Source organism: Cupressus sempervirens, chromosome 8 (genome assembly GCF_028749045.1).
Source record: "Cupressus sempervirens isolate cs-2001-9-10 chromosome 8, ASM2874904v1, whole genome shotgun sequence".
Lineage (NCBI taxonomy): Eukaryota > Viridiplantae > Streptophyta > Pinopsida > Cupressales > Cupressaceae > Cupressus > Cupressus sempervirens.
The window spans coordinates 386,770,769-386,842,857 of NC_143125.1; positions in this window are offsets into that span (position 1 = coordinate 386,770,769).

The window sequence follows — 72,089 nt, forward strand, 5'->3', positions numbered from 1 at the left end:
ACTCTTCATTCTCCCTTGTCCTTAGAAGTGGCTCCATGTCAAGAGGACTCAGAAAAAGAAAAAGCTATAAATGTCAAGAAAGGTCAAGATCAAGCACCCATTCATCTCTTTCAAGATTTTTCCCCTCCATATCCTATATCTCGTCCACCTCCTAAGTATGATAAAGATACGACTTCCATTATCTCCCTTGAGCTTATTGAAAATTATGAGAAAAGTTCTCTTCATATGCTATCCAAAGCTACTTGCCAAGATCAAAGCATCCCCTCATGTTCTACTTCTCCACATCCACTTCAAAATTGCGCTCAAGCTTCAAGTGCTACTATTAAAAATGTTGTTCCTATCAAAGGTACTCATGAACCTATTGATGGCTTTGACCATGTTGCTCATTCTAAATATGTTGATATCCCTTCCCACTATCCCTTTGCATCTTCTAAATCTATCCTTGGTCCTTATCCATCTAAGCTAAAGCATCCAAACCTTCCATCCATTTTGGGGCCGTATGTTCCTCCATCTCCTACATTCACTCCTAGCTCTTTCCCTATCTCTCCCATCATACCTCAAGATCAACAAAGACACTCATCCTTGATGACTTTTCACCCATCTATACATCTAAACTAGTCATATCATCCTTATTCATTGACAAATCCCAATTCCTTTGGAAGTGAGAATAAACATAAGAATCCATTGAAAAATGAAGATCACTATGTCCCATCTAATCAACATGTGAATGCTAAGAAGGAAAATGCACAAAAGCGACTACAAAGGTCCACTATTAAGAGAGCTAAATCAAAGAAAATATGGGTTCCTAAATCCATCATTGAAGAAATGCAATCTCAGGCACCCAAAGAACAAGGAAAATCTAAAGCTATATGGATTCCCAAGTCTCTTTATAAAGACTTGAAGATTGAAAATACTTCAAAGTTGACATTCAAACTTCCAAAGGCTTCCATTCCATCTTCTTCCAAAAATCTTCCTAAAATTATCCCAAAGCCTTCCACTCCACTTTTTTCCAAATCTCTTCTACCACCTCATACATCTAAACCTCAAGCTACTTCATACATGATTCCTCCATTGTTCCAATAACCTTCAAGGTGTGTGTCAATGTTGATCTTGTCCAATATTTTAGCTACCCACATGAAATCCTCTAAAGCTTACACTTACTTTCTATACATGAACTCTTATCCTCAATATATTCTTCCTACTACCATTTCTCTTTCATCACCCTATCAACATCTTTGAGCATACCTTTCTATGATCTTGGCTTATCATGGCTTATCTTTTTTATAGGAGCATTATCTACATTGAAAAAGCTTGAGCTCTTTCTAAAAATTCAAAAAATTCAAAAATGAAAAAAATGAAAATGTCCCTTGGTGAAAACCCCTTCTTGTGGCACCTTGGCAGCAAAAGTAAAGAGAAATAAATCCATCCTATGGTGAAAACTACTTCTTGTGGCACCTTGGGTAAGTACCATGATGAAAACTTGGGAAATAGGCATCATGCGTAATTCTTCCATCATCCATCTATCCCCTCTTCTCTATTTGATCTTGACAATGTTGAGCTATCTTTGCATATTGGCTATCTTATCCACCAGATTTTTTACTGTGCTCTCCTATTCACTCATAGCCTCTATCTTGAGCTTTATTCTTATTGCTCTATCCCATCGCTATCCTATCTAGTTGACCCCTCGGTCTTGATCATAATAAATGAAACATTGTTCTCATAGGTCTCTTGACATGGGTACTCTTTTGGACTACATGATTTCATGCTATCTTACTCATTAGCTTCCATCGCTTATCTTATATGCTATCACACTTGTTGGCTTCACCTCTTATCCTACATGCTATCTTGCTCATTTTTTCCATTGCTTATCCAAAACCTACTTTATATTGCTATCTTTCCCTAGCTTGGGTACTCTTGAGGAGTGCATCCTTGAGGATCACTTTCACTTGCTTCATACTCCTTTCTTATCCATCTTTGTCTTTCTACCAAATTTCTCCTCCATCGTGTCCTATAACTTGCTAGACATTGGGAGAAAATAATGTGATCTTTCTTGAGAACTAGTGATAACTAAAACCTTCTAAAAAAATTCAAAAAATCATATATGATGCTGAAAAAATCCTAAAAATCAGAAAATGTCCCAAAAAAATGATCATCTTAGTGAAAACCTAGCAATAGGCACTTTGATGTATCACCAAAAAAATCAAAAATACAAAAAATTGAAAAAAACCTTGAAAAAAAAAAAAAAAAATCTATCAAGTGGTGAAAACCTGAAAACAAACTCTACTTGAAACCCTTGCACCTATGTCTATCAGTCTCAATCACCTACTTTGCTACACATTTCCTAGCTTGGAATTGTTTCTTCTCCTCATCTCAAGGGCATAACTACTTAGCCTTTTTGAGGTATTCTTGTGCATTTTGATTTCTTTGACAACTCACAAAATAGTGTTTCTCAACACTTCCCCCACCTTGACATCAAGTGTTTTTCAACACTTTTCAGATAGTTTACCTACGGTCTCCGATGTTGCGATATTTCTCATTATCAGAATCAAGTCTTGAAGAAATGGCCAAGTGACTTGCACAAACGCACTTTAACACTTAAATGACTGAGCTATGCTAATCTTTATCTACTTTGTGTGCTATCTATGATGATTTCTTTGCCATGTGTTCCCTCCCTAATAGTCTTTCAAGGATGTCATTGACTACAAGACTGGGGGCATGGGACATATTTTCTTGATTTCTACTTGTGGGTATACTTTTGTTTTTCTATAGTGTTGTAAGCATTTATGCTGGTCCTATTCAACACATTGACTTACAAATGTATCATCCTTGACTGTTTTGCAAGACCGCACTCAGGGTTTATCCTGGCGCTTATGCCTTGGTACAAGTATGATCTTGCTAAATTAAATTTAGGGAATCTAATCGTGTAGTTATCTTGACTTACATGTCTCTAATGCTTAGATTGGATTTCCACATACCTATCTAATATCGATCATATTCATATCCTCATAGTTATACTAGTGATGGTTGTATGATCTCATGATGTCCCTAAATAAATGCTCAATGATGAAATTAAGAGTCTAAATGTTATGCACTTCTTCCTAGTAAACCACTTTGCATATTAGCTTGCATTTTAGGTTCATTTTCTAGCTTAGTCTTGCATTTTTGCATATGGGGAAAGCTCTCTCTTCATCTTTTCATAGACATATCGGCTAACTCCTTTGATATATTTCTTTACTTTATTCTTGTTCATGTCCTTTACCTTCTTAATCTTTCACTTCATCTCTTTTTCTATCTTATCATCACATTATATAAAGTTTTGACCTCTTAAATAATTCAACGTACTAGATTCATTTTCAGGATCGAAATCCAAATTCAAGTTCATCTTGATGGTCAAAATTGTCTTTTAAAATTCTACTTTCTTCTAAGCACTTAGCTGACCTTTTGAGGTCTAATCTCTGAATCATCACTGGAGCATCTTCATTTCTTCATGTCTTCATCATTTCCATACTTCATATCTACTTCAATTCACTATTTCATGTCTAAATCATCTTTCTACTAGATTTGAACTAATTTTTATGCTATATCCTTCAAGGTCAACTCTAGTCAAACTGGGGCATTTTATCAGTTTCTTATAGTCATTCTTGGGTTCTAATCATTTATCTATCATCTTGGACATTGCTCTATTCTAATTTTCTCATGTCTAGCCAATTTTTGCATCCCCTTACCTCATTTCAATTTCAATCTCGAGGGGGCAGAAATACTCTATCACTAATTACTACAACTATCTATTTCTTAGGAGCATTTGTTTGATCTTCTCACTTGCTTTCACTCTATCTGCTTTTCTAAATGTTAGAATTCTTTTTAGATCCTAACATCATCTTCCTAATGTTCAGTACTACCGCTATCAGGCTGTGCATTTAGGACTTTCTATCTATTTCTACATTTCATTTTTTGGAATCAAATATCTATATCTATCATCGCCTATTTGGTTTCAATTTTCTTTGACATAATGTGTTCCCAGATCGATCACGCATTAGTCAAAGAGGGGCAAATGTAATCACCTAAAAATGGTCATCTAGACTATTAACCCCCTTCTCAGCATTTTGGCTAAATTAATTTAATCATTTACCTAGACCAAATTGCTAATAATCAATTTATTTGATTATAACCTATAGTTGACTATGCTATCCTAAGTTCATTATTTGATTAAAAGAACATGTCCCCTTTTAATTAAATAAAAGACCCCATTCTTCTAACCCACTTAAAGTGCACACATAAAGTCTTTTTTCTATTTTACAATTAAAAGAAAAGGTTTGTGAGACTTTTGTCTTATATGACAAGTCAACTTATATTCTATTGGTTGACTTGTGTGTGCACATGGATCACTCCTATTTTTGAATTCAACCGTTGATCATCCACCATCTTCATCTTGATCTCCATCGTCCGTACATCTTTAAAAGGGAGAGAGCTTTCCCCCTCAAAGGATCATATCCTCATTTTGAATATTGTTATGCTACAGGTTTTCTAACAGATTTCTTTGGAGCTTTGTGGAGAACTTCTATTTCTTGTCTACATTCTCTCATACCATAGCATCTTAGCTTAGCTTTCATTTTTACATGTAACTTAATCTCACATAGCTTAATAATGGTATTGTAACACTCTCATACATGTTTTAGCATCGCTCCACTTTGCATCTCATTCTAGCTTAATTTTCATTTGCATTGCATTCTTGAGGAACTCCTTGGGACATTTGCATTCTTGCATCTTGTCTTTGGAACCTCCCATTGCATGGTTTACTAGCAAGAAGAGTATCTCTAAGGCTCATCTGAGAGCCCTTAAACTTGAAATACACTCTCTTGCACTCCATGGATAGGGAGCTCTAAGCCGACATCCAAGCATTTCGAACTCATGGAATCGTTTGGATAGAATGGTTTAGAGTGTGACACTTTCAAGTGTACAGGTACCAGTATAATTTTTCTCCATCATGGCTAAACCTCAATGTTCTTTTCTCCTTGATTGCTATTAGCTATCTTCAATGTTCAACTTTGAATTCTTACAATCATCTTAAGCTTCATTGCTAACAAGTTAGTTATAATGTAGAGATATTTGCAAATAAATATTATCAAATCAAATTCAAATATAAGAACACACATTCTAATAATTATATGAGATACCACATCATTAATATAATATTGGCAAAATATGGCATACTATCTACCCATAGGTTAATAATTGGTTTAGGTAAACATAAGTTCACAAATGTCTTGATGAAAATGAAATAGAGTATTAACAAAGTGTTTAAAACTATCATGAAATAGAGGTAATAATTAGCCTCATCACTTATCCAGAGTGGAAAACTTAGAATCTTGGCACCACAAGCTCCCCCTTATAGCACACTCACTTTCTTGGGGCTACTAAGATGCACTTCCCAAAGGGTGTGACTTCTTAAGGGACTATTGTCTATACTAAGGACCACAAGAATGTGGGATGCCTTCATGGGTGATGAGGCTAATTATTGTCTCTATTTTATGATAATTTTAAATACTTTGTTTTACTTCCACCAAGACATTTGTGAACTTATGTTTACTTGAACTGATGATTAACCTATGAGTAGATAGTATGTCATATTTTTTCAATATTATATATATAATAAAATATTTCATATAACCATTAGAATGTGTGTTCTAATATTTGAATTTAATTTGAAAATATCTCTTCATAATAACTAACTTGTTAGCAAAGGAAACTAAAGATGGTTAGAAGTATTCAAAGGGAAATGTTGAAGATAGCCAACAACATTCAAGGAGAAAAGACGTTAAGGTTTAGCCAAAATGGAAAGAGTCATAACGCTACCAAGGGACATGACCACTAGTATGGAGGAGCTATGAAGAATTGTTATATTTCCTTTACATTTTTTATTATGTGAAAGTGGTTGTCCAGACTTCATTATTCATTATGTGAGCTATTATCTTTCTTTCTCTTTCTCTGGTAGATTTTTAGTCAGTTTTTCTTTTCTTTTCTATTTTAGAATAAGTGTCGATCTTCTATTTATAGGGATCAGACCAATAGCATTAAAAGTTAGAAGAAATTTTATGACAAGAAATTGTTGACTCTTGCATTAAGTTGCTTTTAAAATTTTATGTATCGTTCTCAGGTAATGAATTTTTGGAGCATAATGAAATAACTCTTGGTTTACATTCTATGTTAGTAGATTAGCAAAAGCCAACCAAGGGGGCCCACTTGGGAGGTGGATTAGATTAGAGTAGTATAGATTTTTTTTCAAGCATCTTTAGTATTGCAAGTAGAAGTTGTATGTTCCTTCATGTAGCATCATACTTTGCGAGTGTTCATGTAGCATCTGTAAGAATAGTTATAGTAGATGAACTGAGTTGGAATATATATTAGTATTTAATTACATTTCTAGTATTCATTTCAGTGAAGAGTTAAGTGTGTTAGTTTCTTGTAGCACTAGTGTAAGTTCTTTCCTTGTATTTTACTTTCTTGTAGCATAAGCATAATGACTCATTAAGAAACCTAGTGCACATATTGTGCTGAACATTTCAAGTATACATCCCTAGGTTGACAAAATTAAATGCATCTCATGGTGGGGGAAATAGTCCTTAAATTGAATACACTATTTATTCCTAAGTATGGCCTTTGGCATGATTATTATACACCTATTGTGAGGCAGACCATTTTTTGATGTAGTTGCTGGGGATGGTGTCAAGCTAGGAGTATTCTTGAGTCATAGTTCTTAGTTAAGTTTTTTAAGAAATTTTTAGTCTTAAAGCTTTCTTCACCAGTGTGAAGAATTTAATTGCATGCATTGAAGAGGAAGATGACCAGATGAACATGGCTAATTTCTTCCATAGGAGTCTATTAATTTGAATGAAGAAATTGAAGAATAATTTGAGTTGCCTTTTCAAGATGCAAGCCTTGTTTTTCCTATAGAATCATCCTCGAGAGAAAAAACTATAGATATGAGTGGTCTTATGTTAGTAAAATTGGTTGGCATTATAAATAGATACAGTCCTTGTTATGAGACAATTTTCTAACATTATAAAGAGCAGAACCTATAGATATAGTCCATGTTGTGGGATAGTTGGCTGGCATTATGTTGGGAAAATTGATCACTCCAAAATATTCTAATCCAGGTAGTCTAGTTGTGAATGTGAGTATAAATAGTCAGTCTATTAAAAATACTTTAATAGATCTTGGTGCTGCTATAAATTTCATTACCAAGGATACTATGTAAAAGTTGAAAATAGAAGGATTAAGGGCTACTCCAACAATTTTGCAACGTGCAAATAGTTCTACTATCACTCCTGATGGGATGATAGAAAACATAGTTATAACCTTAGACTCTCTAGAGTATCCTACAAATTTCATGATTCTATCTCCCAAAGTTAATTTATCTAGCTACCCTATCATCCTAGGATGACCATGGTTAGCTATAGCTAATGCAAATATAAGTTGTAGATCAGGGAATATGATCATATCAAATGGCCAAGTAACAAAAAAATTTGATTTGTATCCTCCAGTACAACCATTACTAGATTTAAGCACATTTGTCTAGCTAGATTTAGGGCATTGAGAAGAAGAATTAAATTCTATAGTGTAGCTTATGATGTTACATAGACAATCCTTTCTAAATTTTTAGGAAGAGGATTTAGTACTTCAAAGTATTATTACTAACAATTATGTGGTAGAAAAAGATGTATCTAAAAGTTCCATGTTAGAATTAACCACATATGAGGAATGTGATGAGAATTGTACTTTTCTCAAAGAACCAAACATTCTTCATCAACTTTTACCATATGAATTAGATATAAGTCCAATTTTTGAAGCTACTATTATAGAGTCTACCACTACTATTGAGCTGTCCAAAGGTCATAATCTTTACGTTAACCCCAAATTATCATCCACACAAATGGAATAGTTAACAAAGCTACTTCAAAAGCATGAAAAGGATTTTGCATGAGACTATGGTGATACGAAAGGGTTGAGTCCTAAATTATGCACTCATAGAATATACATCAATGAAGGGTGTCTACTGCTCCATCAACCCTAAAGAAGGATGAATCCAAGCCTTAGAGAAATAGTTAAAATTGAATTGCAAAAATTGCTTGATGCTAGTTTTATTTATCCTATATCAGATAGTAGATGGGTGTCACCCTAGGTCATAGTGCCCAAAAAAGGAGGGGAATGGAAGATTTATGTAGATTATAGAGAATTGAACAAGGCCACCAAAAATGATCACTTTCCTTTACCATTCATAGATCAAGTTCTAGACACTCTAGCTAGAAATAAATATTTCTCTTTTCTAGATGGGTATACTGGATATAATAAAATTAGTATTTCTCCTAAAGACCAAGATAAAACCACATTCACATGCCCATGGGGTACTTTTGTATACTCTATTTTGTAGTTTGGTCTGTGTAATGCTCCTACAACACTTCAATGAGTTGTTATTAGCATCTTTGTTGATATATCACATGATTGTATGGAAATATATATGGACTACTTTACAACATTTGGAGTCACCTTTGAGGAAGTTATGATGAATCTTGAAAATTTTTTGATAAGGTGTCAAGAACATAATCTAGCACTTGATAGTGAAAAATGTTTCATGCTCATGCAGGAAGGTGTAGTACTTGGTCATTTCATACCAATTTCCAGAATACAAGTGGATCCAATTAAGATAGAGGTAATTCAAACATTGCCCATACCCACAGAAACCAAAAGATGTAAGATCTTTTCTAGTTCATGATCGATATTATAGACATTTCATAAAAGACTTCAGAAAAATAGCTAGTCCCTTGTATATATTACTAACTAAGGAACTTGAATTCATTTGGACACACAAATACAATGAAGCTATTAGAATTCTTTTAGAATAACTGGGGGGAAAATTAGTTATTCAAGGTCCAAATGCCCTAATAACACCTTTTCACTACTTTTAATGAATCCATACAATTTTCATCCATCAAAACTTAAATCAACCATATTAACAAGTTACAGTAAATCAACATGCAGAGATAAAACATGCAAGATCAACACATGACACAATGATTTACGTAGAAACCCAATTTGGAAAAAACCACCAGTAACATGCTACTTGATTTTCACTCTTCTAAAGTGATGCCCTATTAAAAGCCTACCCTGTTAAAGGCTTACAACACACTGTTAAATGTGACCTTGTTAGAGGATTTCACCAAACTGTTAGGAATGGGCCTGGTTAAAGGACTTCAGAACATTCACTTAGAATGTCACCCTGTTAAAGGAATTATCTCATGGCTATTAAACCAACCTAAGTCCATAGGATTTAAACTATATGTTACAATTGCTAGAGAGTAACAATAATGGCTTTTTGATCTGATTCAACTTACAACATACTTTGCAGATTTTAGATCACTTCTTTAGTTCAATCCTTTGCTTGGCTTTAATCATTTCAGCTCTGACAGCTTGTCTTTCTCTCAAGATTCATCTCCTTAAGTCTTCTTACTCATCATACCAATGCATCCATATCTGAGGTCTTCTTATTGAAACATAGTAACTATGTTCTCTTTCCTCCTTAGCATCTCCTTTAGCATTTTATGCTTTCATGCTTGACCGCCTCTCTCTCTCTCCTTCATGAGCTTATGAATCCTTAAATAGAAATCTAATTTTCCTTTGCCACTCGATTCTCCCTCTCCAATTTTAGAGTTTCTAATGGATTAGGTAGGATACAATGTATCTACCCCATATCTTGCTCTTATCTAGAACTTTGTCTAGGTTCTAGTTGTAACCTCAAAAATGTTCTACATGGTGTTCTGAGCCACCAGCTCATCATTCTTATCTTCCATTTAATTCATAGGCTTCTAGATAACAACCTTGTCAGCTTAGATCTGGCAAATCTTCAATTTTCAAAATAATGCAACAACTCGACATTATTGATTTACTGGTGCTCGGCACCTCTGTGTTACTCGACACTTATATCTTCTCAGCACTTGTATTTTCTCAACACTTGTATTTGCTTAACACTTGATATCACTCGGCATATGAAGTTTAACTTGCTCAGCATCTAAACTTTAACTTGCTTGGCTCCCTCTCTCTAATGAACTTAGTTGGGCTTTACAAATATCTTAGCTAAAACCTTATATCTTTGATATGTTTTAGTGTGCCCATTCTTTGTGTCTTATAGTATGTCATCAGTACATTATTTCATCAATGGCTTGACTGATCCTTGTACTTCATTACAACATCATAACTTCAACCTTTCTCTTGGTGTTCTAGTTACATCTTATTGATTTCCTCCTTCTTGTCAATCAACTAATTGATAGTATTTGGATCACTAAAGCAATTATCATTCCTACAAGTAGCAAGTTTGACATCAATGACAAAATAATGATTGAGAACATTCTTTACCAGTTCCATATGATTATTCCAACAACTTTCCTTATGATATTTTCAATCATTTCCAACAATCTCCCTCTTTGGAATTGATGGCAAACCAAACTGATCAATTAATCAACTTAGTTACCACCAAGATTGTATAAATTGTCTTCTACTTTTCTTGGCTACTGCATCTTTACCACTAATCTCATATATCTCCCTCTTTCATATATCACTCCCTTTTTCTTTATATTGATCAGGTTTCTACATATTTCTCCCTCTTTGACATAAATGCCAAAGATGTAGCATCTTTATTATGAAAAATATAAGCTTTGGCTTCTTGATGTTTTCTCCCTCTATCACCATGCTTGTGACTGATTAGGAGTTTTTTCTCCTTCTATCATCCTCTACATCATTCTTTTGATATTTCAATGATTTGTTCCTATTGATGCAAGGCAGCATCCTTGTTGCTTTAAACTACTTGAGTTAGGGGTATTACCCCCAACTTTCCTCTAAGATATTCATAAGTATCCTTGGGCAATGGTTTGGTGAAGATATCTGCAATTTGTTCCTTTGTGTGAATGTATTCCAACTTCACTTGTTTTTCTTCTACCAATTCTCTGACATAATGACACTTGATTGCAATGTGCTTGGTTTTTGCATGCATTACTAGATTTTTGGATATGTTTATAGCACTTGTGTTATCACAATACAATATCACAGGTTTTGTTACCTCTTCTTTCATTCCTTTCAATAGATGTGTGAGCCACACAATGTTTGTGCAACTAACTGCTGCTGCCACATATTTTGATTCTGCAGTGGACTGGGATGTGCATGTTTATTTCTTGCTAGTCCAGGTAACTAGCCTTTTGCCTAGAAATAATGCACCTCCACTTGTACTTTTTCTGTCATCAATGTTGCCTCCCAATTCTACATTTGTATATGCGTTGAGCTCAAACTTTCCATTATTTTTATAGTATAGACCAAAGTTATCAGTTCCTTTAAGATATCTCATTATTCTTTTTACTACTATGAGATGATTTTCTTTAGGATTAGCAAAGAATCTAGCCACTATTTGAATTGCTAATGCTATGTCTAGTCTACTATGTACAACATATTGTAGTTTTCCAATCATGGATATGTACATTGTTTGATTAACTTTAGCTGATTCATCATTTTTGGATAGCTTATTTCCTATTGCCATTGGTGTGCTAACTAGTTTGGACTCTTCCAATCCAAATGTTTTAAGAATCTCTTTGATGTACTTTGATTGTGTCACAAATATACCATGTTTAAGTTGATGTACTTGCAATCCAACAAAAAATTTGACTTCTCCAAACATAGAAATCTCAAATTCATGTTTAATTTTTTTAGCAAAGCATTTGCAAAGCATTTCCTTTCCACCAAACACTATGTCATCCTCAAAAATTTAAGATACAATAATATCATTTCCTTCTTCTACTTTGATGTACATGTTGCTATTATCATCAGTTCTTTCAAATCCTATTTGTACTAGATACTTGTGAAGTCTCTCATACCATGCTCTAGGTGCTTGTTTCAAACCATAGAGTGCTTTATGTAGCTTACAAACCATATCCCTATTGTTCTCATCAACAAATCTTTCTAGTTGTTCAATATAGACTTATTTCTCTAGTATTCCATTTAAAAAAGCAGACTTTACATCCATCTGATAGACTTTAAAATCTTTATATGCAACATATGCAAATAAAGTTCTTACTCCTTCCTTTCTAGCAACAGGGGCGAATGTTTCTCCATAGTCTAGTCCTTCTTCTTGAGCATAACCCTTGCATACTAGTCTAGCTTTGTTTTTGGTAATCTCACCATTCTCATCTAGCTTATTTCTAAAATACCCACTTGGTGCCAATCACATTCTTGTCAACTGGTTTGGGAACCAAACTCCAAGTTTTGTTCTTCTTTATTTGATCAATCTCTTCTTCCATAGCTTTATACCAATCATCATCTTGTAATGCACCATATATTGTCTTAGGTTCAAATTTTCTAATCAGACATGATTCATGTCTCAGTTTGTTCCTTGTCATTGGTCTTGCATCTTTGTCACCAATTATCTGTTCAGCAGGGTGATGTCTTTTTACATATTTGGATAATCTTGGCTCTGTCCTTGTTTCCATGTTTGATCTTTCTGATTCAGGGTCACTATGCACTTCATTATCAGAATGTTCTTCATTTATTTCATGTGTACTATCTTCAAAATCAGATTGTGCATTTTCTTCATTCTGCAACTCGACTTTTGAATGCAACTCAGCATTCATTGGTTGGGACTCGGGTGAGATCAAAATTTGTTGTTGAGTTTCAATTTGATTGACATCATCCTCATCAATAGTCATTCCTTCATAAGAATACACAAAGGTTATATATTCTTCCATTTTCTTTGGTTCTTGAGCTTGGACTTCTGTGTCCTCATCAAAGTTTACATTTGCACTTTCCACAATTTTGTTAGTATTAGTATTCAAACACTTGTATGCCTTACTTCTAGTGGAATAACCAAGGAATATGTCTTTATCACTTTTTGCATCAAATTTTCCATTTCTAGCATCTTTAAGGATAAAGCATTTGCAACCAAATACTTCAAAATGTTTTACATTGGGTGAGTGAACATACCATAATTCAAAAGGTGTTGTATTTGTACCTTTCTTGACTTGTACTTGGTTTAGTGTATGAACAACTAAACTTACAGTTTCTCTCTAGTATTTTATAGCTTCTCTCTAGTATTTTAGAGCAACAGTCTTTTCCATCATTAATGTTTTGGTACAGTCAATCATAGATCTATTTCTTCTTTCAGCAATTCCATTCTATGGGGGAGTTCTAGGAGCTGATGTTTATCTTTTGATTGCTTTATCATTACAAAATATCTTGAATTATTTTGATTTGAATTCACCACCTCTATCTAATCTTAGGCATTTCAAGCTCTTTCCTATTTCTTTTTCAACTCTAGCCACATACCACTTAAACATTTGAAAAGCATTAGATTTTTTCTTTAAGAACATAATAGTCATCATCCTAGAATAGTCATCAACAAACAACATTATGTACTTATCTCCTTTATAGCTTTGCATTTCCATTAGACCACATAAGTCAGTATGAACTAACTTACTTCTCTAGATGTATAGTTTTTTCTTTTGAAACTTGACTTTATCATCTTTCCTAGCTGACACTATTTGCACATGATACTGTCAAGCTTCTTCAATTTTGTTAAACCTCTGACTTTCTTCATTTTATTGATATTGACTAGATTATCAAAGTTGACATGACATAATCTTTTATGCCATAACCATTCATCATCAAATTTTTCAATGAGACAAGAAACATCATCCATATCAAGGTAAAACAAATTACTTCTTGTTTGATCTCCTTTTCCTATCACTTTACCATCAGTATCATAGATTTTTGCAGTTTTGTTTTCAAATTCTACTTTGCATCCTATATTGCTTAACTGTGAGACACTCAAAAAATTTTAGTTTAATCCTTCAACATAGTATGCATTATCACATGAAATTTTCTCTGTGAGCTTAATGGAACCTTTTTCTTTGATTTGACATGGAGCATCATTACCAAATCTAACACTATTTCCATCATACTGAGTAAAGTTAACAAACTTACTTTTGTCTCCTATCATGTGATGTGAGCATCCACTGTCTATGATCCACCTGTCATTCTTGTTCATAAATGTTACCAGTGTTGTGGGCTCTTCTTCATTAGATTGGTCCTTCATAGCTACATAAACAACTTCATCATCATTATCATCAAAATTTTCTTCAATAATATAACACTTCTTGCCTTTTTCTTTGTAATCTCTCTTTTCATCATCTCTTTTGAATTTTTTTTTGTTTCCTTCCTTGTAATCCTTTTTCTGTGTACACCTGATAGCAATATGACCTACTTCATTGCAATTGAAACAAATGATAGGCATCTTACCTTTGAATTTTCCTTTACCTCTGTGAAATCTTATAGCAAGCAATGCTTCCAATTGTTCCACATCTTCCTCATTAGTGCTATTGTAACTAGATACATATTTCATTTTTCTTCCTTTTTTTGATTTCACCTGTTCAGCATCTTTCAGTGATAGCTTGGCCTTGAAAGAAGATTCAACATTCTTAGGCTTGTAGTTTTCAAAGTTAGATAACACAAATGCAGCGAGTCTACCTATTATACCTTCAAAACTTAGATTGTTTCTTGGCACATATCTTAACTCTTGTATTGTTGATACTCTAATAGCATAGATAGGGAGCAAGGTTCTTAAGGACTTACTATTAACAATATTTTCATCCAATTGACCATTCAAGCATCTTATTACACTTACCACTTCCTTTATTCTTGTGTCATACTGAGCAAAATTCTCATTTTCCTCCATTTTCATATCATCAAACTTTCCTCTAAGACTTTCTATTTTTGCTCTTTGTACATTCTGATCTCCTCCATAGATGTCTAATAGGGCTTTCCACATTTTGAATTCAGTGTCACAACCTTTGATATCATCAAATTTAGCATAGTCTAGTGCATAAGAAATCTCCATCATTATCTGATTATGTTTCTATTTTTTTTTCATGTCTTCTGCAATAAGAGTACCAGTTGGATCTACATGTTTAGTGACAATTGAATCTTGGACATAATCTCCTATGGATACAAGATGTAGTTTCATCAAACTTTGTCATGCAACAAAGTTATCTTTGTTGAGATTGGGAACTTCTCTCTTAGGCATTTTGATATTTTCTGCTTATAGTCCCTTTAAACTGAATCAACAATCTTGCTCTGATACCAATTGTTAGAATTCTTTTAGAATAACTGAGGTGGGGGGGGGGGGGGGGGGAGGGGGAGTGAATCAGTTATTCAAGGTCCAAATGCCCTAATAACACTTTTTCACTACTTTTAATGAATCCATACACTTTTCATCCATCCAAACTTAAATCAACCATATTAGCAAGTTATAGTAAATCAACATGCAGAGATAAAACATGCAAGATCAACACATGACACAATGATTTATGTGGAAACCCAATTTGGAAAAAACCACCAGTAACATGCTACTTGATTTTCACTCTTCTAAAGTGATGCCCTGTTAAAAGTCTACCCTGTTAAAGGCTTACAACACACTATTAAATGTGACCTTGTTAGAGGATTTCACCAAACTATTAGGAATGGGCCTGGTTAAAGGACTTTAGAACATTCATTTGGAATGTCACCCTGTTAAAGGATTTATCTCATGGCTATTAAACCAACCCATGTCCATAGGATTTAAACTATCTGTTATAATTGCTAGAGAATAACAATAATGGCTTTTTGATCTGATTCAACTTACAACATAATTTGCAGATTTTAGATCACTTCTTCAGTTCAATCCTTTGATTAACTTTAATCATTTCAACTCTGATAGCTTGTCTTTCTCTCAAACTTTGTCTCCTTAAGTCTTCTTACTCATCATACCAATGCATCCATATATGAGGTCTTCTTATTGAAATAGAGTAACTATGTTCTCTTTCCTCCTTAGCATCTCCTTCAACATTTTATGCTTTCATGCTTGATCGCCTCTCCCTCTCTCTCCTTCATGAACTTATGACTCCTTAAATAGAAATCTAATTTGCCTTTGCCACTCAATTCTCCCTCTCCAATTTTAGGGTTTCTAATGGATTAGGTAGGATACAATGTATCTACCCCATATCTTGCTCTTATCTAGAAACTTCATCTAGGTTCTAGTTGTAACCTCAAAAAATTTCTACATGGTGTTCTGAGCCACCAACTCAGCATTCTTATCTTCCATTTAATTCACAAACTTCTAGATAACAACCTTGTCGGCTTAGGTCTGGCAAATCTTCAATTTTCAAAATAATGCAGCAACTCGGCATTATTGATTTACTGGTGCTCAACACCTCTGTGTTACTCGGCACTGTTGGTTTTACTGGTGCTCAGCACCTCTGTGTTACTCAGCACTTATATCTGCTCACAACTTGTATTTTCTCAGAACTTGTATTTGCTCGACACTTGTATTTTCTTGGCACTTGATATCACTCGACACTTGATAAACTTTGTATCATTCGGCATCTAAAGTTGAACTTGCTCAACTTCTGAAGTTTAACTTGCTTGGCATCTAAATTTTAACTTGCTTGACTCCCTCTCTCTAATGAACTTAGTTGGGCTTTACAAATGTCTTAGCTAAAACCTTATATCTTTGATATGTTTTAGTGTGCCCATTCTCTATGTCTTATAGTATGCCATCAGTACATTATTTCATCAATGGTTTGAATGATCCTTGTACTTCATTACAACATCATAAATTCAACCTTTCTCTTGGTGTTCTAGTTACATCTTATTGATTGCCTCCTTCTTCTCAATCAACTAATTGATAGTATTTGGATCACTAAAGCAATTATCATTCCTACAAATAGAAAGTTTGACATCAATGAAAAAACAATGATTGAGAAAATTCTTTACCAGTTCCATATGATCATTCCAACAACTTTCCTTATGATCTTTTCAATCATTTCCAACAGAAGCCTTCTTATAGCTTAAGAAACTTCTCACTATAGCCTTAGTTTTACAAGGCCCTGATTGGACTTTTCCTTTTCCCATATATATAGATGCTTCTGACTATGCCATAGGTGCAGCTCTAGGAAAACAATATCAACATCTTGAAAATGTAATATGCTACATTAGCAAGAGCCTTCATGGACCATAATTAAACTACACATTGACTAAAAAAGAACTATTAGCAGTAGTTTATGCTCTTAACAAATTGTGGCATTACATAACTAGCTATCTCATATTTGTTCATACTAATCATGTAGCAATTAAATATCTCATGAGAAAACTTACTATAACGGGTAGGTTAGCAACATGGTTACTATTGTTGCAAGAATTTCATATCACCATCATTGATAAGCCTAGAAGAGTCAATATGGTAGCTAATTATTTATCATGAATCATCATGATGAGAATGATACTACTCTAGTAGTTGATGCATTTCCAGAAGAGCATCTATTTTGTATTGCTATTCAAACTCCATGGTATGTAGACATTGCAACTAATAAAATGTTAGAACATTTCTCTTACAAGGAAAAAAAAAGTTGCTTGTAGAGAAAAGTTTCCATTTCTCTTGGATTGAGAATATCTTATTTTACACTGGACCTAATCAAGTTATGAGAAGGTGTGTGAGAGAGGATGAGACATATGACATTCTACATGCATGTCATAGTGAACCATGAGGAGGGAACTTTGTAGCAAAAAGAATAGCATTGAAAATTTTAGCAACTACTTACTATTGGCCTACACTTCAGAAGGATGCATCAAACTATACATGGAAGTGTGACAAGTGTCAAAGGATGGACTGACCAACAAGAATAGATGAAATGCCTCTCAGTCCACAAGTACTATTAACACCATTTAACAAATGGGGTATGGACTTCATTGGTCCAATTGATACTGCATCTAATGGGAAATCATATATCCCTATGTGCACTAACTACCTAACAAAATGGGTTGAAGTCAAAGCCATGAAGCATGCTCATGATTAAAAAGTTGCAAAATTTTTGTATGAAGAAATCTTTACTCGCTATGGTGTACCCAAAGAACTAGTCACTAACAGAGGTGCTCAATTTACTTCTAATCTGATCATAGAAATTATGAAACAATAGAATATCAAGTACTAGAAATCAAGCCCCTATCACCCTCAAACTAATGGACAGGCATAATTCACAAATTGAGAGATAGAAACCATCTTAACAAAAATAGTTCATTTGCAACATAGGGATTGGAATAGCAAATTACTAGAAGCTGTTTAGGCCTACAGAACAACATGGAAGACTACTACAGGGCTCACACCATTTGAGCTCCTATATGGGAAAGTAGTAATGGTCCCCATTAAATTTGAACATAAAACTTTAAGAATGACACTGGAGCTTAACATTGAACTTCCTGTAGCACAAAGAGAATGTCTTCTACATCTTAATTCTTTGGATGAAATGCATAAGATTTCTCTAGAACACACTAAAATCATACAGAAGCAAAGGAAACAATAACATGACAAACAAATTAGCAACAAATAATTTCACATTAGCGACTAGGCATTGCTATATGATTGTAGATTTAAAGATATGCTAGGCAAGCTATAGACATGATGGCTGGGTGCATGTGAAATTAACCATGTCTTTGTAAATGGAGCCTTCCAATTGACTACCATTGATCTAGTGCTTTTTAATTTATTAGTCAATGGCCATAGACTCAAGTTATATAAATGGCCCCAAACCAAAGAGGACTTATTGTAATAGTTTCAATAGCCAAATTCAAATGTACACCATGTAACTCTTCCTATAGCAAAAGGTGTTGACCTCCTGCCTGCAGCTCTTCAATACTAATTTCTTCATGCATGCCCATAATAAAAACTTTATGTCCACACAAAGTTCCAAATTTCTCCATTCATCTTATAATTTCTTCTTTTCCAACTCATCTCACTTCTTTACCTGCCACTGACCCAACTTTCATGTCATCATTTTATAATGCTTTCAATAAACACTACAAGTTTGCTGATGTATGTTGTCATTGTGCATGTACTTTTTGCCACTTTTTGGTACATGCAACAATCAACTAATAGGTATAATATTTTCAAATATTTATTCATTTATAGTACATCAATTTTCTTTCTTATAACAAATACTACATTATTTGTATTATGATAGCATTATGCCAGTTCCATACCCCATACTAAGTTTTACATGTATGGACACTTGTCCATATTTTTTAGGGGGTACAAAAGGTTACTAAAATCCAATGACATTCCTATTTATTTATAAAGATTTTTTCCCAAATCTTTTGATGCAGGAGCATCCAGAGGTATAAGGGCAATCCTGTGTCACCCAAAAAAAAAAAATGTACCTAGACTTAGTTTCTGTTTCATGTCTTTTCATTTTTGGATACCCATTTGGGTCAAATAAAGGTTCCAACTCTCATAGTTCCACTATCAGTGCATTTGAAAATCCCAAAAAAATAGGAGCATGCAATTTGGCCATCATTTTGGTGACCTAGAAGGTGTGAAATGACCAGATGAATGTAATTGTGATTTAGAGCATTCTAGAAAAAGAATCAGGTCAAAAGGCCCCACGGTTTGAAAGTTATTGTAGTTTTTTTTAGTTTTGGAGACCCCCTAAGAATGCTTCAAAGTCAGTTAGGGGCATTAAATGACCTTGAAAAGGGCTGAAAAATGGGGGATGAGAAAAGCTTGTCCATGGGGCTATAGAGTGCTTTGAGAGCTTTCTGAAAATGTAAATGGTTCGTCAATCGGAGCTACGGTTCAAAAGTTATGCCTCCTGGAAGTTCGGTTACCATTTCTGGATTCTTCTAGAATTGCACCGACTTCTAACCCAGCTTCTGGAACCTTCTTTTGGTCGGTGGATGCCTACTAGCATGTTTTAGAATGTACTCCTAGTCCTTAACCCTCTGGGGTCTATTTAAGGAGATTTCTGGCATTGTAAAAGGCAGTTCGGAGTGGAGTTTGAGAGGAGGTACTAAAAGGAGAAATTATCTCCAGATTTATACTATTGTAAGCCCTTAAGGCATGTTTTGAAGTTTATTTTCTCTGCACTGTTTGTGCTAGCTTATTCTCTCAGTTAATATAATTTTCCTTTTTTTGTTGGTTCCATTCTTTTCTTGGGTAGTGTCCCCATCTAGTGGTATCAGAGCAGGTTTTCCTGAGTGTGTAGACAGAGCACCAACTGTGAGGCATTTTGCACTAGGACTGTGTGGTTGTGGGTTCAAGTTAGAAGATGCCTCCACAAAGAGAGCATGGCAGAAGAGCTAGAGCTATTGATCCTGAGGAGGTTAGAGCCCTCCAGAGGCAGGTACAAGCATTGCAAGAGCAGCTTCGTAGAGGAGAAAATGTTGCCACAGGTGACAATAGTGAGGATGACAATGAAGAGGAAGTAATGGGACCAGAAGAGGAAGTTGACAAAGAAGTTCTAAATCCTATAGAGGAAAGGCTTTTTAGGGCCATTACTAAGTTTGGGAAAAGACCTACAATTGAAGTGGGTATATTTTCAGGAAATCTGAAACCAGATGAGTGGATCGATTGGATCAATGAACTAGAAGAATACTTTGAGTACGAGGATATAAGGGACCCAGATAGGGTTAAGTTTGCAAAGGCCAAACTGAAAGGCCATGCAAAAATCTGGTGGCAAGAGGTTCAATTGGAAAGAATTAGAAGAGGAAAGGAGAAGATCACAAGATGGGATCGCATGGTGGACAAATTGAAGAAGCAGTTCATTCCTGTGGACTACGAGCTTGATCTATTTAAGAAGATGCATGGGTTAAAGCAAGTAGGAAGATCAGTCCAAGAATATATAGAGAAGTTTTACCAACTCTTGATTAGAGCAGGGCATGCAGAAGAAAATAAGGAGAAGGTTGCTCGTTATATCAGTGGGCTGCGACCTAGCATCCAGGAGGAATTAAGTCTGGTAAGAATGACCAGCATTGAAGAAGCATACTAGTTTTCCCTATGAGTTGAAGAGAATCTGAGTAAAAGGTTTGAAAGAAGACAAAGAGGGTGCATTCAAGGAGGAAGGGGAAGCGATAGATCATCTGGAGGCCGCAATGAAACCCAAAAGAAAAATGAAGATGTGGGTACTAGCAAAAACCAGAGGAATGAGGGTTTCAATCGCTCCCATGATCAAGACTTTGGAAATAAAAGAGGAAGAGGTAGAGGATGTGGACAAGGAAGAGGAGGCTTCCATGGTACCTATTTCCATTGCAATGAAGAAGGTCATCATGCCTTTGAATGCCCTCAACGACAAAGAAGGACAGATAGGAGAGCTGAGGGCCAAGCTAGGGTTGCTCATGTGGATGAGGATGCACAATCATCACATTTAGAGGATGCAGAAAGAGGAGAGACCTTGGTAAATGAAAGAGTCCTACTAAGTGGTGAGAATGAACCAGGACAACAGAGGAGTTTGTTCCGTACCAGATGCAAGTGTGAGGATAAATGTTGTGATGTGATCATTGATAGTGGTAGCACTGATAACTTGGTATCAGAAGAGATTGTCTCTAAGCTGAAGCTCAAGAGGGAGAAACATCCCCAGCCCTATCGGATTACTTGGGTAAAAGATGATCATAAGGTCCTAGTAAGTGAACAATGTTTATTAAAATTCAAAATTGGGAGTTACCATGATGAAGTTCTCTGTGATGTTATTTCAATGGATGTTTGCCATCTATTATTGGGTAGACCATGGCAGTTTGATAGACATGCAATACATGATGGACATGCAAACACATACTCTCTGACAAAGGATGGAGTTTGCCACAAATTGAAGCCCATGAAAAAGGAAGGTTAAAAGGTATGTAGCAGTCCTAGGATTTCTCTTGTTGATGGAAGGAAGTTTTTAGATGGCATGAAACATCAGCATATATGCTATGCTTTGATTCCTAGGAAAGATAAAGAAGGTAGTAGTGAAATACCATTTGAAGTTTCAGATTTACTAGGGGAATTTGGAGATATTATCTTTGATAATGTTCTAGATGGATTGCCACCAATAAGGAAAATCAGTCATCAGATAGATCTGATTCCAGAAGCTAGTTTTCCTAACAAGGCTACTCACAGGATGACTCCTACTGAAGCAGAGGAGCTAAATAAATAGGTTCAGGAGCTATTGAGGAAGGGCTTGATTCGAGAGAGCCTGAGTCCATGTGTAATACTTGTAGTACATGCACCAAAGAAGGATGGAGAGTGGAGGATGTGTACAGATTCTCGAGCTATAAATAGGATAACCATCAAGTACCGATTTCCTTTACCAAGGATGGGTGATCTTATGGATTGCTTGAGTGGAGCTCAGTACTTAAAAAAGAAATATCTGAAGAGTGGCTATCATCAGATATGGATTCAAGAAGGAGATGAGTGGAAAACAACTTTCAAGACCAAGGAGGGTCTTTATGAGTGGTTAGTAATGCCCTTTGGATTGACAAACACCCCAAGCACCTTCATGCGGCTCATGAATGAGGTACTCAAGAAGTTCTTGGGAAAAAATTTTATTGTCTATTTGGATGATATTTTAATTTTCAGCAAGACTTTGGAAGAACATTTACTGCATATTCGTAGTGTCCTTGAAAGGCTAAGGGAATAGAAACTGTTAATTAATCTAAAGAAGTGTGTCTTTACAAAAAGGGAGTTAGTCTATTTGGGATTTAATATATCACCTAAAGGGCTCAAAATGGATCCAGAGAAGGTAAAAGCCATCTTGGAATGGCCTACTCCAAGGTCTGCTACTGAGGTAAGATCAGTTCATGGTCTGGTTAGTTTTTATAGAAAGTTTATTAAGAATTTCATTTGCATATGTGCACCCCTAACTGATACAATAAGAGGGGATAGAAAAGAGTTCAAATGGACTACAACAGCTACGAGAAGTTTTGAATTGCTGAAGAAGAAGGTAACAGAACAACCTGTGTTGGCACTTCCAAATTTTAGAAAGGTTTTTCAGATGGATTGTGATGATAGTGGCAACGCTATTGGGGCTGTATTAAGCCAAGAAGGTAAGCCTATTGTATATTTTAGTGAAAAATTGAATGATGCAAAGAAGAAGTATTCTTTTTATGATCAAGAGTTCTATGCAATAGTTTAGGCCTTAAAAAAATGGAGGCATTATTTATTGCCAAAAGAATTTGTTTTGTATACTGATCATCAAGCACTATAGTACCTAAATAGCCAAGGTAAATTGAATCAAAGGCATATGAAGTGGGTAGAGTTCTTACAGAGCTATACATTTGTGTTGAAGCATAAAAGTGGAAAATCTAACAGGGTTGTAGATGCACTAAGTAGGAGACAGTTGTTGCTTACAGTAATGTAGGTTGAAGTAGTTGGGTTTGATGAACTCAAGAATTTGTACCCCGAGGATCTTGATTTTGCTGAAGCATGGAAAGCTTGTAAAAAACCTATTGCTGTAGATAGAACCAAGTGGTTAGACTATTTGATTCAGAATGGCATGTTGTTCAAGGGTAGTCAATTGTGCATTCCAAGGAGTTCCATGAGGGAAAATCTGATTAAGGAGAAACACAATGGAGGGATGGCAGGACATTTTGGTCGAGATAAGACGATTGCCATTCTTAGAAAACATTATTTTTGGCCTCAAATTACACAGGATGTGAAGAAGTTTGTACAGAGTTGCCAAGTTTGTCAAGTTGCCAAGGGGTTTAGTCACAATACTGGCCTATATCAGCCATTGCCTATTCCATCAAGGCCATGGGAGGACATAAGTATGGATTTTTTTCTTGGATTGCCAAGGACACAAAGGGGTAATGACTCAGTATTCATGGTGGTTGATAGGTTCTCCAAAATGGAACATTTCATTCCATGCCACAAAAATCATGATGTTGTCCATATTGCAGACTTGTTTTTCAAAGAGGTGGTAAGACTACATGGTCTTCCAAGGAGTATAGTTTCTGACAAAGATAGTAAATTTGTGGGGTATTTCTGGAGGACATTATGGAAGAAGTTGAGGACAGACCTAAAATTTAGTTCCACGCATCACCTGCAGACTGATGGTCAAATAGAAGTGGTAAATAGAAGTTTGGGCAACTTGTTGAGATGTTTGGTTGGGAATAAGCCCAAGGTATGGGATTTGATTCTACCACAAGCAGAGTTTGCTTACAATAACTCTATAAATAGGAGTACTAGAAAATCACAATTCCAAATTGTATATGGGAATAGCCCAAGGACTGCACCAAAATTGAGGAAGATAGAGCAAGGGGTGAGGACAAGTGCTAAAGCAGAAGAATTTGCTGAACATATCAAGCATCTACATGAGGAGGTTCAAGCACACATTACCTAGATGAATCAAGAGTATAAAGCTAGGGCTGATCAAAGGAGAAGAAATAAGGAATTCAAAGTAGGGGCTCTAGTCATGGTGCACTTACGAAAAGAAAGATTTCCAACCGGTACTTACAACAAGCTGAAAATGAAGAAATTTGGCCCCTCCAAAATTTTGAAGAAACATGACATAGGAAATGCATATGAAGTGGAGCTTCCAGATGGTATTCACATTTCTCCCATCTTCAACATTGCAGATTTAACAGAGTATCATGATGGTGCAGATGATGAGCTGGTGTTAGAGCCATGTCCAATTCCTGCTTCTAAGAAGGAGGAGATAGAAGACATTCTAGATCATCGTGTGGGTAGGAGTACCAAAAATAGGCAGTATGAAGAATATTTGGTCAAATGGAAAGGACGACCGATCGAGGACTCAACTTGGATTTCAGTAGCTAAGGTTTCCCATTTGGGATTTCCTCTACCATCCATAAAGTGACAAGGTCACTTTTCAATCTACCCTGGGTGTCTGATGAAAGAGCATCCAGAGGTATAAGGGCAATCCTGTGTCACCCAAAAAAAAAAAAGTACCTAGAATTGGTTTTTGTTTCATGTCTTTTCATTTTTGGATACCCATTTGGGTCAAATAAAGGTTCCAACTCTCACAGTTCCACTATCAGTGCGTTTAAAAATCTTGAAAAAATAGGAGCATGCAATTTGGCCATCATTTTGGTGACCTAGAAGGTGTGAATTGACCAGATGAATGTAATTGTGATTTAGAGCATTCCAAAAAAAGAATCAGGTCAAAAGGCCCCACGATTTGAAAGTTATTATAGTTTTTCGAGTTTTGGAGACCCCCTAAGAATGCTTTGAAGTTAGTTAGGGGCTTTAAATGACCTTGAAAAGGGCCAAAAAATGGGGGACAAGAAAAGCTGGACCATAGGGCTATAGAGCACTTTGAGAGCTTTCTAAAAATGTAAACGGTTCATCAATCGAAGCTACGGTTCAAAAGTTATGCCTCCCGAAAGTTTGGTTACCGTTTCTGGATTCTTCTAGAATTGTACCGACTTCTAACGCAGCTTCTGGAACCTTCTTTTGGTCGGTGGATGCCTACTAGCACTTTTTAGAATGTACTCCTAGTCCTTAACTCTCTGGGGTCTATTTAAGGAGATTTCTGGCATTGTAAAAGGCAGTTCGGAGTGGAGTTTGAAAGGAGGTACTAAAAGGAGAAATTATCTCCAGATTTATGCTATTGTAAGCCCTTAAGGCATGTTTTGAAGTTTATTTTCTCTACACTGTTTGTACTAGCTTTTTCTCTCAATTAATATAATTTTCCTTTTTTTGTTGGTTCCATTCTATTCTTGGGTAGTGTCCCCATCTAGTGGTATCAGAGCGGGTTTTCCTGAGTGTGTAGACAGAGCGTCGACTGTGAGAAAGTTTGCACTAGGACTGTGTGGTTGTGGGTTCGAGTTACAAGATGCCTCCATGAAGAGAACGTGGTGGAAGGGCCAGAGCTAATTATCTTGAGGAGGTTAGAGCCCTCCAGAGGCAGGTACAAGCATTGCAAGAGGAGCTTCGTAGAGGAGCAAATGTTGCCACAAGTGACAATAGTGAGGATGACAATGAAGAGGAAGTAATGGGACCAGAAGAGGAAGTTGACAGGGAAGTTCTGAATCCTGTAGAGGAAAGGCTTTTTAGGGCCATTACTAAGTTTGGGAAAAGACCTACAATTGAAGTGGGTATATTTTCAAGAAATCTGAAACCAGATAAGTTGATCGATTGGATCAATGAACTGGAAGAATACTTTGAGTATGAGGATATAAGGGACCCAGATAGGGTTAAGTTTGCAAAGGCCAAACTGAAAGGCCATGCCAAAATCTGGTGGCAAGAGGTTCAACTGGAAAGACTTAGAAGAGGAAAGGAGAAGATCACAAGATGGGATCACATGGTGGACAAATTGAAGAAGCAGTTCATTCCTGTGGACTACGAGCTTGATCTATTTAAGAAGATGCATGAGTTAAAGCAAGCAGGAAGATCAGTCCAAGAATATATAGAGGAGTTTTACTGACTCTTGATTAGAGCGGGGCATGTAGAAGAAAATAAGGAGAAGGTTGCTAATTATATCAGTGGGTTGTGACCTAGCATCCAGGAGGAATTAAGTCTGGTAAGAATGACCAGCGTTGAAGAAGCATACCAGTTTTCCCTATGAGTTGAAGAGAAGCTGAGTAAAATGTTTGAAGGAAGACAAAGAGGGCATGGTCAAGGAGGAAGGGGAAGCGGTAGATCATCTAGAGGTTGCAATGAAACCCAAAAGAAAAATGAAGATGTGGGGACTAGCAAAAACCAGAGGAATGAGGGTTTCAACTGCTCCTATGATCAAGACTTTGGAAATCAAAGAGGAAGAGGTAGAGGACGTGGACAAGGAAGAGGAGGCTTCCATGGTACCTATTTCCATTGCAATGAAGAAGGTCATCGTGCCTTTGAATTCCCTCAACGATAAGGAAGGACAAATAAGAGAGCTGAGGGCCAAGCTAGGGTTGCTCATGTGGATGAGGATGCACAATCATCACATTTAGAGGATGCAGAAAGAGGAGAGACCTTGGTAAATGAAAGAGTCCTACTAAGTGGTGAGAATGAACTAGGACAACGAAGGAGTTTGTTCCATACCATATGCAAGTGTGAGGATAAATGTTGTGATGTGATCATTGATGGTGGTAGCACTGATAACTTGGTATCAGAAGAGACGGTCTCTAAGCTGAAGCTCAAGAGTGAGAAACATCCCTAGCCCTATCAGATTTCTTTAGAAAAAGATGATAATAAGGTCCTGGTAAGTGAACAATGTTTAGTAAAATTCAAATTTGGGAGTTACCATGATGAAGTTCTCTGTGATGTTATTTCGATGGATGTTTGCCATCTATTATTGGGTAGACCATGGAAGTTTGATAGACATGCAATACATGATGGACATTCAAACACATACTCTTTGATAAAGGATGGAGTTCGCCACAAATTGAAGCCCATGAAAAAGGAAGGTGAAAAGGTATGTAGCAGTGCTAGGATTTCTCTTGTTGATGGAAGGACATTTTTAGATGGCATGAAACATCAGCATATATGCTATGCTTTGATTCCTAGGAAAGATAAAGAAGGTAGCAGTGAAATACCGTTTGAAGTTTCAGATTTACTAGGGGAATTTGGAGATATTATCTTTGATAATGTTCCAGATGGATTACCACTAGTAAGGAAAATTAGTAATTAGATAGATCTGATTCCAGGAGCTAGTTTGCCTAACAAGGCTACTCATAGGATGACTCTTACTGAAATAGAGGAGCTAAATAAATAGGTTCAGGAGCTGTTGAGGAAGGGCTTGATTTGAGAGAGCTTGAGTCCATGTGCAGTACCTGTAGTACTTGCACCAAAGAAGGATGGAGAGTGGAGGATGTGTACAGATTCTCGAGCTATAAATAGGATAACCATCAAGTACCAATTTTCTTTACCAAGGATGGATGATCTTATGGACTGCTTGAGTGGAGCTCAGTACTTCACAAAGATAGATCTGAAGTGTGGCTATCATCAAATATGGACTAGAGAAGGAGATGAGTGGAAAATAGCCTTCAAGACCAAGGAGGGTCTTTATGAGTGGTTAGTCATGCCCTTTGGATTGAAAAATGCCCCAAGCACCTTCATTCGGCTCATGAATGAGGTACTCAAGAAGTTCTTGGGAAAATTTGTTATTGTCTATTTGGATGATATTTTAATTTTCAGCAAGACTTTGGAAGAACATTTACTACATATTCGTAGTGTCCTTGAAAGGATAAGGGAAGAGAAACTGTTAATTAATCTAAAGAAGTGTGTCTTTGCAAAAAGGGAGTTATTCTATTTGGGGTTTGTTATATCACTTGAAGGGCTCAAAATGGATCCAGAGAAGGTAAAAGCCATCTTGGAATGGCCTACTCCAAGGTCTGCTACTGAGGTAAGACAATTTCATGGTCTGGTTAGTTTTTACAGGAAGTTTATTAAGAATTTCAGTGGCATATGTGCACCCCTAACTGATACAATAAGAGGGGATAGAAAAGAGTTCAAATGGACTGCAGCAGCTGCGAGAAGTTTTGAATTGCTGAAGAAGAAGGTAAGAGAAAAGCCTATGTTGGCACTTCCAAATTTTAGAAAGGCTTTCAAGGTGGATTGTGATGATAGTGGCAGTGTTATTGGGGTTGTATTAAGCCAAGAAGGTAAGCCTATTGCATATTTTAGTGAAAAATTGAATGATGCAAAGAAGAAGTATTCTATTTATGATCAAGAGTTCTATGCAATAGTTTAGGCCTTAAAGAAATGGAGGCATTATTTATTGCCAAAAGAATTTGTTTTGTATACTGATCATCAGGCACTACAGTACCAAAATAGCCAAGGTAAATTGAATCAGAGGCATATGAAGTGGGTAGAGTTCTTACAGAGCTATACATTTGTGTTGAAGCATAGAAGTGGAAAATCTAATAGGGTTGCAGATGCACTAAGTAGGAGATAGTTGTTGCTTACAGTAATGTAGGTTGAAGTAGTTGGGTTTGATGAACTCAAGAATTTGTACCCTGAGGATCCTGATTTTGCTAAACCATGGAAAGCTAGTAAAGAACCTATTGTTGTAGATAGAACCAAGTAATTAGACTATTTGATTTAGGATGGCATGTTGTTCAAGGGTAGTCAATTGTTCATTGCAAGCAGTTCCATGAGGGAAAATCTGATTAAGGAGAAACATAGTGGAGGGAGGGCAGGACATTTTGGTCGAGATAAGATGATTGCCATTCTTAGAGAACATTATTTTTGGCCTCAAATTACATAGGATGTGAAGAAGTTTGTACAGAGTTGCCAGGTTTGTCAAGTTGCCAAGGGGTTTAGTCACAATACTGGCCTATATCAGCCATTGCCTATTCCATCGAGGCCATGGGAGGACATAAGTATGGATTTTGTTCTTGGATTGCAAAGGACACAAAGGGGTAATGACTCAGTATTCGTGGTGGTTGATACGTTCTTCAAAATGGAACATTTCATTCCATGCCACAAAACTCATGATGCTGTCCATATTGCAGACTTGTTTTTCAAAGAGGTGGTAAGACTAAATGGTCTTCCAAGGAGTATAGTTTCTGATAGAGATACTAAATTTGTGGGGTATTTCTGGAGGACATTGTGGAAGAAGTTGAGGACAGACCTAAAATTCAGTTCCATGCATCACCCGCAGACTAATGGTCAAACAGAAGTGGTAAATAGAAGTTTGGGCAACTTACTGAGATGTTTAGTTGGAAATAAGCCCAAGGGATGGGATTTGATTCTACTACAAGCAGAGTTTTCTTACAATAACTCTATAAACAAGAGTACTGGAAAATCACCATTCCAAATTGTATATGGGAATAGCCCAAGGACTGCACCAAAATTGAGGAAGATAGAGCAAGGGGAGAGGACAAGTGCTAAAGCAGAAGAATTTGCTGAACATATCAAGCATCTACATGAGGAGGTTCAAGCACACATTGCCAAGATGAATCAAGAGTATAAAGATAGGGTTGATCAAAGGAGAAGACATAAGGAATTCCAAGTAGGGAATCTAGTCATGGTGCACTTACGAAAAGAAAAATTTCCAGTTGGTACTTACAACAAGCTGAAAGTGAAGAAATTTGGCCCCTACAAAATTTTGAAGAAACATGACTCAGGAAATGCATATGAAGTGGAGCTTCCAGATGGTATTCACATTTCTCCCATTTTCAACATTGCAGATTTAACATATCATGATGGTGCAGATGATGAGCTGGTGTTAGAGCCATATCCAATTCCTGCTTCTAAGAAGGAGGAGATAGAAGACATTCTAGATCACTATGTGGGTAGGAGTACCATAAACAGGTAGTATGAAGAATATTGGGTCAAATGGAAAGGATGATCGATCAAGGACTCAACTTGGATTTCAGCAGCTGAGGTTTCCCATTTGGGATTTCCTCTACCATCCATAAAGTGATAGGGTCACTTTTCAATCTACCCTGGGTGTCTGATGCAGGAGCATCTAGAGGTATAAGGGCAATCCTGTGTCACCCAAAAAAAAAAATGTACCTAGACTTAGTTTCTGTTTCATGTCTTTTCATTTTTGGATACCCATTTGGGTCAAATAAAGGTTCCAACTCTCACTGTTCCTGTAGGGTCCATTTGTTGTTGCACCAAAATCCATGAGTGTTAGTGAACATGGAACACCACAAAATTAACCACCTGTGGGCAGGGGAGCGCATCGCATCACCAAACAATCTCCCCCTCGACGTGCATACCAGGTGCTTACGCGGGTCGAGAAGGCACCGGGGAGATTTGAACCCATGACCAAGCCAAAACTAGGCTCTGATACCAATTGTAGGGCCCATTTGTCATTGCACCAAAAGCCATGACTGTTAGTAAACATAGAACACCACATAATTAACCACCTGTGGGCAGGGGAGCGCGTCGCATCACCCAACAGTTCCACTATCAGTGCGTTTGAAAATCTTGAAAAAATAGGAGCATGCAATTTGGCCACCATTTTGGTGACCTAGAAGGTGTGAATTGACTAGATGAATTTAATTGTGATTTAGAGCATTCTAGAAAAAGAATCAGGTCAAAAGGCCCCACGGTTTGAAAGTTATTGTAGTTTTTCAAGTTTTTGAGACCCCCTAAGAATGCTTTGAAGTTAGTTAGGGGCATTATATGACCTCGAAAATGGTCAAAAAATGGGGGATGAGTGAAGCTTGTCCATAGGGCTATAAAGTGCTTCGAGAGCTTTTCAAAAATGTAAACGGTTTCTCAATCTGAGCTATGGTTCAAAAGTTATGCTTCCTAGAAGTTCGGTTACTATTTCTAGATTCTTCTAGAATTGCACCGACTTCTAACGTAGCTTTCAGAACCTTCTTTTAGTCAGTGGATGCCTACTAGCACTTTCTAGAATGTACTCCTAGTCCTTAACCCTCTGGGGTCTATTTAAGGAGATTTCTGGCATTGTAAAAGGCAGTTCGGAGTGGAGTTTGAGAGGAGGTACTAAAAGGAGAAATTATCTCCAGATTTATGCTATTGTAAGCCCTTAAGGCATGTTTTGAAGTTTATTTTCTCTGCACTGTTTGTACTAGCTTATTCTCTCAGTTAATATAATTTTCCTTTTTCTATTGGTTCCATTCTGTTCTTGGGTATTGTCCTCATCATCTTTATACTTCTTTTATTTATAAAACTCAATTGCTATAAGTATGCAAGTGTCTAAGTGTCATACCCCTTATTCTTGAATGATTCCTTACTGTTAGGCTGTGATGTGACCCATATTTAACTTTCAAGTGATTTGAATTCCATTTTTGGACAATTTTCACATATCCATGATTTACTCTCATTAAAACCACATTATTACTGCTCATAAAAAATTGTTATGACATTATTTAGCTAAAAAATGAAATGTGAAAATGGGTTTATAAAACAACAACAAAAGAAAGCCTGAATTCATAGAAGGGAAATAGTGTAAGCAGAGTAGGGAGTGAAATTGTCAAGCAGAATGGATGGACAATTGCAATGATGAGAACTAGTGGAGCATAATATTTTACTCTTAGACATAGAGGGAGTGAGGAAATTTAATGTATGTGGTTGGTTAGGGTATTTCCTAAGTTTAACTACATTTGATGAAGAAGTGGCCATAAAATTTTTAAGAGCATTTAATGAGGGAGAAGCTACTATATGGGGTTTAATAGTTATTGCTATAGAAGAGTGAATAGTAGAAGTAACTAGGTTACCAGTAATAGGAGAAAATTATCCTAATACACATGATGCAAGATCAGGTAGGGCCCAGTTTGTCATACCAACTGATCCTCAGTTGGCTATCACAAAGAAAGGTTGCAAAAGGACATCTCTTCTGTCATCATACAAGGAGCTACTTATGCACATTATCAAATAACTCACCTCTAAAGGAAGATTTTCATATTTACATGCACATCATTTTAAATTAGTCAACTATATAAGGCATAATTATCTAGTAAATGTTCCCAATTTCTTGTATAACATGCTATGCATTAGTGTTGAAGAAATCTAGAAGGGAAAGGAAAATTCTATCACCCATCATGCCCTAATTAAATTACTCATAGAAAGATCACTTAAGGATGCCTCTCCCATGTCATGGGTAGAATTATCCCAAGCTAAAACCCTACAACCCTATTCTATCCTTAATAAATAGCCTAGTGAAGAGAATGTAGTTCCCATTGATGAACCTACTAAGCAAAGAACTCAAGATGCTAAAGTTGGCAATGTGCAAGAGAATGTGTAAGAAAATGTGTCCTTACCTATTCAAGAGACTCAAAAACCTACCTCTACCTGAGAAAAGAGAAAAAATAAATTACAAAGAGAAACCTCAACTCCAATAGTAGAAAAGCCAAACCCTATAGTCGTAAAGCAAAAGAAAACTAAGATGGGTCCTGCAACAGTTACTCTTGCAGTAGAGACATCAAAAGGAAGAAGTAGGAAGAAGGTTGTGATACTAGAGGAGACCCCTATGAGAAGAAGTCCTAGAATGAGAAGAAAAATTTCTAAAGTGATAGTAGAAGCTTAGTCTACTTCATCCAAACCATCCACTAAAGAATCCATAGTACAACTTGTTCCTGATAATTCTCCTTCTCACCCTGAAACTACAAACATTCTTGAAAACCCTAATGAGAAATGTAGGGTTGAGATAAATCAAAATAAAAATGATCCCCTAATAGGCCAACAAATAGTTCCCATAATGAATGAGTTCATTTATTCAAAGACTAGCCTAGTTTTGTATAAGCCAACATGGCTTATAGATTTCATAAATTAGTTATGGAGGGAATAAAGGAAGAGGAAAAATAACTATGAAGAGGACAATGGTTTCAGTACCCTGCAAAAACTTCTTTTCTAGTTGTTTGGACAAAATATGCTTCTTTTTTCCCTATGAGTAGAGGAGTGGAAGAAAATGAAGAAAGTCATAGTGTTTGTAGGTGAGGAAATTATAGATTTGAAAGAGTAATTGGCAAACCAAAAAAAAAGGATGGAGCATGCCCTCAAATTGGATGATCAAGCACTTGCTTGTAGACCACCACCTTATATTTATGCTTTTTATTTAAAAAAACAATTCCTTTTATTCCAACTTATGCTAACCCTTAAGAACATAAATGCAAAATTCAAATCAGCTTAGAAATTCTATGGTTTATACCAGACTCTGCCATCCTAGTAGGAAAACCTATAGTGTGAGTTATTTGTGCAAAATTTTATCATTCCAACAGAAACTCAATGGAATCCTTTACTTCATATAAGGGATATACATCTGAGTGCTTCAATGCCCTAAATGCATAATGAAGCTAATTATGAAAGACAATTGAATAATTACAAATATGAGGAAAGAACAGAGCCCCTATCATTAAGAGTTGAGAGTAGTAAACTAGAAGAAATTCTTAGGGGCTAGTTTAGATTGACTTATGCGGATAAGAACAAGGGAGTAAGGGACAAAATCTTGGATGCTAGAACTAAGGTCTATGTAGAATATCAGAACCTACCTTACTTTTCCTTTTAGAGAGCCATGGTTGGTGCTAAAAGTAGGTGGGTTAGATCACCCGAGACACTTAAAAGATCAGAGCCATATAGTCCTATCAATTTAGAGGCCACCCTTTACCTAGTTCCAAAGTATATAGAGTTGGGGAAATATGCTAGGCTAGAACTATGGTGCCCACTCATAATGCAACCTCCAATGCTCATGTGGCCCCTATATGATATTAATGTTGATAGACTTAAAAAGTTGTAGGAGGATAATAGAAGGGAATCTTTGGAGAGAACATGAGGATTCTACTACACCTTCAAGAGTAGTAGGAGAGGAAGGACTAAAGTTGGAGAATTTAGATCACTAACCTAGAAAATGAAATGCTTGATCAAAAACATTAGTTTACCAGGGGATAGATGATGATGCTAATTATTGCCTCTATTTTTATGATAATTTTAAACACTTTTTTTTACTTCCACCAAGACATTTGTGAACTTATGCTTACTTGAACTGATGATTAACCTATGGATAGATAGTATGTCATATTTTAAAAATATTATATAGAATGCAGTATTTCATATAACCATCAGAATGTGTGTTCTAATATTTTTATTTAATTCGATAATGCTTATTTGCAAATATCTCTGCATAATAACTAACCTATTAGTGAAGGAAGTTGAAGATGGTTGGAAGTATTCAAAGGGAAATGTTGAAGATAGCCAAAAACATTCAAGGAGAAAAGACTTTAAGGTTTAGCCATGGTGGAAAGAGTAATAACAATACCAAGGGACACAACCACTAGTATGGAGGAGCTATGAAGAATTGCTATATTTTCTCTATATTTATTATTATGTCAAAGTGGTTGTCTAGACTTTATTATTCATTCTATGAGCTGTTATCTTTCTTTTTGTTTCTCTGGTAGATTTGCAGTTAGTTTTCTTTTCTTTTCTATTTTAGAATAAGTGTTGATCTTCTATTTATAGGGATCATACCTATAGTGTTAAAAGTTGGAAGAAATTTTATGACAAGAAACTATTGACTCTTGTAGTCCATTGCTTTTATATTTTTATGTATCATTCTCATGTAATGAATTTCTAGAACATAATGAAATAGCTCCTAGTTTACTTTGTGTTAGTAGATTAGTAGAAGCCAACCATGGGGGCTCACTTGGGAGGTGGATTAGATTAGAGTAGTATAGATTTTTTTTCAAGCATCTTTAGTATTATAGGTAGAAGTTGTAAGTTCCTTCCTATAGCATCATACTTTGCGAGTGTTCCTATAGCATTTGTAAGAACAATTATAGTAGATGAACTGAGTTGGAATATCTATTAGTATTTAATTGTATTTTTAGTATTCATTTCAATAAAGAGTTAAGTGTGTTAGTTTCCTACAGCAATAGTGTAGGTTCTTTGCTTGCATTTTACTTTCTTGCAGCATAAGCATAATGACTCATTACGAAATCTAGTGCACATATTGTGCCAACCATTTCAAGTACATGTCCTTGGGTTGACAAAATTAAATGCACTTCATGGTGGGGGAAAATAGTTCTTAGATTGAATACACTATTCCTAAGTATGGCCTTTGGCATGATTATTATACACCTATTGTGATGCAAACAAATGGGCATGGGTGACCCCCTAAGCTAGTGGATAGAAAGGTTTTGGCCTCTACAACAAAGTATTTAGTGTGGGCATTCTATTTAGCAAGTGAATAATAAACTTCCACAAAAGTTCTCCATCCCCATGAATTAGGGTTTGACACACTACAAGGGTATTGGAGGAGAGCTATCATGCAGCAATGCTACCAACATGGCATTAACCATATCAAGTTTATTATAGCAACTAGAATTTTGACCTAGTCTTGGGTCCAAGGTAGGCCTCTCTATAGAAATTGCATGGATTTCTCTTACCCCAATATCCACAAATGATGAGGGGAGAGGATACTTACATGAAACTCCTAGGGTTATAAACAATGCATAGACACCAAGTAGTATAAAAAGTTCATTTTAGTGCACCAAAAAAATGTCATCTAATCTAGAAAAACCACACATAGAGTTTGGACAAGCACACCGGTCTTCAATAATGTCCTGCAAAACAACATTAGTAGTATTTCATTGAATGTCTTCTCCCAACAATTGCCACATGCTGAAAATAGATCATTAGTAATATGAAATCATCTACTCTAGGTCCTAACATGAAATTGAAACCCTAGATGTAGATTCTAATCAAAATAGGTGCTTTCTATGAACTAAATGTGCTCTGATAAAGTAGATTGTGATCTAGAAAGCCATAAAGAATTAGGATGCCTCCAAGTGTGCTTAAATAGTGCTAAATCCACCCATGGTGCACTTGGGAACTAGAAGCATGTAGTTGGTAGTTTCTAGGCACTATTAGGAGAGTGGAAGTAGGTTGTGGGGAAATGGTGCCTAAACAAGACCCAACACTAAAAAATTTAATACCTAGCCAACTAAATTCTCGTAGATAGTGTAGACTATACCCATGGTGAACTTGGGGCCTAGAAGGGCATAGTTGGCTATTTCTAAGTGCATTTGGTAAGCTATGAATAACAGTTGGGGGTTATGGTGACTCCTAGGCCCTTATAATTGCTTCCTAGAGGTCCCAAGTGTACCTTGACAGAGCAAAGTGCACCCTAGGATAGAAAGAAAAAATGCATAAATGAGAGCTCAAAATCATATTACTAGGTTCTCTAACTTGACTAGGTGTGATAAGGAAGAGTAGATAGCAATTATATTCTTCCAAGTGAGTTCCTTCCTTGCACCTACAAGCATAAAAACAAGAAACCTAAGTTAGTTAAGCATGATCTTCATGTTGGGTCCACCAATTTTAGGACAAGAAAATGGGTTAAATATCTAGCATACTATGCGAAATTACTAAAATCAATCCACATACACTAAAAACCATCTATTATACCATGAAAGCCAAGTAAAGAAAGAAAGCAACACAAAATAAAACTCCCTCTTTCATTTTTAGCTCCCATGTCCTTTTTTCTCCATATGATGTAGCTCTAATTATCATATGATGCACACAATTAGAAAGCAAAAGCCTATGATATGATGATGCTATGAGAGTACTAGAAGAGTGATTTGAAGCTTGATGAGTATGTACTTAGGCATTAGGACCATAAATGAGAGGAAGAATGCTCAATTTATAGTCATCACACAAGAGGAGAGCATTGGACTTGTCACCTTGGATATGCAACTTGGCAAGAGATTCCTTTAGAAAATCCATGACACATATGACACAACATGCCAAATGTAGGATTATATGATGCATAGAAATAAATATGGCTAAAAATGGTGGAGGGTCTATGATGTGTCATGTGACACCTCAAAGCCACCTAAAGCAAAGAATCCATGACAATGATGGCTAAATATAGATATGCATAAGGAATAAGAATATATCGATTATGAAAATTCTTAACCAAGTGTAAGGATAGAATCCATGATGTAAGATGTCCATGTGTCATGATGATGTCAAGATTATGTGGAATATTTGAATTAAAAATTCATTATTCCATACAAATGGAAACTAAGAGCTTGGAAATTAGAGGTGGAAAATATGAGTTAGGAAATTGAGAATTTCCATGGTTTGTGAATCATGAATTGATTAATTAATAATATTAATCAATTGAGGATGTTAATTAGGAAGAATGATTGTTGGAATGACATAGATTAAATTATGGGTTCTGTAATATGATAAGAGAAAATTAATAGATGATTGGCCAATTTGATTTGATAAATGTGACAATATACTTTGATGAAAGTGATGATTATGTAGGTGAGCTAGGACGATGATAGGTAGACCAGTTAGGATGATGATAGGTAGACCAAAGCCATGATCAAATTGAATAACTAATTTAGATTGATAACCTACCAAGGACACATGACATGAATTAAGGACATAACATTTAACTAACATTGTAAATGTTATAGGATCAAGATAAATTAATAGGGATGATCATAATAACATCGACAAACATTATCAATGTTATGAAAAGTGTTTGACTTAGCACTGAGATCCATGAAAATACTAAGGTCAGATATATAGGTTTCATAGATTGATAGATTTCCAAGGCACTAAGAGACATGAAAATTCCTAGGGTTGTATAGATAATGGTAGATTTGGGGTGTTTGGCATGTTTTGGGTTGATTAAGACTGATTCTAGGTGATTTTGGGTAGATTTGCAATGGTTCTATGTTGATTTGATATGATTTTGATGGTGTTGAAATGGTTCCAAAGTGATCTACAAGTGATATGAAAGAGGATATGAATGATGTAGAATATTATTGAGATATAATCAAGTTGGCCAAAAGATTAGAATTAGTGAAATGAGAAAATGAGATGAGTTAGAAAAATGAGATAATGTGGTCCCATAATTGAAAATGAGATGAGATCCATAAAACAATTTGCTAAGTTGGTTGTTAGACCTTATCAATTAATAATTATAGAACCACATTAAGAACACATTACACTTAGTGATATCATTAATCTTCCACCTTGCAACTTGAATAACTTTCCATACACACAATATTATGATGAGAGATCTTAGCCACATCATCACCAACATGTCTTCTATACATCCTGAATCTTAATTCTCATAATAAAACTTTTCTTAGAGATATAGCAAGTTTACAAAAACATGCATCTATAAACTCTATTTTAGAATAGACATCAACAAAACTTACATAACTTCTTCTAGACTTATCATTTATTCTTCTAACATTAAAAACATATATCGAATACTCTAATATATCTTCCATAACCTTGGATAGTTAGAATACTCATCTAATCATCCATACCAACTTGATCTTTCTACTATTCTTCTATCAAATACCATAGAAAACTACTATGTTGACATCAATGACAAGCTCAATCATGAATGTAACATATCTACAATACTGTAAGGAAACTTGGCAACAAAGAATATAACTATTTCCACATAACCCATAATAGATCTAAAATAAACACGGAATTAAAATCCACATGCAAGAGAATATACAACATACCCATAAAATGTGACACAAGATATACCCTGGGAAACCCTCATTGAGGGAAAAAACCCAGCCTCCAAAAGCATCCATCATCATGTATTATTCAACAAAAATACCATTGCCATACAACCATGGAAGCCTTCATGGACATAGCCATAGTCGAGCAAACTATGTGAACAAGCATGAATCCACACATCCCATGCCATGCTTTCAACCTTCACAAAGCTCCCTTGGCTAACCTGTCAAGCCTTGTCCCACTTGACTCTTGCCTTTTGTCTTCTCCTTGTCACTCTCTCTCTCTCTACAACAACTACCCTTGTGGATGCTTATTTAGTAGCAAGTTCCACAAAACCACCAAGTGGTATTACATAAACCATGTGCTAAAACCATGTGCTACCTAACCCACTGACCCCACATTTAATATTGGGCATTTAATTCTTTTTCCCAATATTAAATAATTACATGAAATATTTTCACAATGTTACAATACAACTCATCAAGAATATTCCATGGGAATCTTTACATGTTGCATGTCCATCTAGGTACAAGATTACATAATAAAATAAAATAATAAAATATAACAATATTATGCAATGTGTGCAACACCCATTATCTCAACAATCTCCCACTTGTTGTATACATTGCATAGGGTCAATCCATAGCCACACAAAATGAACAAGGGAACAATTCCTCCTAGCACATCCTCCATCATGGATCAAAATACACCAAGTTCTCCATCCTGGTACCTGCAAAAAAATCAAAGTATCTAGCATCTCAAACATGAATGATCTCACCTCGTATTATGCCACTCCCACTGGACATACATAGAAGCCATCCAAAGAGAAAACCACCCAACCTGTCGCATTAGAAGATCATAAAATCTTGTACCAACTAAAATTCTAAGCACAAAAAATCTGATCCAAAGGTAATCACATGTATCTGTAGTTGTCAAAATATCCATAGCTGAAATAGCACCCACAGTAAGTGCCAAACCCATCCAACTATCCATACCTCTAAGATATAACAAGTGAATCTCATATCACCAACATATCCAATCTGCAACCTGCAATCACAAGCCTCAAGAGCAATACCTACCACATATATACCAAGAAGCTCCCACTGCAAAAGATAATGTCAAATCTATAACCAATCCACTCAACACATCTCAAAGAAGTGAATCCATGTAGTATCAAGGACATCAATAATACATAAACTAATATCCTGCAAGAAAAACTCTCATAACAAGTCTCCAATAGTCTCCCAAATTCTCCACAACCAAAAAAGGAAAGAGAAAGAAATAACCATGTCATCTCTCACATGACATACAGGAGCACAAACCAGTGATCACAATCTCCAACCAATCTCAAATCCAATCTAGGAAAAATTGAACATCCAAGAAGATAACCAAGACCAGAGAAACCATGCAAATCATAACCTGTATCATGTCCTTCTACACACACCTCTAGATGTAAACTATGCAAGTATGATCGCCTCCATAAAACCCCAACAAGAAGCCTCAACAACACCCAAACTATACCATATAACATATCATGGATGTAAGCCTCTCACAAGAAGATCAAACTCAATAAAACCATTCCTAAACCAGGGAATAACCATTCCTAAATCAAGGAATATGCCTAATATAAAACCATCTCCGAAACTCAACCAGCATAACAACATATGCACATGGAGATAACCAATGCTTAACCATCTCTCAAATGAACCCTCACGAACTAACTCATGTACCATAGCTCAAGATCCATATCCATGAAAGATAAGCATAAATATAATGCAACTGAGAGAAATAATGGGCTATACCTCTCAAGTAGCAAACCGCCAAGTAGAACAAGAGTGGGGAATGAGAATGCTCATCAAGATAGCCAAGTCTCCAACCAAGACTCATCTAAGAACAATCTCCTCTCAAGTCCATATCAGGTGACTGCCCCTCGGACTTCTTGTTGAAACTATCAACCATCCCAACAAATACTTCTCTAATCTAAGAGAAATCAGCGTCACCACCATCTCTAAGTATCCATGAGCACCTGTAACCAATCAATCCATGCCAACTCCAAATGCAACATAGTAATATCATGAAGTATCCAGCTTATGATCAGTGTACTCAATACCAAGAAACTAAACCAAGATCAATGTCAAAGTTCCAACCATGGCCTCAGGAACATAAACATGACAACATGATTTTACCATCTCAACTAAAGAGATAACATGCTCCATATGAACATACCATAACATGTCACAACTCTAAATGCATATCAAGAGTATACCATGACATAATAATGAAACCATCCTCATACCAAGGATAACATGCCAAATAAAAGCATAAACCACACCTTTACCAAGAACCTTGTGAGTCCTCAAGATGCAACCATCTCCACACACCATGAAGAAAACCATCTCCACATACCAGGAAGAACCATCTCCACATACCATGAAGATAACCAAGAACTCCATGAGTCCTCAAGATCTAACCATCTTCATACACCATGAAGATAACAAGTGCACCATGCAAATGCCAAAGGCACTTCTGTAGCAACAGGATCTAAGACAAACTTCCAACATCTGCAAGCACTCAATAAATATATGATTGCCAACAACTCCCACTCAACCATGGTACCAATTCACCTATGGCATCATAAAATCCATCCTCTCCAAACCAAGAAGATATAAACCAAACCAGAAACTAATCCTGCACTGTCACCCCATCACTGTCACAAGCTCCCACTAAACCGTGTATCCAAGCTATCTATGACATCATTATGAAAAATAACCATCCTCTAACCATGAGAATCAACCAAGGCATCAAACCATCAAAGAACTCAAAGTGCACATCATGAGCTCCTCAAAAGAAACCAAATAACCATGATCCTCAACCAACAAGATATACCACCATAACCAAATTAAAAAATCCAAGCTAATGAATATGAAGGATGTACCTGTATAACCATTCATGTCATGCCAAAATCCATGACACCATGATCACATCCATGAACCAAGCATCTGACTCTCAAAGTGTCCAACCTGTCAGCATAAAATAGTCAACCACAATCCTCCACCATGACTGTCCCTAGTAACAACATCTCATCCCTTCTACATGAAAAAAATAGTAGATCATGTGACTTAGGGCATAGACAACCCAAATCCAAGCCACCAATCTGAATATGCATCAATAATGAAAGATCAATGGGCAAAGACAACCCATAACCAAGCTCTAAATGCAACCTGTAAGTATAGACCGCTTACAACACTGCACAACTTGTAGATCCAACAAGTCATCATGCATATCCAAACTAAACACTGATAACCATATCATCATGAGACCAAACTTGAGTATACAATGACATCAAAACGTAAATCTCCAATGTCATAAACTCACAAGTTACCATAGTCAAAATATATACCATAAACTATTCAGATAAATATATCAACATATAAGTTATGCCAAACCTACACCAAATCTAAACCAATGTGTAGAGCTCTCCAAGAGCTTTCCGTTGACTACTTAAAGTCCAAAATCTGACTCTGTATGCCCAAGTTATGCCCCAATCTGTGCTCAAAATAAATAACATTTGGCTTCATAAAATTTCAAAATCATAGAACCAAACCTACACCATGTTGTAGTGCTCTGAATTAGCTTTCCAATGCCTATAAGAACTCTGAAATTTGATATTCTGAGAGAAAGTTATGGCCATTTTACTAAGATAGTCTTTTTACCATTTTCAGTACAATTTTTCAATTTTTATTTTTTTCTGTGACAAAAATTCTGACAGGATTAAATTTGACGGCCATCATGGGCTGAAACCAAAAAACTCTTTCATTTCCTCTGAACATGGCCAAACTAGGGCATATTATATATCAAAATTTATGAAAATGTCGACCCGGATCCAATGGTGAGGTCTGTTTTTACCCAAGAGGTAATTTTTGCAAGCTAACCCCCAAAAGCCTCATTTAAAATGAGACATTCGAAAAAATCTTTTTGTCCAACAATTTCACATGCCCAAATCTTTTAACATCCCATCATAACAGCAAATGCAAATTCCTCAGATCTGCAATAAATCATTCATATATCTTGCCCTTTTCTTTTATCCTCTCATGCATTCCCATGGATTCAATCTAGGGTTACAATAATAAAACCATAGCTCTAATACCACTTGTAAGGAAACTTGGCAACAAAGAATATAACCGTTTCCACATAACCCATAATAGATCTAAAATAAATACGAAATTAAAATCCACATGCAAGAGAATAGACAACATACCCATAAATGTGACACAAGATATACCCTGGGAAACCCTCATTGAGGGAAAAAACCTAACATCCAAAAGCATCCATCATCATGTATTATTCAGCAAAAATACCATTGCCATACAACCATGGAAGCCTTCATGGCCATAGCCACAACTGAGAAAACTATGTGAACAAGCATGAATCCACACATCCCATGCCATGCTTTCAACCTTCACAAATGCTCCCTTGGCTAACCTGTCAAGCCTTGTCCCACTTGACTCTTGCCTTTTGTCTTCTCCTTGTCACTCTCTCTCTCTACAACAACTACCCTTGTGGTTGCTTATATAGTAGCAAGTCCTACAAAACCACCAAGTGGTATTACATAAACCATGTGCTAAAACCATGTGCTACCTAACCCACTGATCCCACATTTAATATTGGGCATTTAATTCTTTTCCCCAATATTAAATAATTACATGAAATATTTTCACAATGTTACAATACAACTCATCAAGAATATTTCATGGGAATCTTTACATGTTGTACGTCCATCTAGGTACAAGATTACATAATAAAATAAAATAATAAAATATAACAATATTATGCAATGTGTGCAACACCCATTATCTCAACAAATACTCCCCCATAGGAATAACATTAGCATTCATGCTTCCAACAATCTCACAACAAAACATAGATGAAAAACATGTAGTTCCAAGAATACCAACAAAGACTATTCATCTTTCTTTTCAAATCCTCTTCATCAATCATTCTCTCCCATTGATATATCTCAATGTGCTTTCTATCAAACTATCATTCCATGTTGTACTTCTTCATTCCAAACTTCTCTTTTTGAACATGTTGCTTTTCATGTTAAACATGATTTTTTTCATGCCAAACTTCTCCCCCATTTAAATCAATGTCAAAGGTTTCAACAACCAACTTTACTGCATCAAATTCTACAAAAACTAATTCTTACTAGCTCAAGTGTCAAAAGAAACTATTCAAAATAACATCCAACAAGAGTCCTAGATAACCATGTCCATTACAGATACTCCCCCATACAAGCAGCATCAGCATTTAGTCCAAACAAACAATAGTGTTTTGTTACATTGGACATGCATGCTTGCATCTTCTACTCTGACGTAAGAAGGGGCATAACCCCTAGCATACCTCGTAAATACTCAAAAGTTTCTTTGGGAAGAGGCTTAGTGAATATATCTACAATCTTCTATTTAGTCTTCACATAATGTAATCTAATGTCCTTTTCTACAACTTTCTCTCTCAACATATGACACTTAATAGAAATGTGCTTAGTCTTTGAATGCAACACTAGATTCTTAGACATATTTATTGTACTTGTGTTGTCACAATGTATGACAATAGGTTCATTGATTTCTATCCTTATATCCTTTAGTTTCTACTTCATCCAAATAACTTGATTGCAATTATTTTTAGCTACAACATATTTTACTTCCGCTATACTTTGTGATGTACAATCCTACTTGCTCAGCTAAGAAACTAATCTTCCTCCAAGAAAGAAGGCTCCACCCCTAGTTCTCTTTCTATCATCCATAATGCCTACCTAATTAGCATCAATATAAGCACTTCAGAGTAAAATCATTAGATCTATCATACCACAATTTGAACTCAAATTTTCCTTTTAGATATCTAAATATCCTTTTGATTGCTACATAATGTGCTTCTCTAGGATCGGCTTGGAAGCTTGCAACAATTCCAACTACATTTTCTATATCTAGACTCATGAGAGTTAGATATTACAAACCTCTGATCATAGATCTATACTTCTTCTGCTCAATAGTAGGTGTCTCATCCTTTGTAGATAACTTTTTTCTAGTTACTATAGGTGTTCCAGTGGGTTTACATGTTTCCAAACCAAACCTTTTTAGTAAATCCTTCAAGTACTTAGTCTAATAAATAAAGATTCCTTATTTGTTCTATACAATTTACAATCCTAGAAAATATTTCATTTATCCTATCACACTCATCTCAAATTCTTTCTTTATCTCTTCTACAAACTTCCCACATTCCTTATCATTTCCTTCAAATATGATATCATCAACAAATATTACCAAAATCATCAAACCATCACCAATTTCCTTCAAATATATATTACTATCTACCATACCTTTTTTATATTGAAGCTTTGTGAAATTCTTTTCCAATCTTGCATACCAAGTTCTTGGTGCTTGCTTCAAGCCATACAGTACTTTTTTTAGTTTGCACACTACATCCTTATCATTTGTCAATAGATAGCCTTCAAGTTGCTCAATGTATACCTCCTCTTCAAGTTCTCCATTAAGAAATGTTGACTTGACATCCATCTAATATACTTTAAATTTTGTTTGTGTTGCATAGGATAAGAATAATCTTACTACTTCTATTCTAGCCACTGGAGCATAGGTCTCATCATACAACATTCCTTCTTGTTGTGAGTAACCTTTACATACCAATCTTGCCTTGTTCCTTACAAATTTTCTTTGTTCATTCATCTTATTTTTGAATATCCCTTTACTTCATACCACATTCTTATCTACTACTTTGGAAACAAATTCTCATGTCGCATTCTTTACTATCTGATCCAATTCCTCTTTCATAGCTTATTTCTAATAATCATCTTTACATGCTTCATCTACATTCTTAGGTTTAACTTGAGATATAAAATATAGTTCTTCATTGACTTTGCTTCTTTTCACCACACCTTTATCTCAACTTTTGATGATATACTCAGGTGGGTGATTCTTTATCATATTCTTTCCTGAAGGAGGAGTTGTTATCTCATCTCTTGGCTCTACTAAAGGTTTCAAGATTTGTTCCTACCTTGGCTCTCCTCCATTCTAAAATTTATTGTTATTCTCAAGAAATACTTCATCATTCCTTGGCTTAATAATAACAACATCATCTGAATTGTAATCAACTATTGTTTCTTGTATCTTGAATTTCTCATCAATTCTCACATTTGTGCATTCCATAATAGTCTTATTCTCATATTATAACATCTATAAGCATTTTTTTTTAATGAATAAAAAAGAAACATACCTTCATCACTTCTAAAATAAAACTTACCAATATCATCATCTCTTTTGATATAGCACTTATCCCAAAAATGTTGAAATACTTGATTGTAGGTAAGTGACCAAACCACAATTCATAAGGGGTCTTGTTTGTGTCTTTCCTGACTTGCACTCTATTCATAGTGTAGAATGTTGTATCCATAGCTTCTCTCCAAAATGTTTTGGATACATCAATTTTAGCTAACATAGCTCTTGTTGCTTTTGTAACTAAATTTTTCCTTCTTTCTACAATGTCATTCTATTCAAGGGTTCTTAGAGATGATTACTATCTTTTGGTTCCTTTTCCTTTAAAAATATATTAAATTTATTTGAAGTAAATTCTCCTCCTCCATCTAATCTTAAACCTTTAATCTTCATACTAAATTCATTCTCAACTTTATTCTTGAATATATTAAACTTACCAAATGCCCTAAATTTATCTTTAAGAAATATGACTTACGTCATTCTAGAAAAGTCATCAACTATAATTATAAAATACCTTTTACCATAGAATCATTTAGTCTTTGTAGGACCGCTGAGATCTATGTGTACAATATCCAATTTTTTTGTAGTGGTAAACTTCTTGCAAGGAAAAGAAGTTATGTTATGCTTTTCCAACACATTCCTTACAAATTGTGTTAGTAGGCTTTATAATCTTAGGAAAATTTTTGACTGCAAACATACTACTAGTCTTCACAATACTATCAAAGTTTATATGATAAAATCTCTTATGCCATAACCAACTATCATCTACCTTAGCAATCAAACATGTCTTTTCAATAGGATTCAATTGAAATGCTTTACCTCTAGATATGGTTCCTATTTCAATTACCTTTCCATCTTTATCTCTAATCATGCATGTCTTTTTTGTGAAATACAATTGATAACCTTTTTCTAATAGTTGTCCAACACTCAAAAGATTGTGCATCAAACCATCAAAAAAATATACATCCTTCACGTTAGTTTTACCATCAAGAGTTATAGATCCAATTTCTTTAACTTGGCATGTTGCATTGTTTCCAACTCTAGCAATGCCTCCATTCTGACTTTTGAAGTCAAAAAAATTATTCATATCACCAATCATATGATGTAAATAACCATTTTCAATTATCCAAATAAATTTATTCTCAACCTATGACACCAATGCTGCTATTTTTGGATATTCTTCTTTGATTGCCATGAATCCAATTTCATCATCACTAGCACTTACTGCTTGATCAATAGAATTATTTTCTTCATTTGCATACAAACACTCTCTATCTTTTCTAGATTTTTAGTTTCCTTTATACTTTTTCTCTCTTTTAGGACACTTAGATGCATAATGACCATATTCATCAAAATTCCAACATTTAAAGATTTTCTTACCTCCTTTTTCTCTTCTTACCATAAGGGCTACTCCTTCAATCTTTCTTTCTTCCTTGGATATGTTGTTGCTAGTGAAATATCCCCTAGAATTTGTGCTCCTTGATAAAATAGGTTGAATATTTAGGGCACTATAATTTATTTCAATTATGGTTAATTCTCTAGACTATCTAAGCTCATTCTTAGCTGCTTCAAGTCTTCCAAGTAATGTCTCCTTTGTGAAATTTTTGGTACAAGATATCAGCAACTATATTATTTGAACTAGTAGCTTAAATAGTGGTGTTAATATTTTCAATATTTTTCATATAATCTCATCATCTTCTTTGTTTCCTCCTTGAGATCTAATACCTACAATAATCTCTAATATTCTGCCTACAAATGTTCTTACAAATTCATCTTCCATCATTTTAGTATCTTGAAATGCACAAATCCAACTTTGTAGCCTCAATTTCTTAGAATATTCATCACCTTCAAAACTATTTTCCAAAGCTTTCCATATCAAATGTGAAGTAACAAGAAACTTTACTTGATTGTATTCAATTTTAGGAATTTTAGTCAATAGGTTTTTTCTAGCTCTCATGTCACACATAAAAAGATCTCTTTTTGCTTCAATAGAATTTTCCAAATCCTTTTTAGCAATGATTGTCTAAGCTAATTTTTTCAAGATCCAATATCTTGGACCCATACATAATAGATTTTCTTCATCTTTTCCTTCTAGGTGTTATAATTTGTTCCATCAAACTTTACAATATCTTTCTTGAACATGCTCACCATGTATCTCCAAAAGTTGTTAAACTTTATCTTCAAGGACCTGATGCTCTAATACCAATTGTTAGAAATAACAGTCCACCAAGATAAATGAGATGGGGAGATGAATCAGTTATCCAACAATTAAAATATTTACCTTCTTTAAACAAATTTAACCATTCAACCAAAGTAAACAGTAACCATAATAGGATGCACATAGACAATAACACCAGATATGTTAACTAGGGAAACCCTTGATTAGAGGGGAAACCCTAGTGATAATGATGCCCACAAGATGATGTACTAATATAAATATTCTTTGATAGAGGATGGACCCTATTAGGAATCTATTACAAAATTTAGTACATAGAGTCCCTATTAGGAGACTTTGAGTCCCTGTTAGGAGGTTCTAACCCTTTTAGGAGTTGTGCCAACTCTATTAAGAGTTGTAGTGCAATGTGTGCAAGATGAGCCTACTGCCCAAACATGCAATTTCAACTATAATAAGATATTAGTACTCAAAAAAGTATTACTATTATGTTCTTCTTTCCTTTGTTCTATAAACCAAAAAAATAATATCAAACCTTGTAGACTAGGTCAAAAACCTTGAATCCAACTATTAAACCTTGGATCACTTAGAAAAACCTCAGTAATGAAGTTTCCTTCACTTCTGCTCTACTCTACTCAACTTCATATTATACTCTTGTACTACTTAAAAAATTACTTTTTTATGTCATACTTGATAAAGAAAAATATCATTTCTTTATATCGAGTCCATAAAACAATTTCTTGATTCAGTTGTTAGACCTTCTCAATTAATCATTACAGGACCACATTGAGAACATGTTACAGTTAGTGATAACATTAATCTTCCACCTTGCAACTTGAATAAGTTTTCATACACATAATATTATGATGAGTGACCTTAGCCATGTCATCACCAACATGTCTTCCACACATTCTCAACCTCAATTCTTAGAATAAAAACTCTACTAAGAGATATAACAAGTTTATCAAAACATGCCTCTATAAACTCTATCTCAAAGCAAACATCACCAAAACTTACATAACTTCTTCTAGACTTATCATTTATTACTTTGAAATTAATGACATATATAAGATACTTATATGTATCTTCCATAACCTTATATAGTTAGAATACTCAACTAGTCATCTGTACCAACTTGATCTTTCCATTGTTCTTTTATTAGATACCACAAAAAACTGCTATGTTGACATCAATAACAAACTCAATTATGAATGTAACATATCATCATAGTAACATATCTATAATACTCCCCCATAGGAATATCATCAGAGTTCATGTTTCCAAAAATCTTACAACACTTGTTACTTTGAAATTTAGCATAAATTTTAGAATTGCTAAAGAGAATAAGAAAATTTCTAGCCTCTTCAATCTTTGGAGCATGGTGAGCCTAGTTATGATGTGATAAAATTCTATCATTGAAACTTAGTGTAGATCATTTCCCATGCTAAATATTGGCAACCTAAATATCATGAAGGTCTAGCCTCTAGAGTCTAGGCATAATGTTGATTTGAAGCATGGTGTTATCATTGAATAGATAGATTCCATTAGGAGAATTATGAGGAATGAAAGGTTGCACATAAACATATTCTAAATTCAACAATCTACTACCACTCAATGAATGACTACACTCACCAATTGGTAGAAGAGAAGTTGAATGAATGTAATAGTTTAAATACACTAAGATCTACTTACTCTTGTATAACTAAGACATAATGCCTATCATTATGAACCTAAAAAAAATAATGAGATAGTTGCTAGATTGTGGTCTCAGTTCAGAAGAAAATTTGATAAATGTAATTGTCCTTGCAAAAAATTTAAGGGCTTAAGGAATTAAAGAATTCTAATCATAACAACCCAGAGTCATTATAGGCAACATGTTCATATTGAAGGGGGGCACAATTTTTATCAATTGGTGAATGTGGATTTCCAACTAGAGGAACATAGAGGTTTTGAATATCCAAGCTGAGGATAAAACTCTCATGGAAGAAGATGGTAATGTGCCAAAAAACATGATTGAATAAGATGGTGTTTGTATAGCTGATGAAGATGCTCATAATGATGGTACTATTGTATCTGATAATGATGATAAAGATGGTCTTGATATACCTATATTTGAAAAGGCACATGAACCCCTATACCAAGGCTCCCAAATAACTCTTCTCTTTACTATAGTGTTTTTGGTGAACTTAAAAGCTATGAATGGTTTATCCAATGTAGTAATGTCACGTATGCTAAGATATGCCATCTTTTCATCTTCAATGTTAGAATACCATTGCTATTTGTTATACTAAAAGTTCATTTTTTTTTATTGTAGGTTGATAGGTGAGTTTTTTTTACCACCATAAAACATGTTGCCTCATCTATACTAAGAATTATCTACCATTATAAATCAAATTGGAATGAAGTATCAGATAATACATGCATATCTCACACATTATATATCATAAACAATATGAATTTGCAATAAAATGCCCTGATTGTCATATTAGTAGATATCAATTTGATAAAATGAAAAAAAGGCACCTCACAATGTTCTTCAGTACATTCTCATTATTCAACATCTTGAATGATTATTTAGGTGCACTAGCTTGGAATAATTTATGTATTACCATGCACACAATAGAAGTTAAGATGACATTATGTAAATACTTGTGGATGGTTCTAAATTTAAAGAGATAGAAGAAACATGACCACACTTTAAAGAAGAACCTCATAATCACAAGCTTGCATTGGCAGCAAATGGTGTCAATCCATTTGGAGATATGAGATCTATCTATTCAATGTGGCCTATTTTTCTTATTAACAATAACATTCCTCCTTAGATGTCCATGATGCAAGAGAATCTAGACTTTTCTTGGTGGCTACTTTAAAGTTCATGGGAGGAGGCTTGGTAATTTCTTTGGAGGGTTCTTGGACTAGTACTTAGTCAAAGAAGAAGTTTTTCTTGGTTGCTATTGGATTTAGTGTTGGCCAAGGTGATCATTTATTGAAAGGGGCCTAGTTGTTGAAGGGCTTGATAGATATTTTTGCTTAACAATCACTATTGTGCTCGACATGTATAAGTTTCTTAACATGTGTTGGTTTCTTAGCATGTATTGGTTGTTTGGTGATGCTTGGGAGTTTGTTGACACTCAACAATTTGTTGGTGTTGACTAGAGTTCTTGGTGCATTTTATGGATGTAGCATGTGATAGTGACATGGATAAATCTAAGAGTTTATGTGGACCTAGGGATTTTCCTAAGTATTTTGTCTAGTTATCATGTGTTAACTATGGGTTAACATGAGGGTTAACATTTTGTATTTAATGTTTGTTGTGAGCCAACTTGTGGCATAAATATGCATTTAATGTAAGGGGTTTATTTAATATTTAACAGCTAGGCTAACTTATGGCTTAGTTGGGTATAAGTAATGGGTCTTATGGAGTCTTTAGAAATTCATTTATGGAGTGATTCATTCATTTAGATGGAGTGGATCCTAAGTTTAGCATGGAGTAGTTGAAGGGCAATTTATTCCGAGTCTATGGATATAGCACTAAATGTGAGGCATTTTATAGTAGGATTGTGGTGGAGTTACAAGTTTGTTAGAAGGGCTAATGGTTATGGTTTGGAAATAAGGAGTTTGTTTGGTGGCTTGTGAGCACAAGTTAAAATCTTGGAGGTTTCTACTAGATTATTATTATGTTATAGATCTAGACTAGCTAGGGTTTGGATTGGATCTTAAGGGATCTTACAAAACTATTTTGTAATTGTTGTTGTATTTGTCCCTAACCTAGAAGGCTTTATAATCGGGCATATTGCATGAAAATAGTTAGTTTATGAATAAAGAATTATGATTTGTACTAAATCTTTCTTTGTTGTTGTATTTTCACTATGTGGTTATTTTTTGGGGGCTAGGACATCTCCTTTGGGGATTCTCCTACCTTGTACTATGTTAGGTGGTATCAGAGTGAAATTTTTTCTTGAATGTGTAAATAGATCACCAAAGTTGAGGCAATTTGTACTAGGACTTGGGTTGAGTGAGTTTGATCTAAGTTTATCTTGATCTAGTAGTGGATTTTTCTTTTTGGATTCCTAAATCTCTTGGTTGTGAGGTGGTTGATCATGGTTTTGACTTCCAAATTATAGACAACTTGTAGATGGAAGGATGGACAATTGATCTTTTTGAGGCATGCTGGGAGTTTTTCGATTGTGGATTCATCTTCCTAGACTTTTGATTTGGTTTCTAATTATTCTAGCAAGGTGGCAGGTTTTGATCTAACTTGTAAATAATTTAGGTTTATCAGAAGGAGCATGGGAAGGATTTTTTGTAGAGGATTTGTGAAGATCTTGGGAGATGGTTCTAAGAGGATTAAACCATGGGATGATTATGAGTCTTCTTGATGTGGTGGAGAGGAGACTGTTTGAGAAGTCTACTTGGTTTGAAGCTAGTTTGGTTGATTGAGTTAAGGAGTTGTCTACTTGGTTTAAAGCTAGTTTGACTACTTGAGATAAGAAAAAATGAGGAAGACATTCTGTAGATGTTTGTGGAGTTGGAGTCTACTAATCTACAAGAGATTCATTTGGCTAGTTAGAAGACTTATTCAAGAGAGAAGATGGCATGGTAAGGTTGAGGTGGAAGAGGTTAGTTTTGTTAATCAATTTATGGAGTTTGATGTAGAACCTATAGAGAAACTTGAGGTTGTTGCTAAAGATATCCCTAACCTTTTTGATGTTGGGATGGAGATTGGTTTTCATGATTAGTTAATTGGCTCTAACATGGAGATTGTAGAGAAATTGGTCATGGATGAGTTAGTTGTTTGTGTTGGAGAGTTTTATGTTGAGATTATTAGTGTTGAGAGTTTGGCATGTTTTGATGGAGATCTACATATTGTTACTAATGTGGAGTTTATTATTTGTGTGGATTCACTAGTTGCTACTGTGGATGTAGATTTTTTGGTGAAGCATAATGTTCAGTTTGTTCCTTATAGTGAGCATGTTGATTGGATGGTTGAGATTCTATTGTTTGATAAAATGATGCAAATGTGGATGATACACAGATTGGTTTTCTTGTCTCTATTGGAGTGGAAGCCTTTGGTGAAGATGAATATGGTTGTTGGTCTTTCTTTTGGCATCAAAGTGTGGGACACACATTTCTATGTACCTTGGGAGTCTAATGTAGAAGCATCTTAGCTTATCTTGGTGGCTACTTTGGAGTTCATGGGAGGAGGCCTAGTAGTTTCTTTGGAGGGTTCTTGGATTTGTACTCAATCAAAGGAGTTGTGCTTGGTTGCTATTAGGTTTAGTGTTGGTTGAGGTGCTCAATTATTAAAAGGGGCTTAGTTGCTGAAGAACTTGGAAAATACTATTGCTCAGTGCTCACTATTGTGCTAGACATGTATAGGATTCTCAACATGTGTTGCTACTCGGTATGTGTTGGCTGCTCAACATGTAATATTTTTTTGGTGATGCTTGGGAGGTTGCTAACACTTGGCAATGTGTTGGTCCTAACTAGATTTTTTGGTGCATTTTATGCATGTAGCATGTGATTGTGACATGGATCAATCTAAGAGTTTGTGTGGACCTATGTGTGGTCTTGGTTATCTCTTCTATGTGTATTTAATCTATGTTGTAAACTTAGGGCGTGTCCTACATACTTTTGTAGATATCACATGTTAACTATGGGTTAATGCAAGGGTTAACATTTTGTATTTAATTTTTTTTGTGAACCAACTTGTGGCTTAAATATACATTTAATACAAGTGCTTTATTTAATTTGCAATTTCTAGACTAACTTATGGCTTAGTTGGGTATAAGTAAGGGGTCTTGTGGAGTCTTTAGGCATTCATTTATGGAGTGATTCATTCATTCAAAGGGAGTGGACCCTAAGTTCAGTTTGGAGTAGTTGAAAAGGGAAATTTTTCTAATTTTGTGGATAGAGCACCAATTGTGAGGTAGTTTACAATAGGATTGTAGTGGAGTTAAAAGTTTGTGAGAAGGGCTAGTGACTATAGTTTAGAAACAAGGAGGTTTTTTGGTGGCTTGTGAGCACAAATTGAGATCTTGTAGGATTCTACCCAATTGTTGTTATGTTATAGATCTGAACTAGCTAGGGTTTGGATTGGATCTCGAGGGATCTTGCAGAACTATTTTGTAATTGCTATTGTCTTTGGCACTAACCTGGAAGACCTTACAACTAGGCATATTTCATGTAAATAGTTATTTTATGAAAAAAATTATGACTTAGTATCAGATCTTTCCTTGTTGTTGTGTTTCCACTATGTGGTTATTTTCTAGGGGTTAGGACATCTCATTTGGGGATTCTCCTACTTTGCACTTCATTAGGTGGTATTAGAGTGAAGGTTGAGGAAATTTGCACCAAGAATTTACTTGAGTGAGGTCAATCTGAGTTGATCTTGATCTGGTGGTGATTGTTCTTTTTGGAGTCCTAGATCTCTTGGTTTTGAGGTGGTAGATTGTGGTCAAAACTTTAGGATATATCATCAAATTTATTTAAAAGACATGTTTGCATGTGATTTTTCTAGAAAAGTAATAAAATATTTAATATTTTGAATTTTTTATGTTCCTTCCATTTTTAATCTAAGTCAAACTAGGTTTGACCGATTAGACATATGTAACCACCAGATTGATTTGTCTCTGCATAGTCATCTAACACCTACCACCTAGGTGCCATGTGTCATACTACTATTGGACCTCATTATGCTCTATCTTTCTGGTCCCTCTACTACTTGTTGACCTTATAATTTGGTCACCATGTCATTATCGACATCAGCATGGTGCCACATCATCACAATATAGTGACATCATGACATGTGGCACCTCCCACCACATCATCACCCAATCAATAGCACCACATCATCTATCCACATCATCCTACCATGTCATCATCCTTACCACATGGTGACTGGTTGCTATGTTGCTATGGTTATCATTTGAGCATCTTTTTTTTGTGACATAGTGACAATTATTTGATGTGCCACGTGTTCCCATCCTATGCCTCAAATCTCATACCACCACATCATTGCCTCTTGAAATCCATGCCACATGTAGCATTACAATTTTCCTAGCTAGCTGATTATGTGATCACTTTTGTATGTGATATGTCATTCAAAATTTAACCCTTTTGAATCCTCTAGCCAACCAAGTGGGACCTTACACATGAGATGAATTTGGCTTATAAAAGCCTAGTGTCTTGTTAGAAAATTATCCAATGAGTTAAGAGGCTTTAAAAAAATTAAAACTACTATTTCCTAGCTAATGTGGGATAATTTTCATGAGCCATCAACTACATATTCCCTTTTTATGCATGTCTTTGATGTTTACTTTATTTTGATTCTAATTGCATAGACCCCAACGAATCTCTGAGTGTCTTTTTACTACTAGACACATGTCTTTTAGCAAAGTTACATTCCTCCCTTAGACATAGAAATAGGACTCATTTTTTAGTATCCACCACAATTTACAAAATGACTTATGTGCACAAGGTGAAAAGGATACTGCAAAACATAAGGGAATTCATCTTTGGTTTGTATCCACAGTGACAAAAAATGTCACCTACATTATGTGGGTGGGAAAAAGAATTCAAACCCTTTCATGGATTTCTCATGTAAAATGAATGACACTCTTCTATGTGGAGCTTCTCTTTCCTATCACCATAGAGCTTCTCCCATATGGGATCGCTACTACTAGTAAGTGATGGAAACTTCTATCATAGGTTATAGCTTGCTAAATATTCCACGTGCCTCATTCAAATTTTCTAATTCACATGCTTTGTCTATGGTGGTTGGGTTGAGTAACAAAACCTTCTCTCAAATATTTTAGGTGACTTGTCTATGGTTTTGGAAATAGATCACTCATCTTTTCTTTGCTTTTCAATGATCAAACTAATAATGAAAGTAGTATGTCAAATAGTTCCAAGTTTCCATCATTCTTCATTTTGTTGTTTGGAAAATATAATTTTGAATTATCTTCCTCAATTTGCACAAAATTGTAAGCAATTCTCCTCATGCTATTTTCAATAATGAGGTGATTCATCTATTGGCATAAAGTTATTTGCCATTAGTGACAACACTTACAATTCACACAGTTCTAACCGAGCATCTAGTAATACAGTGCAGACTGAATGATGGTAACACAATTCAAACCGAGCACTAAAGACTCAATATTAATCGAGTGAAGTTGCACTTAGTGCCAACCGAGTAAAGATTCACTCAGTATTAACCGAGTGAAGTTGCAAATAGTGTCAACCGAGTAAAGTTGCATTCAGCATTAACTAAGTGAAGTTGCACTTAGTGTCAACCGAGTAAAGATGCACTCAGTATTAACTAAGTGAGGAAGCACTCAGTATTAACCGAGTGAGGAAGCACTCAGTGATAACTGAGCTCAGGAGGTTATCGAAGAAGTTAGTTTCTACCGAGTGACACCATATCTACCGAGTCACCAATGGTTATCGAGTTCCAGGCAATGTTGTATGACTAGTATGAACCAAGCCCCTACCTCTACTAAGTGCATGATGATGTTGAGTAACATAGTGGATGTTGCGTATCAGAAGGTCATCAAGTCTGTCTGAAGAACCCGAGTTTATTTTACTATTTGGCCAACCTTGCATGATTAATTATTGGAATGGTATATATATATATAATATATTATATCATTCAAAAGATATATACGATTGACACATTCAAGAATACACAAGAGATAGAATATTGCAAAAAGAAAGGAGGGACATAAGATATGATATGCGAATTCATCAACAGAAAAGAATACTCAGCAAGGTCTACCAGGAGCAAAAATGATTTCATCAATCACAGAAGGTGATCTACAATAAAGAACTCAATCAAGTTGTAAGTTGATCTGTTGGTTCATCCTAATAGGTGAATCATTTTTGTAAATCCTTTAATAGGGTAGACTTAACCATCTTTATTCAAATCTCCTAACAGAGTGCATACTTGTAAAGTATGTTTGTAAATCCTCTAACCAGGTGGATCTAGCAATCCTCTGTGCTCCTAATAGGGCATATCACCAAAAGTGATCATTGTAAGCCTTAACCGGCCAAGTTCATACTGCAGTAATGAAGCTTTGTGGGTATCATCCCCACCCCAATTTTACTTTCTATTTTTGGAAGGTTTCTGGGTCACCAAATCTCTATGCATATATGGTTTAAATGTTTAATAGTTTTTTATGCAGCAGGATAGATGAGTAAATGTTGTGTATGTTTGACTTAAAAGTTTTATTGTTACTGATTCACCCCTCCCCTCTCAGTAACCTATTATATCTTGAATATTTCCAACAATTGGTATCAGAGCATTTTGGTTCTCAAGATAAAGTTTGACAGCTTGAGCAAAGATCTAAGTTATGGAGATATTCAGACTGGAGAAAGTTATTGAAAATGAAAAGTTAGATCTAGAAATGGCCATGGTTCAACTCAAAGAAGCAAAGGAGCATCTTTCTCAATCCCTAAAAAGAAGAAAGGAACTTGCAAGACAAATGAATGACCATCACTATGTTGAAGAGAAGATTGAAAATTTGTTACCATCAAGTAGTTCAGAAGAAGCTGACAAGGCAATCAAAGAACTTCTAGAAAAGAATGGATCTCTGCAAAAAGAGGTAAGAAAGCTTAAAAGAGAGCAAGAAATACAGTCAATTAGGCTATGTGAAGTTTTGGAACAAAGAAATAAAGCATAAGAAGAATTGGAAGATAAAAGCCATAATCAAACCCATCAACATGAAGACCTTACAAACCAACTCTTTAATGCAAATGAAGAAATCAAGATTCTCAGAGTACAAAATGAAAGTCCACAAAATGATTTAAGAACTAACAGACAAATCAATGAAAGCTTGGAAAATGATCTAATCTTTGAAAGGCAAGTCAATGAAAGAATGATGAAATCCCAAGTAGATATGAATCAATTAAATCAACAAAATGAGGAAAATCTTTATAGACATAAAGGTAAAGCTAGACTTGGATACAAAGAAGAAGGTGAATCCTCCAAACAAGGTGAATGAAGGAATCAAAAACCCACTTGTAATCATTGTGGCAAGTTAGGTCATACATCAAACAAATACTAGAGCAATGGAAAAACAAAATTCAATGGTAAATGCTTCAATTGCAATCAGCATGGTCACAAAGAAAATGAGTGCAAGGAAAAACCAAAATTTGAAGGCAACTGTCACAAATGCAAAAAACATGGTCACAAGGCATTCCAATGCAAATCCAAATCATTAAATCTAGCTGAACAACTTGTTAAAGCCATATTTGGATGGGACTACAACACCTGGTGCAGATGTCACTATTGTGGAGAATATGGACATACTGGCATAAATTGTGCAAGACATCACCTAAAGAAGAAGGACACTACTATAAGGTGCTACACTTGTACAGAACTTGGTCATATAGCTAGAAACTGCATGAATATAGAAAGAATTGAAGATGAGAAGAAAATCAAAGCAGACAACATACGAAAGCAAATGAAGCAACAGTGGATTCCAAAATCCACCGAACAAGATAAGTCAAACAATGGCAATATCACTCAAGAAATGAGTGATTCCACCATTTCCAATTAATATTCATAAAAGAAAGTATGGAACTACATCCTCCAAGAATTATGCTAAATAGTTCTACAAGAAGAAAGATGATTATAACAGTATCCTAGTCTTAACTGAGTTCGGTTAGGTGTGATCAAGTTTCATTTACTGAGTTATATCAACTGAGCAAGGTAGGTTCGTGACCTTACCAAGTTAGGTCGGTACATCAAAGTTTTCTCTTGGTTACCGAGTTGATAGTATCTTACTGAGCAAGTGGATGACAACCTGTCATTTCATCTAGTGTTGTACCAAGCATTTATGATGAATGTTTCATCAAAAAGGGCAAAATTTAATCTCATTCTTCACTACAAACTTTGAGCTAAGTTATCTTCTGCGATTCCAGAGCAAGCTTAAAGCAATTTTGAGCGAATTTTTAAGAGTGAAGAATTTGTTCAGAATTTGTCCACTTACCAAGCAGCAATGGCATCTAGTAGCAATAGCTCCAAGGAAAAAAGAGGCTCAAAAATGCTGGTTAAAGGTGTGGAATGGAAGGCGCCGAACTTCAAATTGGCACCAGCAATTGCAGAATCACTTGACCCTAATGGTGCTCAGTCTCGAATTCCTCCAAAGGTACTCCTTGTAAATGACATTCACTCTCATTTCAAATGTTCCATTCAAGAACTTGGAAACCTAGAAATTGATAATGCCCTAGGAGAAATGAGCATAGATGGAAACTTGAAACCCGAGCATAAGCATCTTGAAACAAAAGGGTTAACCCACATTTCACATTTGCCAAGAAATTTTCAAATTAAATGGGTTAAGTATGTACTCAGTCAGGTTCACAACGGGAAATTGTGGTTAGAGAAACTAGTGCTTATCACAAAGAAAATGATTAACAAGATTACTGGCCTTCCCATATTGAGCAAAGCTAAGACTACCAAAACCCTAGGTCGGGAAGAATTGCAAAGGCTAACCCAAGCCGAATGGGATGGTAGAGGACTTAAGCTCAATACAGTAGCCAACGCTGAATTAAGATTTGGTATTCACATCATTGCTCATAAAATTTATAGTTCTAGCCGTCCAAACAGTGTACCTTGCGGAGCAGTAGATTTAGCATATAAGCTAGTAAAGAAGAATGTTGAGTTTGATCTGTCTGAATTGCTTTTGTCTCAATTTAACAAAAATATGGAAAGCATAAGGACTTCAAAGAACAATTCCTACAAATTTGGTTCACTTTTGATTTGTTTATTTTTCTATGTTCAAAAGTCTTTTCCATCAAAAGGATCAATAGTATGGAGAAAAGATATTCCCGTTCTTTATCAAATAAATGAGTTCATTGCAAAGTTAGGAGAAAATTTTGACAATGTTTTGGATAATTACTTTGAAGATTTTAAGGAAAGAAAGAAAAATAGGTTCCGGATTCCACCAAAATTGGTTGAGGAATATAAAGAAGATGTATGCTTTATGGTAGATTGTGAAAAAGTATACATACAGGAAGTTAGGCCCCAAGTTGCATGGGTGAAACCTCTTCCTTATGAGGTTAATATTGATGAAACCAGAGATATCATAGAAGCACTAGTGAATGAACTAGTAGACCCAAAGCAACCAATCTTTGGAACTTATGATGAAGCTAAAGCTAGAATTGAGCTTTCAATCAAAATCCCTCAAGTCATTAGCAAAGGAAAGAGGAAGATTGCAAAGCTAAAAATAGAACTTGGTCCTCTGATGATTACTGAAGGGAAAGGTGAAGATGATGAAGAAGAAGAGGAAACTGCGTCAGAAAAAGAAGAGGAGCCTCAACGGAAGAAAGGTAAGGTGATTATCACCAAACCTAAAAAGCAAGCTATTGCAGTCTTCTCTAGAAGAACAAGATAGGGGAAGAAGGAACCTATGTTTGTCAAGCCTCCGCTCACATTTGAGGCAAGGTTGAAGCAATTAGAAGAATGTACTAGCTTCACAAACTTCAAAGCATTGAAGTTTGAGACAAGAAAAAAATAGGAGAAAATGCAGATTGAGGAGTTGGTATTAAATAAAATGGGAAGATGGAAATACTCTCCAGATGAGATTGCCTCTCAGATCCCTAAAGAGCTATTGGATAGGTTGCAACCAAGATAGGAAATTGCAACCAAAACTATCAAAGATATCTTTGAGAAAACCCTAAAAAATCTCCTGTCGAGTCTCACTGATGCAGAAGTAAAGAAATCACTGAAAGATCATGAAGGTAATATGATGATTAGATTTTGCACTTTTTTGATACTTATCAAAGACATTGAGCATGTTGTCAATGATGCAACAAACATGTGGAAACATATCTATCATCTACATAAATCCAGTGAGGATATTGTTGAAATCAAAGACAATGACAGTAGTGATGATGATGACATTGAAGATATTCTAGGGGATCTGCATTCAATGATGATAAATGTTGAGGAAGAATTCAAGGAAGATGAAATAGAGGAAGATGACAAGGAAATGGAAGAAGAAGAAGCTAATCAAGCTAAGGAGGAAGATGATCCTATAAAAATTGTAGCCAAAGTCATTGCATCTCTTCCTCACTCTCCACCTAAAGCAGCTACATCAACTGCAGAGATAGCCTCTACTAGTGAGATTGTGTGCACAACAGCTTCATCAATTTCTCAATCTTCATCTGTCTCCTCTCAGCTTCGAGTACCATCTATGCAAGTGTCTACCACTTCATTAACTAAGTTGTAGTCATCTTCATTGACCAAGGCATCATTAGCTACAATAGTAAGATCATCAGGCATATCAACTTCTATTGTAGTGTGTACAATAAGTGTACCCTCTAATACTCCAATTTTGACAACATCATCTGCTCCAATTTTTGCATCTGTTAGTTCTCCCATACCAACCTGTACATCAATCTTGGGAAGAACATCAATTTTTGATACTATTAGCACTTCTCTCAATTTTCCTCTAGCTAGTCCTATTCCAGTTTTGTTAGCCAGTCCAGCCTCATCAACTATTGTTTCAAATTCAAAGGAAAAAGGTGAAGTCGCTGCAGGAAAAGCAAAAAGATACATGATGTCCAGCAAGGCATTGGATGAGGAAATAGAATTGGATAAGGACATTTTCATTCCTAAGATAGATCTGGATAATGCATCAGTTGATGAAATGAGAATGATCAGTTACCTATTAGATCAGAAGGCAAGGCAAAAACAACTGAGGCATGAGAGAGACCAAGAATATAGCATTATTGAAAGTGCTAATATATTCTAACAGAAGCTATTGGTGTTGAAGTAGATTCTACTCAACACATTTTGAATCAGTTAGAAGAGGCTGTATATAAATTCAATGAGGATACCTCTGGCCAAGAAAAATTGATTGAAAAGGCAGAGAAGAAATTTGACAATAAGGTGCTTGAGCACATTGCTCAGCATATTGCATTAAAACAGGTAGAACTGTCTACAATTCTAAGTAATTTTGAACATTCTTTTAATAATGTAACTTCACTTTTTGGCAAACTTTGTGATTTTAGGAAATCAAAGAAAAGTTGAATAAAATTGATGAGGATATGAAGGTCAGTGCACAAATGTTGCAGCTTGACCACAGTTCAAGTTCATCCCATCACCTCAGAATAAGATTTTTGTCAGAGAAATAGGCAGAATTATTGAGAGAGGAAGCAAGGATTAGGTGTACTCTGATTGACATCCAAACTATGATCCTTCCTATCATGGACACAATGCAGAAGCATATTGCCCATGCCAAAACATTGATTCATGACAAAAACTTCTCAATTGCAGATCATATGATTGAACTCTCTGCAGAAGTTTAAATAGCACTCTCCACTAGCAAACTTTTGCAAGAAAATTGGGATAAGACATTGGCTCTTATTCTCAAGGTACATTATGAGTTTATCTCTCATTTTGGACTCTTTGTGTAAATATATACTATTTAATTTGGCATTATTGTCAAAAAGGGGGAGATAGCACACTCCAAGAGATAAAATTGTGCAAATATGTGTAATGACTTGTAAATACTATGCATATTGTATGGGGGAGATACATGTAAGGAAAATATGTGTAAATAAGACTTGCAAAGAGAAATTTTGAAAATTTAGAACTGTATGTCACTTTTTTTTGCACTTAAACTTTGAATCATAATTATTTTTGTCACTAATGCCAAAGGGGGAGATTGTTGGCATAAAGTTATTTTCCATTAGTGACAACACTTACAATTCACACAGTTCTAACTAAGCATTGAGTAATACAGTGCAGACCGAATGATGGCAACATAGTTCAAACCGAGCACTAAAGACTCAGTATTAACCGAGTGAAGTTGCACTTAGTGTTAATCGAGTAAAGATGCACTCAGTATTAACCAAGTGAAGTTGCACCTAGTGTCAACCAAGTAAAGTTGCACTCAGCATTAACTGAGTGAAGTTTCACTTAGTGTCAACCAAGTAAAGATGCACTCAGTATTAACTGAGTGAGGAAGCACTCAGTATTAACTGAGTGAGGAAGCACTTAGTGATAACTAAGCTTAGGAGGTTATCGAAGAAGTTAGTTTCTACTGAGTGACACTATATCTATCGAGTCACCAATGGTTATCGAGTTCCAAGTAATGTTGTATGACTAGTATGAACCGAGCCCCTACCTCTACCGAGTGTATGATGATGTTGAGTAATGTAGTGGATGCCACGTATCAGAAGGTCATCAAGTCTGTCTGAAGAACCCGAGTTTATTTTACTATTTGGCCGACTCAGTTATATTTTGTTTACTTGTTTTTGGCCAACATTGCATGATTAATTATTGGAATGGTATATATATATATAATGTATTATATCATTCAAAAGATATATATGATTGACACATTCAAGAATACACAAGAGATAGAATATTGCAAAAGGAAAGGAGGGACATAAGATATGATATGTGAATTCATCAGCAGAAAAGAATACTCAGCAAGGTCTACCAGGAGCGAAAATGATTTCATCAATCACAGAAGGTGATCTACAATAAAAAAACTCAGTCAAGTTGTAAGTTGATCTGTTGGTTCATCCTAATAGGTGAATCATTTTTGTAAATCCTTTAACAGGGTAGACTTAACCGTCTTTATTCAAATATCCTAACAGAGTGCATACTTGTAAAGTATGTTTGTAAATCCTCTAACTAGGTGGATATAGCAATCCTCTGTGCTCCTAACAGGGCAGATCACTGGAAGTGATCATTGTAAGCCTTAACTGACCAACTTCATACTGCAGTAACGAAGCTTTGTGGGTATCATCCCCACCCCAGTTTTACTTTCTATTTTTGGAAGGTTTCTGGGTCACCAAATCTCTGTGCATATATGGTTTAAATGTTTAATAGTTTTTTATGCAGCAGGATAGATGAGTAAATGTTGTGTATGTTTGACTTAAAAGTTTTATTGTTACTGATTCACCCCTCCCCTCTCAGTAACCTATTATATCTTGAATATTTCCAACATCATCTAGTTTCCAACATTCATAAGGAGACCCCTTCATTTAAACAACTATCTTAATTTCTCTACGCTTATTTTCATCATGTAGTAGATTGTCAATCAAAATTACTCCCTATGGATTTCTCATTCAACTTGAAAATATGGGAGACTAGTGTGGGGAAAGCAGTGAAGAGGAATTTTTTTAGATTAGAGAATCTTACTTCTACAACATCTATTCTCACCTCTGCAACAATCTTTACTCACTCAGTAACACCATCAAATTTGACTAAGTCAGATTAGCGAATCTTACTTCTACAACATCTATTCTCACCTCTGCAACAATCTTTACTCACTCAGTAACACCATCAAATTTGACTAAGTCTTAACCTTTACTAACAAAAACATAGTTTATACCTCTTCAAGATACATCATGGCATTGAAAAGTGTGTATTGAGAAATTCTAATGATCATAACCATTGTAACTTCTTCTTAACCATTTTCAATCCTCATAGTGCTTAATCAGGCTATTCAATTTGGTCAGATCCCAAAGTGGATCCAGCTAAAAGAAAATTGAACTAAAACACTTAATTCCCTAAACTGGCCTATTAGACCTGTCATATTGACTAGAAACAAGTTTAACCATGGATCAATCAACTAAAACTCATTTTACCATTTATATGCAAACTGTAAATTTTGTGCCAAGGGGTCATTTAACTAGCCTTAAAAATTGACCAAAACACTTGACCAAGCTCTAAAATCAAACCTATTGATTCTTTGTTCTACATTCTTGCACCCTACCAAATCTCATGTCATGACAATCATTTGATCAAAGGATATTGATTGTCAAAGTTGTCTTCTTAAAACTACCTACAAGTGAACATGTCAAAAAACAATAATGCATTCAATTTTGGCTTTGAAAATAGGTTTAACTAACACTTGGGGGGGGGGAGGTGAAAATTGGGGCATCGATTCACTATTAGAAGGAGAATATAAATCTATGATTTGGGCTCATGATGAATAACAAGACAAATTTGAAAAGTAGTCAAAGTGGGCTACTTGGATTTGGAGAATTGGAAAAAATGGTAGAAAAGTGATTTTTGCAAATGGAATGGACCTGGGAAAGTGTGTAGATGGATTCATCAAGACTTGAAAACTATGATACTTGAAGAATTTTAAGAGTAGAATGCAATAGTATAATCCATTTGATCTCACTTATCATAGATTCAAAGTTATGACATCTTGAACAGAGATACCAATTGATCTACATTTCTTGACAATAGTAAAACTTTATGAATTGCAAATGGAATCATGTTTGAAAACTAATCAAACAGACTTTTCATAAGCTCAAAATTGAAACATAATAGGTATCTAACCTATAGAATACAATGCAAAAGGAATTATCTTATTCTGGTCAACTGGGTCAAATTTATTACTAGTCAAACAAGGCCTCCTAGAATTCTAAATGATTTACATCAGCACAACAACAATAAACAACCAACTTTGAGGGATTCAAAACCTAGTCAAAATATGTCAAAAACACTTGAAATCTGAAACATAGGTTCTTTGATAGACATAATAAACACTCCAAAAGTAGTGAATCATGAAACATTACAGGGTGCAAGATATTCAAATGCAAACAAAGCCTCATGTCGATGTTTGACATGGGAAAAATGCAGATTTGGACGTTGCTCGAAATGAAACTTCATGGAATGACTCATAATGGCAGCTCATCTTCACAAGATGCATGAATATACTGAATGCAAGGTGTTAGAAACATTAAACACCTCTTAGGCCTCAAAAGGATAGTTGGGTACACATGAATTAAATTTGTTTTAAGGGGCTCAAAAGCTTGGAATGGTACTCAAATTGGGAAGGCAATTTTGAGTCTCAACAATTTTGATTAATGCATCATGTCATTTTTTTCTTCTATGTAATTTTTAGTATATTGATACAAAAAAATTCCCTATCATGGGACTAGTAAGTATAAAATTTAAACCAATTGCCTCCAATTAATATTGATTCCAATATACAATCTATCGTTTTATTAATATTTTTTTTATAAGTCTATTACTTTCATTTTATTGTTGATTGATAAGAATTAGTGATCTTTTTCACAGGGTGACATGGATACACTACAATCAATTGGTGGGGATGTGTTAGCTCACACACCTTCTTCAATGAAGGTAAACATTAATTATTGTAATTGTAAAAATTATATAGAAATAAATGTTGTATTATTATGTTCTTTTCTTTATGGATTTGGATTTATTTTGATGGAATTTTACTAATATCAATGTCACAACTTGAAACTTATTGATAATTACTACCTTGGGTAATTTTTTCTTTTGAGGCAACAAGGGAACTAAGCTACAAATTTGTGTGTATGGCCCCCCATGTTGTAAATAGAGGGGATAGCAAGGCTAATTCCTCTAAGCATTAAAATTTAGCACCTTACATAGATATGTAGCTATTGTGCACATTTTGTGAAACAATATGTAAGGCACCTATCTTGTGCATCATCAAGCTCTGAATGGTCTTTATTTCTACCTCTTTGGCACCATCCCATTCATCAATGTCCATTTTCTAGCTCTCTCCCATATTTTTTGTATCATCTTATATTTGGGCTTCATGGTCTTCCACCTCTATGATGACCCTTGAAAAATTCCTAAGGCTTCTTACCTCTTCTTCCGAGGTAGCTAGCCTTTGGTCTAGGACATAAGTCCTCTTTGTCTTTTCTTCATTTTTTTTCCTAGCATCAATGGATATTTTTTATGTTTGATACATTTCTTCTTCAAACATATCCATTTTTATCTTCCCCATTAATGATGTTGTGTTTATCACATTATGGATGTGATCACTAGATATAGTAGTGATATTCCAAAATATTACATTTCCTTGGGGGGATTCTTTTATTTCCATAAGTGTTGGATTATTTCCCTTAGTAACCTTGCTCCATATAACCATTTTCTTATTGTCAATGTTAAAACCAAGCCCCTACATCTCAACAACAATATTTGTCTCTTCAAAAAAGACTGACTTATCCTACCTTCTTATTTGGTCTAGCATGAAGGATGAACTAAGATCCCATCCTAGGAAAAGAAGCATCCCACTTCTTGTTACCAATTCTCTACCCTCTTCAAAAATGAGGATCTTAATTTTAGGATCATACTCTTGCAACATTTGCACTAATTCTACAGTCCTCTTAGGGGAATCTCCTGGTTGTAGTTGTAGGGTAAGCTCATTTTGCTTGACCTTGTATAGGAATGACTTGAATTCATCTAATTTGATAAATTCATCATCCGTCATGAATTCTTGAGCCTAAATTATTCACTCATCCAATATCTAAATTTTCAATTCAAGTTTATTTGGGATTTTCTCATTCTCCCCTACTTGCTTCAACAAGAAATTATGCCTTTTTATATCAAAGAATTGTGATCCTCTAGGAAAAATTTGTAATGCCTTCCCTCTAACCTTATCAGGGATCAGAATCATCTTTTGTTTCTTTTTCCTCTATACCCATGAAGATCTCTCTGGGTGGTCATCTTCTATATCAATAGTAATAACATCCTCCTACTAGGGTGCCTAAGGTTCTACTTTGTTTCTGATTTTTGTAGGTACTTATGCTATTATTTGGTCAAATTTATCCAGAAACTTGTTAAACCTATCCAAGTGTGTTACTTCATGATATAAACCTTTGAAAGATGGATCTACTACCTTCATGGCTTTTTATACTCTCATTACCTCTCTCTGTTTGCAAGTTCTATCCCTACAGACCTCTGTGTCTAAGAAATTCATTATATAGTCCCAATTTGGTTTGTTGTTAGGGACGGTATACTTTCTCATCTATTTAAGAGCATGACTCACCAAATCATTTGGATCATAGGTCCCAGCAGGGACTATAGGGAGCATAAATTCAATAATGCATTTATCTATCTCTTCTATTGCAACTTTCCCTATGACAAAGTCCCCTACATTGGTATTCCTGGTAGCAAGTAATTTTTAGAGTGTAGAAATATTCAAAATTTCAAATTGCATTTCCTCAAAGCCATGAATTATTGTAGATAGAATTCTTAGTGGAGCAAACAAGTTTTTTCGAGTGATTATTGAAAATATTTGGTTAGTCAAGAATTTATAGTTGCAATTGAGATAATATAGATAAAATGCCTCTACGAAGGGATTTGTGAAGAAAGGTAGATTACCAGTTGAGAGTTGTGCATGATGATTTTCTAGAACAATTACTATTAACCATTTTAGGCCCCCTATATTCTTCAAATGTTGACTAGTCTCATGAAGATCCAGGGTGATAGCCATGACCAAGTTCATTTGACTTATTCATTAATTTCCATGAAAACTTGAAAGAGATATGTAGAAAACCTTGATCATACTCCTTATATCCCTAAACCTTCAAATTTTTTATATTTCATGATATTTCCTTAAAATAATTCAAGTTACAACCATGCAACTACCTTCCATCACTTTGTTGCTTTAGTTTATGCCTTAACCACAAGATGGGTTGCGAAGGTATGAAGGGTCAGGATTGTAGTTAGTTGCATGATCATAAGAAACTTCAAGTTTAAGAAGATTCAAGATGCAACCATGCAAAGTTAAATACAATAGTCTACCCCATGCCTTGTTCACACAATCACAAGTGGTCAAGCTTAACTAAGAGTGAGGGTTATGAAGCCATGAATTTCTTTTGAGTGCATCTTCATGGGGTTAGGTGTTGAACCCCAATTTCAAGTTGTGAGAAAGTGACAAGATGACACCTATCTTAGTGGGGCCCTCTCTAGTTTCTAATAAATGTAAGATGATGTGCCTTCCCAACCGTTAGTTTTTAGTAGATCTATGCCTATCATTTTCTCACTTTTCAAAGTTTAACAAAGATTAGCCAAAGAGAGAATATGAGCAGCAAACACATATCTTAGAGGGCCCTTCTCTAGTTTCCAAGAAATATGAACAATGCATCTTCTTAGCCATCAGATTAGGACAAATCAATGGATGTTTCTTTCTTAGTTTCTTAAGAGTTTGATGTTTAGCCAAAGTAGGAAAGGGAGTGTGCAACACATGTCATGGTGGGCTAGAAACATTGGAGTTCTCTTTATCGCATCATTGCAAGGATCAGTTGATAGTTAGTGTATTCCATTTTCAAAGGAGTTCATCGAATGAAAGGTCTAATGAATCAATGTGATTCCATTGAAATGAGCTTCAAAGCTAAGTTAAAAAGTTGTGAAGTCAAATCACTTAGTTAGAATTCAATGTTTTGCATCATCACATGGAGTTCACAAAAATAATATTTAAGCATGCAAAATAGTGATTCTATGTTGAGAGCATGTTCAAAGGGTTAATACTATGGTCAAATTGAAGGTTGCAAAGAGGTGACATGGTCAAAGATAGAGGCTTCATATTTTTGCAAGTAAAATAAATGTTAAAGCCTGACTATTGCGAGGGTGCAAAATGTGAATTCCATGATGGCATGAGGTCACAATAGTCAAAGGGATAGAATGATTTTAGGTGGTGAAGTAGTGATTGAGTATTCAAAAGGTAGGTCATGGTCTTCTAGGATTAGATAGTTAAATAAAGAGATAAGTTGCAAAGACATGAACTTCTGTAAGCACAAGTCAACAAGAGAGATAGACTATTGGGCGAGGTGGTAGAATGCTTTGATGAGATTGGGACACATGGTGAGTTGATGGTTGAATTGATGACATATCTAATTTTTGACATCAAAACACTATTAGAAGAAACTCTTTAACGGTGAACTAATCTCTTGATCATCTGCAACTAATTTTTTTATGATCTCCATGCTTGATGATACAAAGGACATTCCATCACTGCTCTAAGTTAGCTACTTATTTGGATATGTATTTATGACTATAATTTTTGTCTCTTCAAGGTCATAACTAGTATGAAAGATATGATTTTCTACATATGGGCACACACTTGATCAAATCTTCTTTAGATCAGTAATGATTATTCTCTGGGAATTTAATGGTAGTAATTAAATTTAGCATAAGGTAGAAGTTTCTCATTTATTCTTGAACTATAAAAGAAAGTTTTGTAATCCCTCCAAGGGGCATTTTCTACTCTGTTACTATAATAATGCTTTTACCTATGAATGAATATAATTCTCAATTGTGGAAAATCATAGTGGAGATAATCTCTTTAGGGTTTCACTAGAGTTGATTAGGGAAGTTTTCAGGTTAAGACCTAATCATGCAATACATGAGAAAATTGACATGGATGATTTGCAAGTAAGATATGATTCATAGAGGGTTTACCTAAGGAGAGGGTCACTATAGGAACACTTTGTTAAAATAGGTCAATTACTATTGGTGATTGCCAATACGTCATAACCAACAACAAGTCAATCATATCTAGAGTTGTTATTGAGTTTATACCAGTAATTATTAGTTTCAAAGAATATTAATACAAGGAGGAAGTTCTAAATATTCATGTCTCTAAATTTTGTTTCCATTTTCACATGCTTGTTACTTTGGGATTGAGTGAGAAAAGTTCATGCAATTTAATGCAGCTTAAATAGGTTGTATGTCAATTTATAATTGCTTTTAATTCAAGAAATTAAGTAATTACTTCATTAATTGATAGGGTTTCAAATAATTTGTGAGGAATATCATAAGAATGGTGTTTAGAGTTAACTAATAATTTTAATTGCAAGGCAATTATATAGGTGTTGGTTAACAATTTTTTTGCTATTTGATTTTATAATTTGACTCTTTTAATGCCAAATGTTTTCAAGAAAACAAAGGGATGTCACCAAAAAATGGGTCAATGTATGCGTTCTATCACTAACCTTTGAATTACAAGGTACAACTCCCTTATGATTTTTGATGATGTGTAATGAATATTTATTTCTTAGATCAAAGTTTTGACAAAATAAGCTCTTAACTTGAGAGCAGTAAAGGCTAACCAAATTTCTTGTAGACATAAATAATTGAGGCAAGATATATTAGAACAACCTATAACACCCAATGGAATGACTATAATAGGTTATCTTGAGGATTTTTAACTCTTACTTCTATTCTAAATCAGATTAATTATCTAAATGTAAAGACGAAAGGAATTAGAGATGCACATGAGGGAAAATGGAATTGCTTTAATTATTAGGCTTAGATGAAATGGAATCCAACAAGTTGCTAATAGATTCATCCACATTTATTCTTCAATTCCCAATAAAACTAATTTTGACATGCTACAAAATAAGCAAGAGGAGAAGCAAAAACATATGTCAAAAAGTAAATGGAATTACTTATATTGTAAATACTATTGTAAAATAGAATCCACGAGGTGATCACAAAATCACATGTAATTGTCCTTCAACTCTCAATGCAGAACTAATATATGAAATGAATAGGCCTCAAAACATGAAGAGAAAATTAGGTAAATGGAATCATAGAGCCAATTCACCATCAATTTTTTTGACCTTTGTATTATTAGAAGAAAATACATTTATAGTCTTATGTCATCCCTCAGTTCTAGCAGAGAAATAATCACATAATAGAAAGAAAATAAGAATAAAATATGAAAACATCTAATCTACAACATCGTATGGACACATGACATCTTCCCCATCAATGATCTTGACTCCATGGCACTTCTAAAAACACATGGTGACTATTTCTCATATAGCTCTACAAAAATCTTCATTTCCTTCATGTCCTACTATTAGCACCAAATTTATATAATTTAGATCTGAATGGTCACAACAAGTTTGAATTTTGACTATCGATCTTGAATCAATGATCATGATTAAAACCTAGAAATCCTCCTTTATGACTTATTTTATGGGTCCCTTTATGTACACGTGTCTAGTGCTCACTTTCCCACATTGGTTATCCTCCATGCATCTTTGAAAAGCAAGGAAGTGATAGTAGTTGATCCTTTGAAAATTAATGGTTGAATGATTTCTCCTCTTTTCATGCCGCATCTTTGCAACTATCATTCAT